A 57,014-nucleotide genomic window follows, 5' to 3' on the forward strand; every position below is an offset into this window, starting at 1 on the left:
TGCTCTCTGACTGTCAGTGTAGATAGAGGTGGCAGACTCCTCTCCAACACCCAAGTCAGCCACATAAGCCGTCTGAGCCACACACACTCAACCATAGCTGTTAAAGCTACCCTGTACTCAGCTTCACAACTAGAAGTGGCCACAGTAGGTTGCTTCTTGCTCAACCAAGTGCTCAACCAAGATATGCATGAGCTACTGAGCATGAAACAAAAACCACTTGTGGACACTCTTGTGTCATAGCAACCAGCCCAATCTGAGTCCGAAAAAGCATGTAAATCTGGCGGCAACGATTCCCCCTTGGGATAAAACAACCCAGGATGTATGGTGCCACTCAAGTAGCGAAAGATGCGTTTAACTGCCTCTACCAATGCTGAGACCCTGGGCTATGCATAAACCTGCTCACCTGTGAGACTGCAAACTGAATGTCCAGTCTCGTAATGCATATATAAATGAGGCAACCAACAGCTGTCTGATAGAGTGTGATATCAAAGTGATCTCCAGCATCATGAAGTCTCAACTTCAAACCTGGCTCCATTGGAGTAGCAATAGGCTTGCAGTCTTCAAGGCCAAATCTCCGCAACAATGTCTCAATATACTTTGTCTGACACAAAGCAATACCTCCATCACACTGCTTAAAATGAATCCCCAAATAATGATGCAAATGCCCCAAATCTGACATCTCAAGAGAGGCATTCAAATCAGCCTTAAAATCAGCAATATGACTCTCATTTGGTCCTATGAGCAGCATGTCATCGACATAGAGAGCAATGATTAGATGTACATCATCCACACATTTAACATACAAAGTGCTTTCTGTTCGACTATTCTGAAAACCATGTGCAGTCAAATATGCATGTATCTTTTCATACCAAGCTCGTGGAGCTTGCTTTAAACCATATAAAGCCTTTTTCAACCTGCACACTTTGTTTTCCTGCCTTCTTTGAACAAAACCACGAGGCTGCGATACATACACCTCCTCATGCAAATCTCCATTCAAGAACACAGTCTTTATGTCCAACTGATGTACATTCCAACCATTATGAGCTGCCAATGCACAAATGCTACGAATGGTAGTCATAAGACAAGTGGGAGCAAAGGTCTCATCAAAATCAATGCCCTTTCCTTGAGCATAACCCTTTGCAACAAGCCTAGCCTTATAGCGATCAACACTGCCATCTGGCTTTGTTTCAACTTAAAAACCCACTTACATCTAATGACCTTTTTACCAATAGGCAAATCACACAAAGACCATGTACCATTCTTCATTATAGCATCATATTCACTTTGCATTGCAGCCAACCAATTTTTTGATTTTTGTGCCTCATCAAAAGGAAAAGGTTCTTCCTCTTCACACATACTAGACACAGCCAAAGCAAAACAATCTGATGCATAAGAGGCATGCTGAAAACCTGAACGAGTACGACTAGACATAGGTGCATCAATTTTACTATCACGCAAGGTTTGTACCAACCATTTAGGCATACCTCTAGCCTGCTCATTTTCAGCCCTATCCTCATAAATTATATCCCGTAAATTTGCATCAGAAATAGGCTGATCTATGATGTCATTTGAAATTTGCATAGGCTGAATATTTGCCTCATTAGGACTTACATTTGAATTCCCACCTGTAAAGAGAGGCAACAACGTATCAAATACATCCCGTGAGCTCACACCTATCTCTTTGGTACATGATAACAAAGGCTGCACAACATCTTCCACAAAAACAATATCTCGAAAACTAATCAAGATACGCTTTAACTGCGGATGATATAATCTGTAACCCTTTCTCTCAGCACTGTAACCAACAAAAATGCATTTGACAGCCTTATCATCCAATTTTCTACGTTGTTGCACAGGCACTAAAGCATAGGCCAAGCAACCAAAGACATGCAAGTGATCAATAGAAGGCTTCCAACCATGCCAAGCTTCGTATGGAGTAATAGACTGTAAGGCCTTAGTGGGACATCTGTTGAATACATATGCAGCACATATGACAGCCTCAAGCCAAAACGCATGTGGCAAAGCTTGGCTCTTGACCATCGTGCCATCTCCATAAGTGACCTGTTTTTCCTCTCAGCAACACCATTTTTGCTGAGGGGTATACGGCACTGTACATTGGTATTTTATCCCACGACTAGCCAGAAATGCATCAAACTCTTTAGACATGTACTCCCCCCCTCGATCAGAACGGAGGGTGCCCACAGTACAATTGGATACATTTTCAACCATAAGCAAAAATTGTTTGAAGCACAAAAACACTTCGGACTTTGCCTTCAGTGGATATACCCATGCATGCCTTGAGTAATCATCAATGAAAGGCACGAAGTACAAGTGTTTACCAGATGATGGAGTTTGCATAGGCCCACATACATCACTCTGTACAAGTTGCAATTTGTGAGTGGCCCACACAGAACCATCCTTTGGAAACGCAGAACACTGCATTTTGCCCAAAATACAGCCTTTACAAACATGTTTCAATGGTGCCTCAAGAGGGGGAAATGAAGCAACCATATCAAATTTTTGCAAACGCAGCAAACTAGCAAAGTTTAGATGACCAAAACGAGCATGCCATAGTTTTGCATCTGAAACTGCCTTTTTATCAGAAACTGCATTTGCTGAATCTTCCACACACTTGTCATAAGAATTGAGCCTATACAGCCCACGAAACAAGGTGCCAGATACAATAATCGTATCACCAGAAGTCAAATCATGAACAGTACATCTGTCATCCATAAATTTTACTACAAGTCCAAGTCTAGCAAGTGCAGAGACAGATAATAGATTCTTCTTTATCCCTAGCACATACAAAGCATCTGAAAGTGTGAAAGCATTGCCATTTGCAGTAGTAAGCATGATTTTACCAATTCCCTTCATTGGGTAAGAAGCATTATTGGCACATGTGACAATATTCCCATTAGGGATAGTAAGTGAACATATCACGATGTGAGGTAATGTGCTTTGTAGCACCACCAGAGTCAACAGAAACTGCCAAACATGCATCATGTACATATGGGTCATACTGGCAATACATGCTAAACGCCCATTCTGTATCCTACACAACATTTGCAGAATCTGCATTTGTAGAAGCATCCGCTATTGTGGCTGCATTTGACTCTTTCTTCTTTGCGTCTTTAGCCTTTAGCTTAGGGTAATTCTTAATGACATGATCAGTTGCCTTACAATAGTTGCACTTGATTTTTTTCTAAAAGTCTGATATGACTCACGTAAAGCATCAAGAACAATCTGCACAAGAGAATGATCAGGAATAATCTCACCTGCAGAAATCAACTGTTCCTTGAGATCTTTAATCTCAGCCAAGAAAAACATTCATGTCATGATCTTCTTGCATAATCTTTGATTCTAGCTCTTTACGCACGTAAGAGATTTTTGCCTCGTTACGACTTGCATACAAGTCAGCTAGAATATCCCAAGCATGTTTTGCTGTTTTAGCTGAACGAATATGTGGGGTGATGTTATGTTTAACAGAAAGTGTAATCAAGGCATGAGCCTGTGCATCTTGACCCTCCCAACGAGCTTGTTCAGCAGTGGGTAAAACAACAGCAACAATAGAGCTGCTAGAACCTGCAACATCCTCAACAGATCCTACATCCACAGAACAACCTGGACGTACATCCATACCCTGCACAATGTTCCACACTCCTTTTGCAACCAAAACATGTTGCATCATGTATGCCCAAAGTGGGTAGTTGCTGTCTCCAGCACACAACATGCGAAATACATCATTGCTGTTATCAACCATGGCCACTGACTAAAACTGATGCAAAAGCTACCTATAATGAAGCAAAGACTGAACAGAAAACAACTCGTGCTATGTAGCACGGTCCACAATAGAACACATATGTCGGTTTTGCAAAAAACTGCGCTGTCGAAATTTCTGCACAAACTGACAAAAACACCTGTGCAGAACTTGAAATGCAAAAACAGAGCCCGAAATGACCTCAGATGCAATTTCTGAGAACGCAATATCCTACGAGATCATCTGCAGAGAATAGGGACCTGTGCAAGCGCTCAAGAAAGCTCACCTCAATCGGAGAACATGAGTCGGAGGGTGCTGGCGACGTAGCCCTGGGAGCCGATGCCTGCTCTAATACCAATTGTTGGAATTAGGGTTGCAGGAAAGCACACAAAGCTTGGAGAAGAAGAAGCGAGAATGCACACAACACACAGTGTATTATATTGTTTCAATGTACAAAAGATTAGTTAGCCCTAGAATGATGGGCGTATATACAAGCCGGGGGAAAAAACCTCCTAAAGAGGGAAAAAGTGCCCCGGCGGTCCTAAGTGTGTTCACACACATCACTGCCTATATATATGGCAACAAATATCAAAGACCCCTCTAAAATAACCCTTGGGCTAAAAACACGTCCTAATTTTTTCCTTGATTCTTTTGGACACCACTTCTATACTTCAAAAGAATTCTTAAGCTATAGTCATACATGAATCATTATAGATTTAAGTTGGGAGATAGGGCTTTTAGGCCTTAAATGTTCCAAGGATGAAACATATATCAAGTGGGAGGGATGTTAACCCCATTTTGGGATTAACAAAGGCGCTTCCTACTACACAAGAGAGTAACCCAATAAGTGTTATGTAAAAGGCACTTATAAAGTTGTATATATAAGGACCAGTTATATACAAGTGAATTTCGCATAATGAAAAAACACAATCCCCCTTTGTGCCAATTAAGGTGTTCATGTCTACTTGCTCTTATCTTTTTGAGAGAGAGAGAGAGAGAGAGAGAGAGAGAGAGAGAGAGAGAGTTGAAAGTAGAGTGTGTGATTCTTTGTGCATGTTCCTCTTGCTCATTGTGTGAGAGTGAGAAAGGTGAGTCCTTACAGGAAAGTGGAGTATTCTTGGTGGTGACACCAAGAGCTTGGAGCCAGCAGAGCCACTAGTGGAGCTCGGAGCTAGCAACCCCACTGGTGGATCTTGGAGGCTACGAATCACAAGCCGGAAGCAAGGTAAGTCCCCTAAAATAGTTGTTATTTATTCCCCTTTTTCTAGAATAGTAGAGTTCTAGAGGTGTAAATGAGCCATGACAACATTACATAAAAACACATAGAATTATAAGAAAAATGAATAAATTTCTAATAAACTCGACTTGAGACATTTAGAAAAACTAACGTAGAATTGATGTTGGAACATTAACTAAAGTGGCTAAAAACCATAAATAAACTGCATGAATTTATCAAGAAAATCGTAATTTACTTATAAAAAATCATTCGTAATGAAGTTAAACAACTAAAACATTAATACTTTAGTTCAACACAATAAGTTCATGCTTATAAAGAGAGATATGATCAAAAAGCATGTTGAACATCTAGTTTGAGCCTCGAACTCAATGTTTTTCATCAAGTTAGAGGCTCAAAATTGATGTTTTACATCGACTTTGATCGAGTTTAAGCCTTCAACTGAATGTTAAATATTGATTTGGTGTAATAATCCTTCAACTCGATGTTCAACATCTGGTTGAAGTTTGAAATTTATTGTTCAACAACAACAGCAAGCTGAATGATCACATGAGAGGTATGAGAGATTACTATATAGCAAACATGCTTGCAATCACGAAGATCACCTCCAATTGTAAACACAAGCCTTAAGTTCTATCGTTGGTTTTGGGGTGTTTGAACATCATAGCCAAATAAGTACCGCGGGGCATTTTTTATCACAGGGAATGAAGGTTACAATGTTTTTGTTCTAAAAGAACAGTGACAAGGTTGACATGCATCTAAACACTTGGTTGATAGGGCAATAGTACAAGGATCTAGTCACACCTAGGCAGATCTGTAGGGTGGCATACTTGAGCATCGGATGCAAGGGTGGTGGCTATAGGATAATTGGTGCAAATTGAATAGGCCAGAAATGCATGCATGTCACATGGTAAAGGTGCATTGCGATCCCCATGTGGACCAAACGATGGGAGCATTGTGCGCATGTGACATCATGGGCTGGGGTAGGTCGTGCTGCCCAAGGAGGCACAAGATGGAGGTGTGGCAATGTTGAAGTGCAACAAGGTGTTGTTAGGGCGGCTTAGGGTGCCTCCTGGGTGTAGAGAGGTGCCTTATTGGTAGCACACCAGTGAGTGGGAGCTTGTAGGGAGTGACGACGCACACAAAGGGGAAATAGGAGGCCCTAGGTGCATGCGGGAGATGGCAGCATGGTGGGAGCACAACATCTTGACAAGATGGAGTAGTATGGCATGTGGGGTGAGGAAAATGTGGACACATGTGCCTTGGAAAAAGCATACACTAAATATTTCTATCAAGAATGGAAATGGGCACATGCACGCACACGTGTTGGTACACTGGCATGGGGAGAGAACATATTTGGAAAACATACCCCTTTAACCTCCAAGTAGATGTTGAACATCGAGTATAGGTTTAAAAATCCATTTGTATCTTAACATATCTCATATATTTACAATAGTACATAGTTAAGGTCACCCCTTATGCACCTCATCTTATGTACATTGGTGTTAATTCCTATGTACACATGAAATTGGGTGGTGTAAACATAACCCTTTAACCTCCAACTACATATTCCAATAGATCAAACGGTAGTCTAAGACCGTAATAGACTAAAACAAGTCATACCGGATGCCCTCGCCCCCTCCCCCTTTGATGCGACACCCTTCGGGGCACCAATTCTACGATCAAGTCTTGTCAATTAAAGTAAGGTGTCATTGAGTTTCTACCTAGGTCTCTACACAAGCCATCTCCTAACCATCTACTCACATGACTGAACTCATTCTAGGGTCTAAATTGAGAACCTATAAGTGTCTCTAGTTCTCACACATCAAATTAAATCTTGGACTTGATGTGACTAACATTAATTTGAAGCTTCTATTCAATGTTGAACACCAACTTGAAGCTTGGATTTTTCTAAACATCGTCTAGGTTTCAAGTTGATATTGAACATCAAGTCCAAGCTTCAAGTTGATGTTAAACATCAACTTGAAACTTCAAATTGATATTGACCATCTCAATTTGATGTTGAACATCTTAATTTGATCTCAAGTTGATGTTAAACATCTCAATTTAATGTTGAACAAATCAAATTGATATTAAACATTTCAATTTGCTGTTGAACATCAAATTGAAGCTTGGACTTGATGTTTAACATCAAGTCTATGCTTATGCTTAAAGTTTAAGTTCAACATCAACTTTAAGCTTGGACTTGATGTTAAGCAGCAACTTCAAAGTTTTAATTTGATGTTGAAGATCAAGTTTGAACTTGGTCTTGATGTTAAATGTTAAGCATCAAGTTCAAAGTTTTAAGATGTGTTCAACATCAAGTTTGAATTTGTTCTTGATGTTAGACATTAAACTTTATGTCAAACATCAAGTCAAAACCACAAGTTGATGTTGAAAAAAATATTTGGGGCTTGAAATTAAAATTAACCCTTGTTATTTCGAGGTAATTATTAATGAAAATTTCTCTTTCTTTTGGTTTTTAATTTTACAAGCATAGAGAATTTATCTATGCAATTTTGTTCCACTTTTCACTACTCTAAAAAATGGAATCTTCAAGGGTTTCAAAAGAGTAAAAAACAAGTACCTGGCCATGACTTTGATTTTTGATCCCTCTATGGCTCTAATGTGCTCTTGAACTCTCTCTTCAACAACTTTAGGCTCTCATAATAACAATAGGCATGAATGAGGGGAGTTCTCTCTTTTATACTTCTTCTACATCTAAAAATAGCAACAAGTATTCAATAAATTTTTACGATTTTGCAATGATAATTTCATTTTAAAAATTATACTAATGTCACTTTTTGTGTCCTTAAAGGTTTGTATTCTTGCATCACTATGGAGAGAGATTTACCTCTTACAATTAGTCCACTACAACCCCCATCTATGCCATCAACATCATGACCACGAACTATCCTTTTCCTCCTATGAATATAAGAACTCACCAAATGTTACTTCAAGTATATCAAAAGGATATCATGACCAATCACTTGATTTGTCATTCTCATCCTATGAACATCATCAATCTAATCAAAGATCACCATCCATCACAAATGAAGTGTATCCATATCTAGGCTTGTCATTCATCGAGCATTCATCTCACTAGATATTCAAGAATCGGGCAAAGCAAGGGATGACGCACATGTTAACAAACCGATATCATGTAGGAGAATCAACTCTTGCAATGCAAATTAAGTACTTGGTTCTAGGCAATTTCACAAGAAAAAGAGAGGACGTGGAAGGGGTTGAAACAGATCAACAAACCCAACAGGCAATAGAATGTGGTTACAAGAAAAATTGTTTAATGAAGATTAGACCAAAAGTTTTTAAATCTTTGAGGATGTATTACTTTGATTTGAGTGCTCAGCAGAGCAAGATGAATATCTATGTGGTCAACTCATTCCATTGTTTGGTGACAAGATTGAATATATCCTTGGGAATAGTGTTGTTTGTTGGATTGCTTTCAAGGTTGATTTAAGTATAAATGGCTACACAAGTGACCTCAGATTAGGCTCAATTCTTCTCCACTTTATTCTGTCAAGGCAACAATTTTCCAAAATGGTAATGATATGTGGACTTAGACTTGTAATAGAGCGGGGTACTTTTCCCTCTTTAGGAGGTTTTTTCCCATGAGCTTATGTATGCATTCTTATGAGTGTCTGTAAGTGATCTTATCATGTCACTGCACTTGTACCACACTCATTCTCATCAAGCTATTGTGAGTGTTGTTATTTCATCTATCTCTCCTTGCTTGGTGCATCTGTGTGTATGTTGCTACATTGATTCTGCGCTCCAACAATTGGTATCAGAGAGGTTCTCTTGGCTCTCACTCCCTTGTCATCTTCTCTTAGAGTTTCTCTTTTGATTGTCTCAGATCCTCTTAGGTGGAGAAGGTATACCCTGTAGTGTGTTGTTTTTAAAAAAGTTTAGAAAATTCTTCACATCATTTGGTGTTCAGAGAGAATCGTTGTCATCTTTGGCATCGCATCTTCGAGCTCAGCTTCAACAACATCATCAACATTATCATCGATTTTTGCATTCCTACTAAATATCATTTCCACACTCTACACTCTAGAATTTTTAACACACTTTGTAGGTTTCTATTGTCATCAGGCAACAACTATTTTGGTTGCATTCAATAGACATTGACAGTACCTGCAGCAGGTAATTGGGATATTTGCATTCTGTGTCAGAGATTAGTTATTTATAGGCAAAATTGTAGGTAGTGATACATTTGTTATGCTTTCTACTAAAAGGATAATCTTGATGGGACCAACTACCTATTGTGGTCCTATATGATGTGTCATGTATTGGTAACCAAAGGGATTTGGAATGTTGTTAGTGGCAGTGAGGCAAGTCTTGTCTCACCCGCACAACAACAGCATATGAATGAGGGAGATTTAATGGATGATTTCCTCACAAGAGGATTAAAGATCTTAGGGAGCAAATCACATGTATTAAAGAGGCCTATCCAAACAATTCTTAGGTGTCTATTGTTCTCACATCCCTACTGGATTCATATTAGGGTTTTATAGCCACACTTTGGCTTATGATGAAGGGTAACCCCAATGCCCTTACTTTTGATGAGTTGGTTACAGTTTTCTTGTAAGAAGAGCAATCTCAGCAAAACCAATCTAATATGCGTGTGGGAGATCATGCATTTTCTACCAGTCAAAAAAGTAAAGGCAAAACCTTTTCTTATATTGGATATAAGACAAACGTAGAATCAGCCCAATCCACTAGAAAACATGCCGAGAGAAGGGGGTGATAAGCCTGAGAAGAAACGAAAATATAACTACTTTCGGAAGCGAGGACATTACACTGAATGAATGTAGAAAAACTATGGAGAAGGAGACGAACAAAGAGTCAAGCATGGATGTGGTGGCTGATGCATCAACACCATAGTAATGAAAAGAAGGTGTTAGTGAACTATGCAGAGGATGATTGGGAATTCATTGTGCACTGTAATTATGATCCTTATGTCCATGGTGTATGCATGTCAGTGAGACAGATCAACATGTCTAGTACTTTGATGGTGGTGCTAGCAAGCACATTTCTTCTCAATGTGATATATTTTTCTCACTTGAGTCTTCTCCTTAAGGAGGAACAATCACATGTGCAAACAACTCTTATATCCAATAAAAGTAGTTGGCATGGCTGTTCACTGTGCTACAAATGATGGGACAATTACTCTCTCAAAAGTCTTGTTTATGCTACGTATAAAATAGAACTTGATGTCATTCTCTACCATTGCTAGGGTAGGTCTAGTGGTAAGATTTATTGATGAGACAGGTGTACATTTCATAACCAGAGTGATGGGAGATTTCTCTATGGTATATACGATACTCTAAGCCATGGGATTTATAGGTTGAATAGTATGAGAGATTGGCACATAATTACTGCCACATGTGCTATGAGTGACATGGAGCTATGGCATGCCTACTTTGGTCACTTGAATTTTGGTAGTTTGTTGTGCCTTAAAAGTTAAGAGATGGTGTTAGAGTTGCCAAAGCTTGAGGCCCTTTTGAAACATGTATGTGAGGAGTGCATTTTAGGATAAATTTTAAGCAAGATGCAATGGGAACATCATTCTCAAAAGATGGATCAGCTAGGGCTATCCAAAAGTTACAGCTTATACATAGTGATATATGTGAGGAGTGCATTTTAGGGATACATTTTAGTCAAGATGCAATGGGCACATCGTTCTCGAAAGATGGATCAATTAGGGCTATCAATTAAAGCTTATACATAGTGGTATATGTGGTCTTAGGAGAACACCATTGACCAAGGGATATCTCTACTTTATGACTTTTATTGATGACTACTGTAGGCACACCTAGATGTATCCATTGAAGGCAAAGTCTGAGGTTTTTACATGCTTTAGACACTTTGTTTCTATGGCTAAAACTATGTCTACATGTAAAGTTGGCACCCTTCATACAAATCAAGGGGGGCATGTATGTCAAAGGAGTTTCATGTATGTATGGCTGAAAGAGGCATAAAACATCAATGTATAATACCTTATCAATGTACAACTCAGAAAACAATGGGTATATACTCTACCATATGGCCACAAAGAAGATTTTGGTGAGTAGAGATATTGTCTTTGTTGAGAACTCAGTTTAGCCCATGCTTTTATGCAAAAAAAAAAACAAAAAACAAAATGTACGCTCACAAGACATCTTTGATACACTCCTAACTTTGTACAATGTTGGGGGTAGCCATATGGAGGAGAGCAAATGAAATGCTCAAAAAGGTTTTGTAAAAGTCAACCCATACTAGTTGAAAATCAACCCACAAATTAACCTATTAATAGATGAGGCAATTGTGGATGATGCAGTGCATAAAGAGGCATCTAAGAGCATGCCTAAATGGCTGGTACAGACTTCGTGGGATAGCAAATTAGCTACTCATTTACTTAGCAAGATATGTGCAGGTTCTCATCATGTATCTTATTCTATTTTGGATCATGCTCTCATTGCAAGTACATGCAATGAAGAGGAACTGTTTCCTTCAAGGAGACACAGGAAAATGATCATTGGATGCCTACATGCCATGTAGGATGAGTACGACTCAATTCTCAAAAATGACACTTGGTATTTAGCAGATTTGTCTCATAGGGTTATGCTCAGGAGGAGAAGGGCATAGATTATGGTGAGACCTTTATACCCATGTCTTGTATGACTACAATCAAGTGTATTATTACATTGGCAATGCATCATGGCTAGAATGTATATCAATTTGATATCAAGAGTGCCTTCTTGATGGTGACTTGAATGAGGAGGCTTATGTATCTCATCCTCATTGTTTTGTTGAGAAGGGGAAGGAATCTATAAGTATGTAAGTTAAGATTTATATGGCCTTAAGCAAGCTCCCAGTGCATAGTATAAGAAGATAAACATATACTTGGTTGTAAATGGTTTTTGCAACAACAATCCAATTGAGAGTACCCTCTATGTGAAGAGGAGTAAAGATTGTTTTTTGTTCATCGTTTCATTGATGGCATGCTTCTCCAAGCCCTAATGAGGAGAAGATTTTAGCCTTCAAGGTGTGTCATCTGAGATGACATATTTGGGCTCATTGCATTATTATACATCAAGAAGTCAACAATAAATAGTCTTAAAGCAAAATTTATGGAAAGGATGATTTTGAAAGCGAATCAAGACATCCACACACTCCAAAGCAAGCTCATAGTTTGAAAAGTTTGGAAAGCCTTGGATTGCACATTGAAAAGGGAAATATAATTGTGGATAGTGATGAGGAAGGAAATTCTTCTACCTCACCTCCTGGTGGTACTTATGTCGCAAAAGTGATACAGATGGTTTTGAGTCAAAAGATGATTAGTGATTCTACATCCATCTTTGTATGTTTGATTTAGAGGAACAAGATTTCTATATCTAAATAGACTCCTTATTAGTAAGAATTTGGAATCATAGTAAATAATATTAATTTTGATATATTTTTTTCGTACTTACACACCTGAGGCCCACTCAAGTGGGCCTACATAATTTTGATATTATGTAGGTATATTTTTAAAAAACAAAAAAAAATATTGAAAATAATGGTGTTTTTAAGGAAGTACAACATTTTTTGTATGTCAAAAAGGCCACTTTATCATTTTTTGGAAATACTTTACACATGAATAAGATAGTTTTGAAATCTTGTTAATATTTGGTATTTTTTAGTGGAATCTTTTGGATGTTTCTTCTGAGCTGGTGATATTACCTAATCAACATGCAATAGACCGTAGAGTGTATGGTCAAGTGTGTGATTGGATGGCCCAGATGTTCTCTGAGGATGCTCACCGAAAAAGTATGCCATGGGACTCACCTTGAATGAGACAAAAAAGGGCAGCGTAGAACTATCCTTAGCCCTATTCTAGCAAGAGTGTGGAGGCAAAAACCTAGGGATACTGTAATTGCACTTTCAATAATAAGTAAAAAGCCTTCAAATTTTGAGACAGAAGGTTTAAAAATTGGTGGTTTTCAAAAAATAATAAAATACTCCAAAACCTAGGGATAGTGTAATTGCACTTTCGATAATAAGGTAAAAACCCTTCAAATTTTGAGACAGAAGGTTTAAAAATTGGTGGTTTTCAGAAAATAAAAAAATACTCCAAAATGTGTGGGATGGGCAAGTTTTTTTTTTCACCGATAAATTAGAAACTTTTTTTCACCTATACTTTTCTTTCGAGCATGGAGTGGGCTGTGGAGCAGTGTTCGAAAATAGTTTTTTTCGAACACTGAGTGGAGCAGTGTTCGAAAAAAACCCGGGTATAGTGTAATTTGCACTTGCAGATTTTTAAAATTACCTTCAAATTTAAAACTTGAGGGTATAAAAACCTGCAGATTTTGAGGGGTTGTAGAACCAAAAACCTTTAAAATTTGAAAATTTTCTTTATAAATAATTTCACAATTTTTAGATGAAGGTTTTTTATTTTTTGGGAAAATAGTTTTTTTCGAACACTAGGGCTGTGAAGAAGTTAGGGCACACGACAAAGACTATACGATAATGATGTACTGCCGACAGCGGCCGCAAATCACGAGCAGCGAGGACTCAGGAGGCAGTCGTCCTCCACGTCTCATCTCTCATCACAGCAGGAGAGAGCCTACGCTTGCGAACAAAATGCAGCCTACGCTACTCTCTCTCTCTCTCTCTCTCTCTCTGTGTGTATGGGTGTGTGTGTGTATGTGTGTGTCTGTCTCTCTCTCTCTCTGTGTATGGGTGTGTGTGTGTCTCTCTCTCTCTCTCTCTCTCTCTCTCTCATACAAGTTTCCAACCTCTTATCATCACACCAAAAAGTGAACTCTTTCCAGCTCTTCTGCAAGCCCTGCGTACTACTAACAAAACGACACACTGATCCTGCCATCCATCTCCCCGTGGGTTTCTTAGCTGCAGTTGTCATCAATCATTCCTCGCTTTTCGCCAGGGCTTTTAGTGAATGGGTGTACACCGTAAATCCTCAAGGCCTCTAGTAACTCTGCAAAAGTCTAGTCTCTCCTGTGCCCTGGACATTACACTCTCTCCGCTGTGTCCACCCACAACAACTGCTGCTTGCTTGCTATGCTTATGCAATCATTGTAAGGGCTTTTGCAACACGTAATTCATATGCATGCAGCACTTCAGCATACCATAGCAGCCCCTATGTGAAGATAATCTTAATATCATGTTGCTCACCACATTTGATGCGAACGCTCCTGCTCCCATTTCCTACACCCTCCCAGGGCAGCTAGCACCTACTGAGCCTTCGACTGGCAGTAATGTTGCTGTTGTCATTATCGCCCTTATCGCTGCCTTGGCCATGTCCTCCATGCTAACGGTAGCCATATACTATCTTCACATCATTCGCAAACCCAAAGGAAAGCCATTCAACCAAGAAAGTGGTATCAGCCAAGGTAAGAATCCTCTTCATTATTACAATGTGCAGCCTGCATAGAATGCTCTACTTGTGTGTAAGGATTGTGAAAATTAAGAAGAAAATATGTACCCCTTACATGCAGATTTCCAGAAGAGTGCAACCCAATATATGCTCCCTGCCATGCATTTCTCCTCTACTGAAGCCCAGGTTTTCACATACAAGCAATTGCAATTTGCAACCAACAACTTCAGCCCGGCCAACCTAATGACTCATGGAGCTTTGGGGTCGGTGTATAGGGGTGTTCTTCCAGATGGCAGGCTTTCTGCAATCAAGCAACTGGATGAAGGCGGCAAGCAAGTAGACCGTGAGTTCCGAGTTGAGGTTGGTATATTTTCCATTCTGTGCAACAGTTTGTAGCTCAAGAGAGCTGCACCTCCCTTGATTCAATTCTGTCAAATTAGCCTTCCTGATCATTGAGGAACCTCATATTTAAATTCATCAACAATGGTTACGTCAAACTGGCTGCTGATAGCTAAGTATACAGACAGATTTATATGCACTCTGCATATCTCCATGAGGCCTTTGATTTCCTTGACTTTGTTGACAGCCTGTGTGTGCTTTTTCCAGTTTACAGGTGATGAGTGTGCCCACTGGGGTTCAGCATTTACTTTTTTGCATGCTTCTTCGAGGCACTAGTGTGTAAGCTGACACCTTACTTTCACTGATATCCAGGTAGACTTGCTGAGCCGATTGCATTCACCTTATCTACTTGACTTGATAGGCTACTGTGCAGATCTAGACCACAGGTTACTTGTCTATGAGTACATGCCAAATGGTAGCCTACAAGAACATCTGTACTCTGATGGTGAGACTCTCTTCTGGATGCCATGCTTGATTTCCTGTTTTGCAGCCATGGAAGATCAGTCAAGCTCGCTCATTGTGAATGTAATTAGGTGCCCAAGCAATTGATTGATCTGGGGCAAATTTCCACGCGATGCAAAGTTGGCAACCGGTTGGGACCTCAACGCTCCAAAATCCCGTGTTCACACTTCGCGAACACAAGAATTTTGTCTTCTCACGTTGAACATCCTGAGAGTTGCAACCGATTGTTGGAGATTTGGCATTGCGTGGAAATTGGCCTAATTAATGAGAGCTCGGCCTGCATCCTTTAGATCGAATTGCAAAGCATAATTTCTAGTAGTGGATGATGAAATGACAGACAGACCCGACCCATGATGATCCATTGCAGGTGCTGCAACTGGAAACCACCAGATTTTGGACTGGGGCACCCGAATGCGTATCGCCTTGGATGCTGCACGAGGACTTGAATACCTTCATGAATTCGTTTCTCCTCCCATAATCCACCGTGACTTTAAGGCCAGCAATATCCTCCTCAGTGACAACTACAATGCAAAAATCGCAGACTTTGGTTTGGCAAAGCTCGGTTCTGACAAGATGAATGGTCAGGTCTTCACTCGAGTGTTGGGCACACAGGGATATGTTGCTCCAGAGTAGGTTGCTTGTCACTCCACATTCTCCTAAGTCAATGTGGGACACAACTGAACTCTAATCATGGTCTAAGCTCTACTACCATGGCATCATCATTTTGCAGGTATGCTTTGACCGGACTATTGACCACCAAGTCAGATGTCTACAGCTTTGGTATTGTCTTGTTGGAGCTTTTGACGGGACGGTCTCCCGTGGACGTGAAACGGCCAACTGGGCAAGCTGTATTAGTATCGTGGGTACGTTTCCACTCAAACCTTCAATATAGTCTAGGAATTTCTAAAATTAACCTCCTCTCAAATTTTTCAAACCTCAGAGCTTAGTTTTTGGAAGGATGGGTAATAGGTTTCACATTAAGGTTAAGGTACCTTTAAGCCCTTCAATTTCCTAATTTAGAAGTCTAAGCCAGGGTTGCAAGTTTCAGGCCTGGTGAGGAGATAGGACAGGGGAGACCTTTCGTCTATGAGAATGAGTGTTGGAGATCTCCCTCTTTTTCTTTTCTTTTTCCCCCCTTTTCAAGGAATGTGTGACAGTACTTTTTTAAACACAAATGATGATAAAATAATTGTCCACTCACTGTCTTTTCGAAGCTGAAGGAGATGAAATGGTTGCTAAACATTGTGTCTTTGCATCAGGCATTGCCACGTTTGAGTGACAGAAACAAAGTACACGAGATGGTAGACCCTGCATTGGAGGGACAATACTCAATGAAAGAATTGATTCAGGTAATTTTTCCCCGAGGGAAGACTTTATAAGAATCTTGTTACTGAATGCTACATTCTGGCAACTTTTTTCTAAGGACCTTGTTGGAGCGCAGCAAGTCGTGTTGGTGGGTGTGCACCTTGGGGCAGTGCTCGAAAAAACGACTGAGACTTTAAGTAACCCTCATTTTACGGAATGATTATTAATACATTCTAGTTATACAACCAGCATATAGTAGAAATTTTCGAAACAAAAAACGAATAGATTTAAGAGTTGTCCTTATTTTGATCGGTTGAAAAATATGTTTTTTTCAAGCAGTGCATGCCTCCCTCCGAGAAGAGAGTTGGCAAAAGATGTTGGCACGTGGCTAGAGTAGGCTAATCTTTTGCCACACATATGTGGCTAGAGGTTTGGTTAAAAATCGCACATAAGCAAACACTAGCGAGATTAGATTGGATAATCATCATCATATATATATAAATACAAAAAATTGATTACACTCATATCTTTCACTCTTACCTTATTACTTAGTTCACTAATACAAGGGCATTCATTAATTAATCAAGCTACCTCCTCCGTCTGCCCTCGCCGCCGCCGCCTCCTCCTCCACCTACGCCCTCCCCTCCTCCGGTTCCTCCTAATCTTCCACCTATTCCCTCCGACTGTCAACCGGTTCAGCGCCTTGGGTCTAGTAATGTGTCCTTCGGATCAGAGGAAGCTTTGATGATATAAAACTGCATTCCAATTCCACAGGTTGCTGCTGTAGCTGCAATGTGTGTGCAGCCAGAGCCGGATTACCGTCCGTTAATGACTGATGTTGTGCAGTCATTAGTACCCCTTGTGAAGCAGCGCAGTAGTCTGCAGCTGGGAACTAGCAGCACTCGAAATGTTGACCATCATCTCATCGCATTGGAATCATCCCCTCTAAAATTTGGGGGCAGCAGAAGTGGTAACAGCAAAATGCCCTTGCAATCTTTCTACCTGCTTTGCAAAGTATGGCTTGCTTTGGTGATTATTGTATGTAAGCAAGCTGCTCTTTATGATCACTGTGCAGGCAGTCGGAGGATCATTTGAAAGGTGCGAAAGAGCATTTTAACTGCGTTATTAAGATTTCCTCACGTTGGCCTGCATTTCCCTCAAAGGAGTGGAGTTGTTCTGCTTGCAGCATGGTATCTTGTGATGACTGTAACATGTATGGTTCATGGTGCTTACATCCATCCAAGCAACAAAATTTTATAAGGGAGGGTTTTGTATGCCGCAGGGCAAAGGACATTATGGTGAATGCACCCTCTGTTAGGTCCCACTCCTCCGCCCCCAGCTCAAATTTTCAGTTTATAAATTACATGATTTGTTTGGATGAGGGACGTCTTGGTCATTACCTTAAAATAGCTCATCATGTGAACATACGGGCCGGGGTTTCCCACTGGGCTGTATCATCGCTCGATAAAAGCATTTTTAAAACCTATAAACTAACCGGTTTTCTAGGCTAAATTTGCACATTTTACTGGTATTTTAACTAAAAACTACTAAATTTGAATCATTTTTTGTAAGGGCTTGATATATTTCTAGCCGATTTCTCCAAATTACATTCAAACGCCGTTTTTGTCAAGCCTTGGACTGCATGCATGAAACTCCTTTCAAGCTATCACCATGAGGTTGCCTCTCCTCATACAAGGATACTCACTCCTCTCTACTCCCACACTCATAAACACAAGCATAAGAGATCCATCCACCAAGAATGAAGCTCTCTCTTCTCTCTCTCACACACCATAGACACAAGAGAGCAAGGAGATAAGACTAAACTCAATTGCACCAAGAATAAAGCTCTCTCTTCTCTCTCTCACACACCATAGACACAAGAGAGCAAGGAGATAAGACTAAACTCAATTGGCACAAAAGGGGATTGTGTCTCACATTATGAGAATGTTGTTATTTATACAGTTGGCTCTTATTCACACCAAAACTTAAAGAAAGATGAACTAAATGATTACAAGATACATAGTAGATATTCTTTGTAGTAGTACCTCTTTCTGGTTTGGAGGATGCAAAGAGTTCGACAAAGAAAGTAGAGCGACCTCCAAAAGTTGATGTCGATCATATCCTCAAAAGTACTATAATACATGTATGAGGGCAGACAACTTAGCTGGTGGTAGAAATACATGATACCAATGTCAAAAGGCCCGTTGTTGAGATCAAAGTGCATCCGCTCACGGTTGTAGCTGTGGACATAGTCATCCTATGTATCATGAGAAGAATAATCAACTTGAAAAATCACACCATGGATGGCTACTATAGCTGGATCGGGGTGCCATCCCTAGGCATGCACTGTGGTGAGCATAAACTGTCATTGTTTGTTGAGAGGATTGAATTGGCTATGCTCAAAGTAAGGAAAGTTGAATATGAAATGTGGATTGCGAGCCTGCCTTTCCTGGAACTCTCTGGCAGTGAACCTTCATTTGATTGGCATGTACAAGGGATCAATGCAAAGGTGCTGTGGGGATGCTCTATATATGTGTTAACCCATGGCGGACGCACTATGTTTTACGTCATTAATTTAAATATTCTGAGTCATGGGCCGGGCTTGTCGGCATCATATGTTAAGGATAAAGGGATTGGGTGATCGCCGATGAGAGGCGCACCTTGGATATCAGTAGGATAAGGGTTAGGGTCGGCCGGCCATGTATGGGCGCCCAAGTGTGAACGGCCAAGTCACCTATATGAGTCAAATGTAACCCTAAAATCCTCATTCTCATGTGTTGTGAATACAAGAGTGCTCTTGCCTTATCTCTTTGGTTTCCTTCTCCTGCGTGTGAGAGAGAGAGAGTGAGAGAGCGATCGAGCACTGTGTAGCGGCACGGCGGCGGAGAGGCGGTAGAGCGCCGACGGCGGCTCCTCCTTCACGGCTGCAACGCGGGAATCCTTCAAGGCAGCGGTTGAGCGGTGAGTGACACACCCTTTGGCATTCTGTTTGAGCTTCCTTCCCTGGTTGTATGCTTACAGCCATTCGTGGCTCGCATACGGTGTCTGGCAAGTCCCCAGCTATGACCTGTGCGGCGCCAAAAATGTGCGCTTTTGCCGCACAGGTCGTAGCTGGGGACTTGCCAGACACCGTATGCGAGCCACGAATGGCTGCAAGCATACAACCAGGGAAGGAAGCTCAAACAGAATGCCAAAGGGTGTGTCACTCACCGCTCAACCGCTGCCTTGAAGGATTCCCGCGTTGCAGCCGTGAAGGAGGAGCCGCCGTCGCCGCTCTACCGCCTCTCCGCCGCCGTGCCGCTACACAGTGCTCGATCGCTCTCTCACTCTCTCTCTCTCACACGCAGGAGAAGGAAACCAAAGAGATAAGGCAAGAGCACTCTTGTATTCACAACACATGAGAATGAGGATTTTAGGGTTACATTTGACTCATATAGGTGACTTGGCCGTTCACACTTGGGCGCCCATACATGGCCGGCCGACCCTAACCCTTATCCTACTGATATCCAAGGTGCGCCTCTCATCGGCGATCACCCAATCCCTTTATCCTTAACATATGGTGCCGACAAGCCCGGCCCATGACTCAGAATATTTAAATTAATGACGTAAAACATAGTGCGTCCGCCATGGGTTAACATGCCCCCCTTCCTGATGTAGATTCCGTCCTCGGAAGCTATGGCATGGTAAGCTCGAGAGGGTTGTTGTGGTAGACCGTCTGCAAAATAGGGAAGTAGAGTGAAAGTATGCTAGAATTCAAAAAGATATAAAGTGTAGAAATTCAAGCATGCTAGACCACAATGGATGATGAGAACTTAGTTTAAGGGTCACATGAATGAGCTAGTGTAGTAAATTAACAGGAGTTTAAAATTATTGAAAGTAAATCAAGAGTTAGCAAGGTGTCAAAGGTTAATCAAGGTTTATAACTGGCCTAAGTCAAGGAAAAGAACCAAGCTTAATAAATAAACAGATGACCACACTGTGTCTACTCTAAGAACAAGTTTATACCACGAGCCTAGGGACACAAGAAACATCAGAGTTACAGGAGCCTTTTGCCTTTATTTTTTTTGCACATGACAATTTTTATACACAATGGCGACCTTCCTAAGGCAAAACTAACATCGATCCTGGTACCATGTTTCACACAAGGCATTATCCAGGAATCTATTAGCTCACTTTAGGCAAGGCTATCCCCTACCAACCAAGGCATCGGTCTGGAGTAGAATACTCCTCGCCTACCAAGTATCAATAAGGCGATAGGCCAACATTAAAGCACATCATAGACTTGTATTGCCATTTATTGTAGGCTTTTTTTTTTTAAAGTTTCTTTTGATCTTCGCTCCTGAACTAAAATGTGTTCTTACATCCTTTCGACAAGGGGTAAAAGCTATGTCCTAGAGGTCAACACACACACAGCCAGGTGTTCAAACATTAAGATGGTTTGACCCTAGACCTAAGACAATCGTATTCCAAGGTTAACTAAAGACGTCATGCTGCCTAGGAATATTTCCAATAAAGTTAATCTCATTAATGATTTACACTAGCATGCAAGCAACTTCAAAAACTAAGTAGTACATTGACAATTCCCATGTGGTCATGCCTTATAGTTTATGAAATTAATTGAACAGTAAAAACGGAAGAGAGTGGGTATGGAAGAATTACACCTGTAATTGGAGATGTCCTTGATTTGATGAGACAGCTTGCAGTTTGATGTAGATATATTTTGATGAACGTTGCGACAGTCTCAGGACTTGAAAGCGAACCCACCTCAAACTTTTTAACCTGTACAATCAACTAACAAGCACTATACCTCGAGAGGCACATCAGTGTGAAAATTTCAAGACTCGTTCAAAGAATCTTTAAACTAGAAAAAACTTGAAAACACCAGGAAGGGGGGAGCCACATGAAGCTTCTAGCTCCTCATGCCAGGCACACAATCATATAGAAGTTTCTACATGCTCTACACCTACTCTTGTCAACACCCAACAAAAAACCGATGAGTCTACGTCTCCCCTTGTAATAGTATCGTCGGAAACCATTTCCTCCATTCGTCAATGGGAGCGTACACTACCATCTCTACAATTGGATGTGGCCACAAGGGTCATAAAAAGCTATCTGCCCACATCACAACCTATGACCCACTGGACAAATTGGTTCCAAGAGGCTGCAACATCATTGCAAATAATATGATCTACCCAAGGAAAGGGGGAGCATGTACTCACGCTCGACATTCTAATGCTTCCTCCTTAACCTTCTCCCCTGACCATGTAATTGCCAAATTCAAGGGGATGTATATATATAGCTTCATACATAAAACAAAACAAAGAAAAGAAAATAAAAAAATAGTAAAAAGAGCAAGAGCACGTTAAGAGCAGAGATATCCGTATACAATCAAGAACTAGATTGACCTGTCTCACAAACCTACTGATGCTATATCTGTGTTTGCAGATATGGCAGATGCACGATCATCATACACTTCATCCACTCCCACCTTTGATGAGAGGTATCATCTGTACCTTTCTCAGATATTTCATATGTGCTATCCTGTAATTGAAACTGAATGGGATCATATAGATGTATTAGCCAGAGAGGAAAATGTTGAGGAATTAGAATGGCTAATTCGCCTATTAACCATGACTGACCCCTACTCCGTAGAGGACATATCCCCGATAGCCCAATGCTTTCCTTTTCCACAAGATGACTATCCTCGCATGGTTACATTCTTGATGAGTCTATGTGGATGGGAAAATGAAAAGGAAATATCTGACAATGATGAATGGACGGATGAAACTCATGGCACTACTGAGGTTGATTTTATTTATTTGGATGATGCGGATAGAGGCTTAGCAAGGGGAGATATGTGCTATATAGCTATAGTGAAGCCTCCACCTAAGGACCATCTTGTGCTATATAGCACACCTTGTGCTACATAGCATTCAAGATGTCTCACCAAGGGGAGACAACTGCTATATAGCTATAGTGAAGCCTCCACCTAAGGACCACCTTATGCTATATAACACACCTTGTGCTACATAGCATTCAAGATGTCTCATAAAGGAGAGAGAACTGCTATATAGATGTAGTGAAGCCTCCGCCTAAGGATCACCTTGTGCTATATAGTACAAATTGTGCTACATAGCATTCAAGATGTGTCATAAAGGAGAGAGAACTGCTATATAGCTGTAGTGAAGCCTCCACCTAAGGATCACCTTGTGCTATATAGCACAAATTGTGCTACATAGCATTCAAGAGGTCTCATCAAGGGGAGACGATTGCTATATAGTTGTATTATGAAGCATAAACTAAATACTGTCATATAGCTAGATTGTGTTAGGATTGTCATGATTAATAATGAGATTGAAGTCTTTTTTCTATTATTTGTATTGTAGATTGTATTGGCAAGCTTTGAGGAGGAACTGAGAAAGGAAACTGCACACACTAGCTTTTGTGCTGGCCTAAAGAGGATGGCTGAGACATCAAGGCTGCATGCATTTCATCCACTCCCCCCTACTGTAGTTACTAATCCTCTCAATGGAGACTATGTTGCTAGCTCATATAGTTGTGTAGGATGTGGATCCCCCTTTGATACAGCAGCCCTTGTGATGCCTTTTCCTTGCCTTGCTGTGCCATGTTTATCACATGATATGCTTTTTACACGTGAGCATATCCCAAGGTGTATGTGCATACCCTGGCTATAGCAGAGTTGTGTCTCAGAGGGCAAAGCACATGGTAGGTCAAGCTATTGCAACTGTTAAGACAGAGCCGTGTTCTGGTAAGTTGTTGACTTGGTATACAAAGCAAGTACTCCACATTGATGGTTTTGGAGTAATGAATACATTGAATTTGCATTTTCAGGTAGTGACAAGCCGACGTTTGGTTTTGCAGCAGAAGAGACCATCCAAACATGTCAATGCATGCGATTGGTAATTTTTTTTTATATATTCGTAATAAAAACCTATATCTTTCAAGTTTCTTTAGAGATCTTCTAATGTCTCTACATGTATACATGTAGAACAATGCTCTCATGTTGGTTTGGACAAGGTGGGGAGTTCTCAATTTGAAGAAAACCCAACCCCAGAGGTGCAACCCAAGAGTGAGGCAGAGTCAACATTGGATGATCAATATGTCGTCACTTAGGGAGATAAGCGAAGCGGCAAAGAATCTTGGAGGAACCCCCTCCCCAAAACCTGTGAAGCTATCCCCAAAGTGCCTACGATCCTCCCCAAAACAACTAGGTGATGAAGAATTTGATGTCCCCTTAATCCATGGTAGGAAAAAGAAAAAGCTTGCTACAAAGCAAAAGTTGTATGATTAATGATGGTATTGTGCATTGTCACATGCCATGCATTTCCCTTTTGTAGCCACCATCTTTAACAACTTTTTGTTAGTTGCAACTTTTTGTTATGGCTTTCCTATTCTTGCAAGTGTCTATATTCATTGTTGCAACTTTTTGTTATGGCTTTCCTATTCTTGTTGCAAGTATCTATATTCAATTTTTTTTACGAATGTTTTTTTATTTCTCCAACTGCCACATGCCATGGATTTTCCTTTTGTAGCCATCATCAATGGAAATGAACAACTTCTTATGATGGTGGTTGTTCCTATTCTTGCAATATTTGACATGCATGTGCATAAACGAATAATATGTTGCAGGTAATAAAAAACTGAGTAGCAACCAAAGGCTACAAGGAAAACAAAGATGGATCCGCATTGTTGATGATGGTACAAGGAGCCAACCACATAGTGATGCTACTTTTGTGGATGTTTCTAGTGATGAAGGTAGTAAAGAAACATCACAGGTTCCAGAGAATGTCACTGTGGTGCAAAGGCCAACATTAGGACATTTTGGAGGTCATTCATAGGGCCTTTTAGTAGAGAGAGCGTATCAAATCAGGAAGAAGGCAACGTTACATTGAAAAATAGGTTATTTCTTTTTTTTAAATCCAAAAACTCTTCTTTTTCACCTCAAAATGTACTCTACTTACACTTGATAGTCACTTTTCACACCCGAATGCATTAAACACACCTACACTTTTGTAGGGAGGGAAACTTCTATTCATATCCATGTATTAAATACACATCTTTACAAAGGAGAGAAAATTCCCTCCTCAAATTTCCTCTTGGGCTTAAACAATATCTCACACTCTTTTCATTTCCTCTACCTTCTTCTGCACTCCATTTTCTGAAGATTCAGCTAGCAAATCTCGTTTTATATCATCCCAATTTTTCCCCACTAATGCCATCTTAGATGATTCAATTCCTAGGGGGCAAGGAGACCAAGATCATCAGTGTTTGCTATACTTGTATCCAACTCTCTCAATGCGCAAAATCAATGGATTGAAGTGCTAATCACCAAAGGCACATGGGTCCTTATGCAGTCAAGGAAGAGAAGAAAGACAAGCAACAAGAATACATTTAGGGCATCATGAAAAGGAAGAGTGAAAGACTTCAAGATAGAGACTGGAAGGACAACCATCAAGGAAGTCCTAGTGCAACATATATATATGCATAATGAGCTTGTGCTTGAGAATCCAGATGACATAAAATTGCCCTCACATAGACCAAACTATAAGTTAATCTATCGCTTTTGTCAATCTTTCAATTTCTCATAATGGTCTAATGAACTATATAAACTGTCCACGTCTATGGTTACAAATGTGTACCCCTCATCATATGAGAAGTGGGAGCCAATTCAGTGCATCATTGGAATTATAAATGTGATTCACGCAAACATTGGTCGGCTATAGTATGAGAAGGAGCAACAAAAGCCTTGTAGATACAGGAATCTTTTTCTATGATCATTTCTATCGTCTGCTGCTAAACAAGAAACACAATCGTGGCCGCTTGGAAGAGCTACCTTTGCAAGCTGAGTAGAACTACATGGATTGGTCTATCCCATATCCCTCAGTAATGGAGTCAGCAAAGAGCAAACTCTTCAAGGATGTGCAACGCTCTCTACGAGGGAGCATTCCAACTCGTGTAGTAAAAATTATTGTTTACCTACCAATTACTATGTTCATGGAACTTTTAAGCTTATTTCAGGTGAAGATAGCGAGAACCATGCTCATCTGCAAAGATTTGGACACATTCTCTTAGCAAGACTTCTTGATGAGGGATGGCTGAGTAAAGTTTTTTGACGATATCCATTGTAGCATTGCACTACTACAGATAGTAGTTGCAAAGTACATGATTGCAACTCAAACTTTTATCTTGTCCTTTTGGTATAGCAGGTCCCATTACATCAATGGAGAGTTGGTACTAATGGATCAGGAAGCTGCAAGTGCAATGGATGACAAAGTCATAGACATTGAAGTGAGTGATGAAGCTTCAACACTGGTGACAATTGTTTCTATATACGAGAGAAATGCAATTTACAACAACTAAGGAAGGATATTGTCAAAGAATCCTTGCAAGACATGCCAGCACACTTTAATTTCAGTCACAATGGAAGAAAGGTCCTCCTTATAAGGGAGCGACTAATACAATGTAAAGAATTGGGTAACACAGTCAAGATCATTCCTACTTCACAATACCCACTCCAATGTACTCTTGTGACATAATTAATCAAGTCTATCTTGTTAATGATGACACTCCTACTTGACATTACAAATTTGAATGTACTCTTTAACATAATTAATCAAGAGCCTTTTGTTCGAGGCAGTACTTTCAAAAAACAAGACAATGTATACTATTTTCCAAGACACATTACCTAAGTGAGAATAGAACAGTTAACGACATTACATTACAAAAAAGGATTTCTCATTACATAATCTTGTACAGAGTCTTTTGATTTGTACAATCCATCTAAATATGGAATCAATTGTTCTTCCAAATAAAAATCATCTGCATTACCTTCGAAAGGAAGTGGTGATATCCATATTCCAATGGGATTATACATAGCGTTCTCAGGGGTATCATCTTTTAATAATGTATTTGTGGGATTATACGGGTGTTGGATATCCACATAGCGCTTCATAATTAAGGGCACCCCAGGTTTGTGGGATGAAAAATACCTGGGTCAATGTAACAGTGCCTTTGGTCATATACAAAATACAATTCTATTTCCTCAATCTTAGATTCTCTCAAAACTAGCGTGACAAGAGGCCTCAAATTATGTGTCATCATTAAGGACCAAATGGCCAATCTAAAGTGCTTAGTTACAAAGTTGATAAATTAATACAATTTGGGCCTTAGCATGATATGCATTTCCCTGACTTTGTAATTCCCTGTAACACTTGGTCCAAAGCTCTTGGGCTATCTTTTGAGCAGCAATCCATTAACATCCAAGATGATAAGCCTCCTCAACGTTTGGAATCATTATTGACATGATTCATACTTCTAATTTCAGTCTGAATATGATTGAAACTTATAATCATTGTTAAGGGACAAAAACAGCTACAATTCTTAAAATTGAGTTGGTTACATTACATCAGGTAAATTAGGCTTGGGATCTTCATCAAGCTTGGGATCCTCACTGGCCTTGGGATCCTCATCAAACTTAGGTTCTTCATTGTTTGCCTCCCTACTCCCGACTTGGCCTCTGCAATCTGCTTCGCATCTGTCTTCTCTTCAGGCTTTAGGTCTACCTCTTCATCTTGCTCCACCTTATCAGCCTTGGGATGTTCAATGTTAACCTCCACATTGGACCTTAGCTCTACCCCTATGTGCTCAGAGGGCTTTGGCTCGCCCCCTTCAGCCTAAAGGAGCACCTCGACATCTGCAAGATCGGGGGATTCTGGTTGGTTCTCCTCAGACATCTCTGTGCTATTCTTTAGTATTAATCGTATCATGGTCACTCTGTGTAGCGCTCCACATAGTTCCTATCATAATTCTATAATGTGGTCAGAAAAAACAAAATTCACAATATTAAACCGCAAATCTAGCTAAATCAATGTCCACCCGCCGATGATTCTTCCACTTACCTTGGACATGAAGGGATTCGTGGAGAAGAGACTCTGGAGAATATATTCTACATGTATCATCGATCTCCATCCACAGGAGTGTGAGTCTCCTTGCTTGAGCACTTAAACAGGCTTGACCTCTGATTTGTACAGTTCATTGTCTCCATATAGGGAACCAAGAACATGAAGAAGCCTTTTTATACACCTGCATAATAAATAAGCTTTCACAATAAGATACATTGCCAACTTCAAGGAGCCATAGATACTAGAGAAAGGTGCTTTGAATGTTTACTTACAGGCCTAACTCAGGATGCGATCTTAGTACTGAATTAAGAGTTCACACGATTCTCTTATCCAATTCTATAACAGCAAGGCTCTAATGGTTCCTACAAAAGTATAAATATCTAAAACTAAGGCATCCCCTATCTATTAGATGCATATAACTAACAAGATGAAGGAGTAACCTCCAGCATGTTCAAATAGGTGAACCACTTTTGAATCTCTTGTTGGGAAGTACTCCTTCTTCTTAGCAGTGGTGCCGCCTGAGAGTTGAGAATAAACACCTCAGAATGGCTCTCATGTGGAAGCTAGCACTTTATTAAACTATAGAAACAAGGGTAACTCATTAAGGAAAAAGGAAAGAAGACAAAAGACCATATCATCAAAAAATGCAATTCGCATACCTACTTTAAACAGACGTATAGGATAGTATCTGTGATCTGTGATGTCCTATCCATCAAAGTTCTAACATCCACAATGTCAAGAGAGAGCTGTCTCTCACCATCTTCCATATTCATGAAGACAAAAATGCCCCTCTGCAAGCTCCTTAGTATCCCCAGGTTGACTGACTCCAACTCTTCTGTTTCTTTGATGTACTATTCTTGGAGATTCTTTGGATTCGTTTTTACTTGTTGATCCTTGTCTTTTCTTGCCTTCTGCTCTTCCTCGTCGTGTCTGGCCTCTGTTATGCCCTGGCTCTTGTGTTAATATCATGTGTAATCTCTACAATTTTTATTTTATCCTAAGAAGCTCTTGCTGGTGGAATCATGAGGATGTTTTTCATCTTTGGGTCTATAAGCACTACAGGGTATAGAAGCTTCTCATACCTCCACCTAAGCCTCTTCAGTGTCTCACTATCTATAAGATTCCTCCCCATCCCCTCAAGATGTCCAGTTTCTCCCCCTGTAATCAATCCCCCTTTTCAAAATAATAATAGATCTTGTTTCTATCTGTTTTGGCCTAGAGAGAAAATGTCTAGAGGGAGGTAATTCAAAATTCAGATATTTTTGGATATAGAAATCCTCCTAGTGTCTAAAATAATTTTCCCTAAAATAGAAATTCAAAAAGAACTTTCCAATGTGCAATTGGAATTAATTAAAAATAGGTATAAAGGACCTTAGCCTAAGGGTCCAGATTTTCAGAAATTTTTGAATTATGCTCTAATTAAGGTTCCTATATGGGAGCAATAAGATTAATCCAAATGTAGGGAGGAGATAAATTGAAGAATAAAAGGAAAACCCCCCAAAAATGAGTAAGTTCTCACATAAGATAAAGAGTTGACTGAGTACAAGGTTTATTAGTTAAAAATTAAGAGATATTTAGAGGAAATGATGCATTTTTGACACCTCAATGTGGGGATCTCCTCTCATGAAGGAGGCACCTATTTCACATGTGTGGAGGAGCTTTAGACTCAAAAATAATAAGATATTTTCATCTCTCCTCTCTCCTATTTCAACTAGATCCAAAAAATTAAGCTAAATTGACCTAAAAATGGTCAAAATTGACCAAACTGATATGAAAATTTCTAGAATCAGTTTGCTTGGTTAGAGGCTCACTTTTTCCTATACATAGAAGCCTCCCATGGTGTTTATACACTGTTACTCTACTCCTACCCAGAGCCATTTACATAGAGGCTCACTTTTTCCTATACATACAAGCCTCCCCCTTTGAAAAAGCTTAATGGTGTTTATACGCTATTACTCTACTTTACCCAGAGCCATTTACATTAAATTCTCTTAATAATTTAATTATTTTTGGCTTAATTCTCTCCAAAGAAATTGGTGGCCACTCTTGCTTCAAAAACAAGAGTAGAACCCTGAATCCCTCAAGCAGCCAAAGAAAAGCTTACAACTCCATGTAAGCTAAATTTTTCTTACTTTTTAATTTTAAATCTATGGTTTTTTGGATTTTCTTGTTTTATAATTGATTGAAGTAAATTCTAATGCTATGCCTTGATTGAAAAGGCCACCCCCTTCTCTTCTTTACAATTTAGCCTTTCTTTGTCTTAGAATGAATAACAAAAAGATTAATTAAACTTTTCTTATTGTTTACTCTCTTGATTTCTGAAAATTGAGTAGATTAGAGTCCTATACATCTAGATTGGGTTAATTTAAGTTCAAATTAGAATGATAAAAATGAGAAATGGTCAGCCATACAAAGGGGTTATAGCAAAATTTTCTAGAATTTTGTGGAAAAGAAAGTTTATTTTTATGTTATTCCAAAAGAGTAATTCCCACCATTTGTGCATTCTGAAAGAAATATTCTAATTTACTTTATGTACATATTCACCTATAAATATACATGGATATCACTGATATTAATTATTAAAATTCATTTCTGCTCATAGAAAGATGCATAATGGAAATTATTTTATTTTAAAAGTGTTATTTTTATTGAATTTAATTTCTATGCATAGAAAGATGCATAATGGAATTTTTTTATAAAAGTGTTATTTTTCTTAAAATTGATTTTTTGCATAGAAAGATGCATAAAGGATTTATTTTTTTTTTCAAAAGTGTTATTTTCATTAAAATTTATTTTATGCATAGAAAGATGCATAAAGAATTTATTTTTATTTCAAAGTGTTATTTTCATAAAAATTGATTTTATGCATAGAAAGATGCATAAAGGATTTATTTTTATTTCAAAAGTGTTATTTTCATTAAAATTGGTTTTATGCATAGAAAGATGCATAAAGTAGAAAGATGCATAAAGGATTTATTTTTATTTCAAAAGTGTTATTTTTATTAAAATTAGTTTTATGCATAGAAAGATGCATAAAGGATTTATTTTTATTTCAAAAGTGTTATTTTCCTTAAATTTGAATTCATGCATAAATAGATGCATAAAAGGATTTTTATAAAAGTGTTATTCCCATTAAAGTTGACTTTTATGCATAAATAGATACGTAAAGAATATTTATATCAAAATTAGAATTCTCTTAAATTCTATGTTTAGATTCTATGAAATAGATGTGAATGAATGGATGGATGGATCTGATGAGATGTGATGTGATATGATGAGATGTGAGGTGAATAGATGTGATGTGAATCAGATAAATGTGAATGAATGGATGAGATGTGATGTCATGTGAATCAAGATGTAAATAAATGATATGGGATGTGAGTGGATGTGTATGCAAAAGAATGTGATGTGGATGTGTATGTGTATGCAAAAGAATGTGATGTGATGAAAAGAGATGTGATGTGACATGAATATATGTGGATGTGAAGTGATAGATATGAATGTATAAGATGTGGGTAGTCATACAGGTGAATGATTGGATGGATGTCTATGAATGAGATATGATGTGGATAGAAGTGATGTGATATAATGTGGATAGAACGTATGTGATGGGATGGTTATGAGAATGTATGTGATGGGATGGTTGTGAGAATGTATGGTGGATATTAATGAAGGAATGTGATGATATGAATCAATGTGATGTGATGGATGTAAATGGATGTGATGTAAATGAATGTGATGGATGTGACTAGATGTGATGTGATGTGAATCGGGTTGTGAATGAAGGAGATGTGATGTCATGTGAATCGGGATGTGAATGAATGAGATGTGATGTCATGTGAATTGGGATGTGAATGAATGAGATGTGATATAAATGAAAAGATGCAGGGAGGAAGAGAGCTTGAGCTCTTGCAAGCACACACACACACACTCACAAAACCCTAATAGAGAACACACAAGGTAAGAGGCTGAAAATCTTCTTCTTCTTCACTCAACACTCAACACACCATATACAAGAATAAGAGTACACACAATATGAAAGGTACTCAACCAAATACATACACGGGTTCTCTATAGTATGAACCCGACTAAATGAGCTGGCGCTATAACTATGCCAGTCTCTAGAATGGCTATCACACAGCCTCTCATCCCACTGGCCGCATATCTCCCATGATCTCACCAACCATGCCAGTGGTGTAAGTGTGGGGCCTATCCCCCAGGTGGGTCATCAGTGGTGGCCACCGCCTCACTAGACAAGCTCGATATCTCAACACTCCCCCTCGAGCTCAACTCCATCTCATGTACACCAAGCGAAGCCCTGAATCTGTGGAGCTTCTCTGTACCCAATGCTTTGGTGAAGATGTCAACTACCTGATCCTCTGTGCTGACATAAACAAGGTCAAGATCTCCTGCCAAGACCTTCTCTCTGACGAAGTGGTAGTGGACCTCTATGTGCTTCGTACGAGCATGAAAGACTAGGTTCCTGGCCAACTGTATACTGCTAATGTTGTCACAGAAAATGACAACTTGTCTATCCACTGATAGACCCAAGACTACAAGTAGCTTTCTCAACCAAGCTACCTCACATGCTGCCATAGCAGCTCCTCTGTACTCGGCCTCTGTACTGGATAGAGCAACCGTAGGCTGCTTCTTGCTGCTCCAAGTCACAGCAGCACTCTCCAAAGAAAACATGAATCCACTAGTAGATCTTCTATCTAGATACTACCGGCCCAAATCAATCAGCATCTGTGTACCCATGTACACATATCTCTGTCCCAGTCTCATAGAATAGTCCACAATGCAAAGTATACCTCACATACCTCAGTATGCGTCTCACTGCATCCAAATGCGGTTTCCGTGGAACCTGCATAAACTGACTCACCAACCCAACAGCATAGCTCAAATCTGGTCTGGTGATCGTCATGTAGATCAAGCTTCCTACTATGCGCCTGTACATAGTAGGATCCTCCAAGATCTCTCCTGAATCTGCACTCAACTTGCCATTCTGATCCAATGGCATAGAAATAGGCTTACAGCCTGTCATACCATACTTGGACAACATGTCCAAGCCATATTGTCTCTGCAGTAATCCAATACCATGTGGTGACCTAATCACCTCAATGCCCAAGAAATATCTGAGCTCCCCCAGATCCTTCATCTCAAACTTCTGTCTAAACAAGATCTTTACATCAAAGATCTCTGCATCATGGTCCCCATAATGATCAAGTCATCTACATAGATGACAACAAGCACAACTCCTCTATCACCATGTCTCACATACAGCGAGAAATCTGTATTGGCTACATGAAAGCCAATAGTGACAAGATATTCAGAAATCTTGTCAGACCATGCTCTTGGTGCTTGCTTTAAGCCATACAAGGCTTTCTTCAACCTGCAAACATGCTCGGGGTGACCCACATCCTCATAACCAGGTGGCTGCAATATATACACCTCTTCTTGCAAATCCCCATGCAAGAATGCATTCTTTACATCCATCTGATGTAAAGACCATTGCTTTGACACAGCCGCTGCTATCACAACTCTCACCGTTGCCATCTTGGCAACTGGGCTGAAAGTTTCCTCATAATCAATGCCATATGTCTGTGCATATCCTTTGGCTACTAATCTAGCCTTGTACCTGTTTATTCTTCCATCACTGTTATGTTTTACTTTGTACACCCACTTGCATCCAATGGCTTTCTTGCCTTTAGGCAATTGCACTAAATCCCAAGTCTTATTTCCATATAGTGTATCCATCTCCTCGTCCATAGCTTTCTCCCAACACACATTTCCAACAGCCTCATCAATGCATGTGGGCTCAACAACTTGCACAACCTTTGCCATATATGCATAGTGATGTGCCACATAACCATCATAAGTAAACCTTTGTACATGGTTCTTCACTCTCCCAGATCTTCATAGCTTTTCATTCATGGCTTCCATAGCCTTCTTTACCCCAGGTGTTCTCATAGCTGGGATCCCAAGCTCCTCATCAAGGCTCATATCTGAGCCACTAGACTCTCCATCAACATGAGAATGCCCTGCAGAAATGTCAGGCATACTAAGGGGCTCAACCACTTTCTCTTTTCCTTTACGTGATGTACTAATCACATTTGCAAGACTGACGCAGCCTGCCACTCCATGGTCTATCAATAGACCCACTAGATGAGGACTCTCCTGGTCCACTCAAAGACTGTGATTGCTGACCTACATTCTGTGAAACCACACTTCCACTCACATCAGCCCTCTTTTTCAGCAACATACCAGCTGCTCATCTCATCAAAAACAACATCCCTACTTACCCTCAACTCACGTGTAGCAGGGATGTAACACCTGTATCCCTTTTGCTCAAGGGAGTATCCAATAAACACACATTTTTCAGCTTTCGGATCCAGCTTAGTTCTCAGCTCATCTGGCACATGCACATATGCAATGCATCCAAAGACTATCAATCTGGTTTTCTGCCAGTAAACCTCTCCTCTGGAGTTACATCATGTATGGCTGTAGTCGGAGTCCTGTTCATGCTGTATACTACTGTAGAAACAGCCTCAGCCCAATAGCTATGCGGCATATTTTTCTCTTCCATCAATGCCCGCGCAATCTCAGCAAAAATGTGACTGTTTTTCCGCTCAGCAACTCCATTTTGCTGCGGAGTGTATCTGCATGTAAACTATCTCCGAATACAGAGAACTCATTGGAGAAGTATTCTCCCCCTCCATCTGACCTTAGGCACTTTACATATTTCCCTGTTTGCTTTTCAACCAAAACTCTGAAATTCTGAAAGTGAGTGAACACCTCACTCTTCTCCTTCATGAAATATACCCACACTTTCCTTGTGTGGTCATCAATGAAAGTCACATAATACCTGCAGCCTCCCATAGATATGGTCTTCATAGGATCCCATACATCTGAATGCACAACATCTAGTGCATTTCTGCTCACATATCTGTTACGTGGAAACACATGCTTTGTTTGCTTCCCAAATTGGCATGCTTCACATATTTTCTGCATACCTTTCACTTTAAATTTTGGCAGTCCTGTCACAATTCCTTTTGTCTACATAGACTTCAATCTCTGCACATTTACATGTCCAATCTTTTTATGCCAAATGTCTGTGTCTGCAACAATTCTTGAACCGTTTGCAAACATCGCAGCACTCATTTCAAGCATGTCTACATTCAACGTAAACATTCTGCCCACTCTATTGCCTTTTGCAACCAACCTGCACTTGTCTTTGAAATCTTCAACATAACACCCATCAAGGTTAAACCGAACCTACAAACCCTACTCAATCATCTAGCCAACTGAAACCAGATTCTTTGTTATATTCGGAACATGAAGTACATCTGCAAGGTACTTCACTTTGCCATCCTGCATAGACAATGGCACATCTCCAACATGGGCAATTGGATGAGCAGTGTCATCCCATGTTTCCATAAAACCTGGTCTTTTTGGGTTTTTCATCTCCTTGAACCACTCCCCATGACTCGTTATGTGGTTCGAAGCGCCTGAATCCACATACCATACATTATCTTTTTATGCTGCATCAACATTTTTAGACATGGCATTCACGACATGCTGCATAACAAACAACCTTTCATTATCCTCATTATTTCTGCTCGAGGATGCATAGTTGTTTTGCTGCACTTTCCCATTTTGCATGTCAGCCTGCTTCTTATAATATTCTGCCTGCACATGTCCAGGCTTACCACAATAATAGCATTCACGTGCATCATTATATTGCCTTTGCTAATTTCCACAACCTCTTTGACTCCCCCTGCCTCTGAATTTGCCTCTTCCACCTGCGTGTTGTTGTTGTTGTTGATTCTGGGACTGTTGTTGTTGCTGCTGCTGCTGGCCATAATTCTAATTACCTGTTCGGCCACCTCCTTGACCGCGTCCACGGCCTCCTCTACCTTGTCCTCTTCCTGAACTCGTGTAGAAGGCCTGTTGCTCTGAACTGTTTTTGCTTTGTGAAGACTGTTGGTCTTCACCCAAGCTCTTCTCTTCGATAATCAGCATAGACACCAAATCTGTAAAGTTGGGAATGTTTTCCTGAGTCTGAATGGACGTCTTGAATGCCTTGTATTGTGGCCCGAGACCACGTAGACAGACTTCCACCTTGTCATCATCATCTACTGACACACCAATAGATGCAAGGGATTCCACAATACCCTTTATCTTCAGCGCATAGTCATTCACAGACATGTTCTTTTTCTCCACAGTATGAAGTTCATTCTTCAACTGTATCTTACGTGCCTTGGTATTTGTTTCATAGAGCTTTACCAAGGTGTCCCATGCCTCCTTGGGGGACTTGGCATCCTGAATGTGCCCAATCATGGTGTCCTGTATACTAATGGAGAGCCAATACATAACCTTCTTGGCTCCTTGGTTCCAGTCTTTAAACTCTTTCACATCTGCAGCAGCTGGATTTATATCCGGTATCTCCGGTGCCTCTTCATGCTCACCTTCTATGTAGTCCCAATAGCCTTTTCCCATCAGGAAATTCGTCAACCTGAACCTCCAAGCATGGAAGTTATTCTTATCTAGCTTCTCAGCCACAATCTGGGTTATCCCATCATTTGACATCTTGCCAAATACACAATTTTACCAGAAACAGCACTCTGGTTTGTTCTGCACAAACTGCTGTATTTCTTGCACAGCGGTACTGTAGTACTCTGAAATATCATAACCAGTGACTTCAATGTACATACATACACCCAATGGCAACTATAGACCTCTTTGCAGCACCCACAGTGTCTGCACAGTCAATCTGTCTTCCTGCGGTTCTTAAAACAGAGTTCTGCAGAGAATCGATGACTTACCTGTAGTGCTCGAAATCGCCTGCTTTCTGAAAAACGGAGGTCCAGACGCGCCCGAACAGTATAGTTGCCCTATAGCTTTACTCCCACGAAGAAAGCTCCTCAATCAAAGATCGTTGCCGGTGCCTCCTGTAGAGCTCCCGACAAGGGTGTAGTCACCAACACAAATAGGAAAGAGTGGTTGAAGATCTTACCCTCGTACCGCTTCCTATGGTTCTCTTGCTTGCAGCTCAGCCCTTAGCACGAACCAGGCTCTGATACCATGAAAAGATGCAGGGAAAAGAGAGCTTGAGCTCTTGCAAGCACACACACACACTCACAAAACCCTAATAGAGAACACACACGGTGAGAGGCTGAAAATCTTCTTCTTCTTCACTCAACACTCAACACACCATATACAAGAATAAGAGTACACACAATATAAAAGGTACTCAACCAAATACATACACGGGTTCTCTATAGTGTGAACCCGACTAAATGAGCTGGCGCTATAACTATGCCAGTCTCTAGAATGGCTGTCACACAGCCTGTCATCCCACTGGCCGCATATCTCCCATGATCTCACCAACCATACCAGTGGTGTAAGTGTGGGGCCTATCCCCCAAGCAGGTCATCAGTGGCCACCGCCTCACTAGATGAGCTCGATCTCTCAACAATAAATTGGGATAGATGTGATGTAAATTGGGATAGATGTGATATGTGATGTGAATGATTATGATGTGATGAGAATGGGAATACAGATAAAATAAATGAGGATTGATGTGGAACAATGTGGAAAGACGAGAGTTTGCTATAGAAAATGTATTAATGATATGTTTTAAAATGACTGTTTTATGTCAAGAATGCTGGGGAAGCATTTTGACCATCTTATGAATCAATTAGATCGTGGAGACCTAATCTGATAAAGTTGCAACACAGCTGACGGAGAGTAAATGGAGGACGTCTCCCACATAGCAAGTCGACCGAGGTCTTAACCAGCCTTGGTTCAATTAAAATGGTGAGCTTTCGATACGGTGGATGAGGGACCAAGGAAGCGGCCTATGAGTGAAGCACTAGGTGACTTGCGAGAAGGATCCTAGAGGGTGCTGACCAAGGAAGCGACCTATGAGTGAAGCACTAGGTGACTTGCGAGAAGGATCCTAGAGGGTGCTGACCATACGATGCTCGGGCTCTGGGTTGCCGAAGATACCCACACGTGCGTCATGGAAGATATTAGAACAAGGAGTAAGAGTTGTTTTCTGAATTTGGGCATGGATCTGGTTGATTGACCTTGCTGGTCCTCAATGGATGAGTCCATGGTTCTTTTATATGGATCTGTTGGTTGATCTTGCTGATCTTCAACGGAGATTCCATTTTGTTATGAGAATATATTGCCGAGTACTATGAGCTAGAAACCATCGAAAAGGCCCCTGAGTAGTGGACATGTGGTGAGCGTCCTGTGGTTGCCAATGATGCCATAGATACACCGATGAAGGAATGATTGGAAATTAGGATTTAACCAGAGATTTTGGAGGATTATGATCAGTGACACTATGATTTCATTAAATGATTGTTTTAAAGACAGCTGATTTCATTAAATGATTGTTTTAAAGACAGCTGAATCTATGAAAAAAGCAATTTCATATTGGGTGTGTAAGTGGTGTGACTAGTTTTAAGTTTGCATGAATATCCGGCTAGGGGGCTTGGGAACCCTTTTTCCTGGTACCTAGGTCAAAACCTAACCAAATTCCTCATTGGATCCCATCACTACAATGGTTGGGCGGTTGACTAACCCACAGGACTAGATGGGGTTAGGCTGGGCTGATGGATCCCTATATTGAGACTCAATTCTATTATGGTACGATATATGAAGTAAATCCCAGGTAAAAATTATTCTATGGAAAAGAATCAACGGCTGTGGCTCTCAATGAGGAAAAAAGCGTTGGTCTCTATGATCCAAGTGCAATCTTTTCCTTGATCTGACTATGGGACTTACGGGTTCAGTCAGATCAGTTCAATTAGTTAAGGCTTTTGACTACGTTAGAGAAAAATTATCCTGGAGGAATAGCCCGTGCTTTCCAGGCAAGGGAAGTTTTTTTCGGGTTTGGTTTTGGAAAAACCGATGGATTAGTCTCTTATTCGGATATCCGTGGTGGGCGAGGCCCCGAGTGCGGGACCCTACCCTGTGCAACAAGTGCTACTTCCACTGCTAATATCCCTGAATTCGTTGTGTGGGGGGACAGGGATCTTTCAACTGCTGGTATCAGAGCAAATTGGCTAATGTGGATCAACCGAGAAGCCAAAAATGTCAAAAATTTAGGAAGTAGCAATAAAAGGTTATAATTGTGTGATAAAATTCATACAAATTGTTATTCAAACTGAAATTCATAAATTGGTAATTGGGTCTTCAGATGGAAGTACTACAATTATATGGAATCCCTAACTTGCTTGAGGCCTAGACATGATGGTATTTACCTTATAATTCCAAGAATCGTGACTACCCGTATATACTGAGGATATAATTGTAGCTTTTTACTGGCAATATATACGAGTAAATCTAAGATCTTGAAATTATAAGTAAAAATGCTATCCAGATGATGAATTCGAATGTGGTTGATATGATTTTAATGGTTGAGAACTAATGAGTTGATTTGGATTCTGATTGAAAATGATGATTCCTAGATTTTGGTTGAAAAGTGATAACCTGAGCAAAACCACAATGAGGATGAATGGGACGAGTCCCTGTGATGATGTTTGTAACTGAAATGACGATAATGACTTCAGTAAATCACTATGAGATTAGTGAATTGTGCTGACAAATTGCTACTGTTAACACTTGACCTAGTGGATCAAGTTAAGGGATGACAAATTAAAAATCTGTATAATTAAAATGTCCACGGAGGACTGTTCCAGATGGAAATTTTTGGCCTAATGGACCATTATTGTGTTAAAGATATAAATGATATGTTCTGAATGAATTGTTATCTGATAATAATGAGTTCTATATGAGTATCTTTATCCCATGATTCTATGAGGAGCTGTCCAATCTAAAGAACCCCAGAATCAGTTGAATCTAAAATCGGATTTGAATCATAAATAAAGGGACTTAACAAGAATTTTCATATTGATAGGAACATGGATCGAGGTTGTCGTGGTAGAAATGATAACCCCCAACTCGATAAGGAAGAGCTCGACTTGAATGTTCGTAAAACTCTTCATAGATCGCAGCCTAGACCTTTCAAGGGTAAAGGGAAAAACTTGGGCGAGGCTGTGGAGAAGTGGATCGAAGCAATGGAAGAGTACTTCGATGTCACTGGGTACAATGAGAAGAGCAAAATGGCTCTTGTAAGGCTGAAGATAGTAGAAACAGTCAGAGTGGCATGGAGAAACCACTGCGAGACAAATCATCTGGTTTGGAATATCCAGACAAGGAATGATCTTAAAATTTACCTAAGGACGAGGTTCTGTCCTCCCAGCTTTTTGGAAACAAAGATGAACAAATTCTTAGAGTTAACCTAGGGGAGCAAAACTATTGAAATATATCACCAAGCATTTGCTCTCCTCCTCAAATATTCGCCATTGCTAGATGAAGAACAGCTTGGCTAGGTTCATTCAGGGACTGAACGAACCTTTGAATATCATGGTAAAGAATGCCAAGCCAGTTTCCATGGCTGAAGCAGTGTGGATGGTGAAGGATTTCGCCAAGGCCTTTGATGTCAAAGTCCCGTCGAAGCCAGCACCATCACCTTTCAAAAGGTTTTTAATTCTAGAAGGTGATTCAAGCTTCCACTGCCTAAAAGATATCAAGGTCAAGCCCAAGATATGGGAAGTTTCAGAATGGAAAAAATATCCTTTTCTCAAAACCCAATCCCCTGGAATTCAAGGAATTCAACTTCAGAAGTTCCACCCTTGAACAAGGGAGTGAAATGCTATAACTATCAAGGATTTGGACATCACAGTATGGATTGCCCAACTCCTTTTGGATCAAGGTTTTCAGGATAGGGAAATCAAGGATCAAGATTCCAGACTCTAGCTCCTTCCTTCCAGAGTAATCAGGTTTCTTTTCGCCAAAATCAAGAAAATCCCAGAGGTAGACACCCTAACCAACCCGCAGTTTCAATCCAAAGTAATGCAAGACCTCCGCCTCTCGGAATAGGGGAAGTCAAAAAGAGATGTTCCCAAATCGGCCATCCACTTCCGAGGCAGTAATGCTGGAAGTGATTGAAGAAGAAGAAGAAGATGAAAGAGATCATACTCCACCTGCGACTCCACCTGCGAGATGAGGACATCTCGCGTTTTTTAAGTGGGGTAGGATGTAAGATTCCTCCCCAGTCCCTAAGGATGTCCAGTTTCTCTCCCTGTAATCAATCCCCTTTTAAGAATAATAACAGATCTTGTTTCTATCTATTTTGGCCTAAAGAGAGAAAATGTCTAGAGGGAGATAATTCAAAATTGAGATATTTTTTGATATAAAAATCCTCCTAGTGTCTAAAATGATTTCCCCTGAAACATAAATTCAAAAAGAACTTTCCAATGTGCAATTGGAATTAATTAAAAATAGGTATAAAGGACCTTAGCCTAAGGGTCCAGATTTTCAAAAATTTTTGAATTATGCTCCAATTAAGGTTCCTATGGACTAATAAGATTAATCCTATGGACCAACGAGATTAATCCAAATGTAGGGAAGAGATAAATTGAAGAATAAAAGGAAAATCCCCCAAATAAAATGAGTAAATGCTCACATAAGATGAAGAGTTGAATGAGTACAAGGTTTATTAGTTAAAAATTAAGAGATATTTAGAGGAAATGATGCATTTTTGACACCTCAGTGTGGGGATCTCCCCTCATGAAGGAGGTGCCTATTTCACATGTGGAGGAGTTTTAAACTCAAAAATAATGAGATATTTTCATCTCTCCTCTCTCCTGTTTCAACTAGATCCAAAAAGTAAGCTAAACTGACCTAAAAATGGTCAGAATTTGACCAAACTGATCTGGAAAATTCTAGAATCAGTTTGCTTGGTTAGAGGCTCACTTTTTCCTATAAATAGAAGCCTCCCCCTTTGAAAAAGCTTAATGGTGTTTATACACTGTTACTCTACTCCTACCTAGAGCCATTTACATTGAATTTTCTTGATAATTCAATTGTTTTTTGCTTAATCCCTCTCCAAAGCAATTGGTGGCCACTCTTGCTTCAAACAAGAGTAGAACCCTCAATCCCTCAAGCTAAAGAAAAGCTTACAACTCCATGTAAGCTAAATTTTTCTTACTTTTTAATTTTAAATCTATGGTTTTCTAGATTTTCTTGTTTTATAATTTATTGAAGTAAATTCTAATGCTATGCCTTGATGAAAAGGCCACCCCCTTCTCTTCTTTACAATTCAGCCTTTCTTTATCCTAGAATGAATAACAAAAAGATTAATTAAACTTTTCTTATTGTTTACTCTCTTGATTTTTAAAAATTGAGTAGATTAGAGTCCTATACATCTAGATTGGGTTAATTTAAGTTGAAATTAGAATGATAAAAATGAGAAATGGTCAGCCATACAAAGGACGTTATGGTAAAATTTTCCAGAATTTTGTGGAAAAGAAAGTTTATTTTTATGTTATTCCAAAAGAGTAATTCCCACCGTTTGTGCATTCTAAAAGACATATTCTAATTTACTCCATATACATATTCACCTATGAATATGCATAGATATCACTGATATTAATTATTAAAATTAATTTCTATGCATAGAAGGATGCATAATGGAAATTGTTTTATTTTAAAAGTGTTATTTTCATTGAATATAATTTCTATGCATAGAAAGATGCATAATGGAATTTTTTTTATAAAAGTGTTATTTTCCTTAAAATTGATTTTTTGCATAGAAAGATGCATAAAGGATTTTATTTGATTTCAAGAATGTTATTTTTATTAAAATTGATTTTTTTGCATAGAAAGATGCATAAAGGATTTATTTTTATTTCAAAGTATTATTTTCATTAAAATTGATTTTATGCATAGAAAGCTGCATAAAGGATTTATTTTTATTTCAAAGTGTTATTTTCATTAAAATTGATTTTATGCATAGAAAGATGCATAAAGGATTTATTTTTATTTCAAAGTGTTATTTTCATTAAAATTGATTTCATGCATAGAAAGATGCATAAAGGATTTATTTTTATTTCAAAAGTGTTATTTTCATTAAAATTGGTTTTATGCATAGAAAGATGCATAAAGGATTTATTTTTATTTCAACAGTGTTATTTTCTTCAAAATTGGTTTTATGCATAGAAAGATGCATAAAGGATTTATTTTTATTTCAAAAGTGTTATTTTTCTTAAATTTGAATTTATGCATAAATAGATGCATAAAAGGATTTTTATAAAAGTGTTATTCCCACTGAAGTTGATTTTTATGCATAAATAGATGCGTAAAGAATCTTTATATCAAAATTAGAATTCTCTTAAATTCTATGTTTAAAGATGTGAAGAATGGATGGATGGATGGATGTGATGTGAATAGAGGTGATGAGATGTGAGGTGAATAGATGTGATGAGATGTGATGTGAATCAGATAAATGTGAATGAATGGATGAGATGTGATGTCATGTGAATCAGGATGTAAATGAATGATATGGGATGTGAGTGGATGTATGTGATGTGATGTGAATAGAGGTGATGAGATGTGAGGTGAATAGATGTGATGAGATGTGATGTGAATCAGATAAATGTGAATGAATGGATGAGATGTGATGTCATGTGAATCAGGATGTAAATGAATGATATGGGATGTGAGTGGATGTATGTGAAAGAATGGATGTGAATGTATGTGAAAGAATGTGATGTGGATGTGTATGTGAAAGAATGTGATGTGATGAAAAGAGATGTGATGATCTAGCCAATGTGTGACCAATCATGATGGTACGATAATTCCCAAGAAGCATTGGATCCCCTAACTTGAAGATAGGCACAATCGTGGACATATTCCAAGTCTCAGGAAAACCCTCACACATGGCTCGATTAAACATCATAGCAATAAGCTCTGCAAGCATATCTCTGGCATGAATAAAGTACTTTGCTACCAAACCATCATGATCATATGCTCTCCCAGTCCTCATCCTATCAATAGCTTTCCTTACCATCTCAACAGAGTAAAGAAAGCACATGTCTCTGGGCATGGCTCCGCCGATGGGTCTGGCAAGGGCGGTTGTCCTGGTGTTGTGTACATGGATGCTGCATACTCACCCCAAATCTCTGTGGAGGTAATGGCTGGTGATGGGGTGAATGCTCATGGAATAGTCTCCATGCCTCGCTTGAGTCTTGACTCATAAATAACTGATACAAATCCATCTCTAACTAAGCAAGATAAGCCCTCTTCTTCCGTCGCACTAGGTGTCGGAAGGTAATCTGTGACTGTCTGTGAGTGGTAACACCCATGAGCACCTCTCTCTGTAATCTGATCCTCATCTCTTTACACTCCTCATCATACCAGCTGTTTTGGGGTATGTTCCCAGATCGTCTCTGTGTTGGCTGACTATGGGGATATGCCTCTGATGCTGCAGCATGAAGCGTCTCTATCAATATCTGAGTGAGCTCATCTAATGGCCGTCCCGGCTCCTTGGCACATAAGCGTCTGTATATCTCATCCATGTACACGGTGTCAGTCTCCCTCGTAAAGGTATAATGAGTGTGTGTGGAGACCTGTCCCAATGGAGAGGTGCTGAACTGAAATGTGAGAGTGAAGGACAAGATAGCATGATCCACTGCTATTCCAACCGGCCTAGTGCCTACCATAAAATCTTGAAAAAAGGGAATGAGATTGGGCTGAGCCATAACATAGTCCACTATACTCGCACCATGCAGATGTGGAAAGCTAGTGAAACCACGCGCTCTCGGGAATCTCTATAGGCCATTCAGGATGGCCAATCTATGTGCAGTCCCCATGTCTATCAAATACTGCCCATACACTATATGCTTCTCATCCTGTGTGAGCATTAGGGAAAAAGGGAGCTCATTTTGGGGCCCTGTATGAAATTCACTATTTTTTGATTTATTTCTCTCCTAAAAGATCTCAAAAATAATAAAATATGGAAACGTGGCTCAGAACTGTCAGTAAGGACCACTGAACTGTCAGTTCAGAAAAGAATAAGATAATCTTTTGTCTAACTAACACAATTTTGCATTAAATAGCTCCTTAATTTTTTTTGTTTCTCGAAGATTTCGCATCTCTTTTGACTACGTGTGCAGGCCTCTCATAAAGAATCCATCACTGAACTTAATGATTGTATGGATACCACCACACTTCCACAATTCATGTTACAAAAAGACTATGAGATTGACAAGCCAACTTTGCAACCTCAGAAGCACAAAAAATGGCCGATACTAGTGAGTTACAATCTCAGAAGAAGCGATTATACCATCTTCACATCGACTTAGAAGAACAATATGCTCCAGCACAAAAAAGATGAAAGGATACGGTGTTGAATGCTCAACAACGAAAAAATATGAGAAGAGAAGGGCTCCAACATATTGACTTATGGTGTGATGGAAGTATATATCCAAAATGTCTAGTAAAAAACTCTACACCTCCATTTGTCAATCCAACCATACTACTGAGGTTTGCGGGCGATGGACAAAATGGACTTCTTGGTTATATTTCAGCACAGTCTGCATTTTCAGAAACATATAAAACAATGTACTTACAAGAAAAGGGAGCCAGGATTCAAGAGATAGCTATTCGTGCAAAATTGGAGCAGCAGAAGCAGAATGAAATTGAGGAGCATTCAAAGAGTAAAAAAGAGTTGACAAGATCAAGAAGGAAGAGAACCGTGCTTAGAGACAGACAACGAAGCAGGAAGATTAAAAACATTGCAAATTTGAAGGCTGGGACTGGTGGATGCAAGCGAAGAATTCAGGAAGCAAGGTTAGTTTGTAATTTTTTATTTTTTATACTCAAAAATGCTCTCAAATGACTATATCTATTTTGTCCATTAACGCAAAACAGGATTGGAAGTGTTGAATAATATAGGCATATTGTGTTGTTACTATAGGAAACTATTGGAGCCTACAAAAGAAAATATGGATCCCAACCTTCTTCCAGTTAAACAAATGAAAGGATTGCTTTCTTGTGGTGTAGCAAAAGGTTTGATTGAAGAAAAAAAATACAAAACAATCAAACGCAATGTTGTAGAGGACTTTATATCCCAATAATCAAGTTGATGGTACTACAATCCAAGAGGCTCTTGATGTTAGTGGAGTTAGCAGGAAGGGATATAGTTCGATTTTCCATGCGATATCCTCAACTTTGAGAAATCAAAGGATTAAACGAGTTTTACTGCCAAATCCAGCGACAGTGTGGAAGATAAGAGGTCATTTGAATGAAAGTATAGATGAGTTTATTGGACCATATATCCATATTGAAGAAATATTTCATGGTGCTAAAGGAACCACTATGTATGACCCTTGGAACAATATATTTGTAGATCTACAACAACTTCAAAGAAGAATGGTCGAGCTTTATGGAATAACATTTGAAGAGTGCAAAGGCATTTTAAAATTTGTTATCAAACTGGATGAGTGTGAGGTTATAAAGGAAAAGAAAATGGAAAGGATTACTATCACATTGATGAATGGAGCACTTGATACATCATTGAATGAAGCGAGTTTGAAGTATTTTAGTGTGCAGTCGGAAAAACACATATGGTGGTTGGGCTCATTCCGGTATGATCATTTTTTATTTCGTACTTGATTTTAGTCAATGTTTTCAAATCTTTTATAGTAAGACTTTTGTTTTGTATAATCACAGGTAAAGACAGAAGACCATGAAACACTAGATTGGGTGTTTCACCACACGGAAATACCAAGAATAATTAAAAGACAAGTGCAAGGAGAGAATCTCCATGTTGCAAGAAAAGGTGATTTTCAAGTAGAGTGGCACATGGCGGGGGATCTTAAAACACTTAAGTACATGTATAACGTTAGTAAAGGAGGTAACTCAAAGTCTCCTTGTCTTTACTGCAAAGAATCAGCTCAAGTAATGGATTCCAAATGGTGGAAGAGAGCACCTAATAGAGATAAAGTTGACCCTGACTTCAAGGCCATTCTTGACATTTCACTATGTAATGTTCACATATGCACATTGCATGCTCTATGTCGAATTATTGAGAAATTGGTATTTTTGTATATTGGATTTGCTTGGAAACTCCGTCTCGAAAGAAATAGAAAGGATGCTCTTCATGCATTGGAAAAAGTGTTATCCGATATAGGTCTGCATGGAGGTGATGTTCATATCACAAAGGATTTTAAAAAGTCTACCAATGGCAAGGAAGTACCAATCAAGCCCTCTATTAGTGGTGTTAAGGCAAGAAGATTCTTGTCTCGACCCAAACACAGTAGTAAGCAAGTAAGGCAAGGTAGAACAGTTTCAAGGATTAGTTATGGATTGTGGAAGCAAGTCCATAATGCCGTGAAAGATCATGAGGCAGATGGGGAAGCACGAAATGTGAAGGCAGAGGTGTGGAGGTCTCTTAATCAACTCTTCATGTTCTGTGACAATGTAACATGGACAAAGAGTGATTACAAGAACTTTGAAGAGGCAATTAAACATTTTGGGAAGTCAATGAAAGACGCGTGGATAGCCTGCAATATAACTCACTACATGGTAAAGTGATGTCTTCTTCTTTTACTTAAGTGTGATCCTCTTTTCTTTTATAACTTACTATGCATTCTTATGTCTCTGTGAAAACAGCATATCATCTACAACCACCTTCCCTATTTTGTCAAAAAGTATGGATGCCCAGCAATTTGGTCTACCCAAGGCATGGAGAAGTCTCACTACATGGCACGTAATGCATTTTTCAGACACACACAACACTATGGAGGGAGTCAAAAGGCAAATAGTCTGAAGGAAGTCTTCCAATGGTTTTACCGAGGCATTCTACAAAGGCTGCATGTTAAAAGAAAAGTTGCTAGTTCCAAAGTCAAGCTTGCTTTTATTCTAGCCCAAAAGCAAAGACGAAGACAAACTTTGGACAATTCAATGGCAGCAGAGAGACATAGACAATGGAGGGATTCGAAGATATTTAGAAACCATAAATGGACAAGTAAACATGAATAGCAGTTTGTAACTTATTGGTGTTATGTCCACATGTTTTCAAACTCAATCAATAGATTTTTATTCTGTGGAACAAGTTACTCTTGGTGTTATGCCTATATGTTTTGAGACTCCATCAAAAGTATTTCTTTTGTGAAACATGTGATCTATATTAACAAGCATCAATACATCCATGAGCTACACACAAAAAATTCAATCAATACTACTTAATTATGCTAGACACACTATTGATCCTTACCAATAAAGTACTGAGTGTCAAACGCTTTTTTAGAAGCTACTGAGTGTGGGAAGAGTACTGAAGTGTCATACGGTGATGGGACAAATGCAAAAGGGTACTGATCGTCCGTACGGACAAGGAATTGATGAGGATCAAAGACTTTGTACAAATCAGTTCAACTTCAACATAATGTTTGTGCTATATTTGATGACTAAATCCTATTACTCCCAAGGCCTGTTAGTCGGAACTCTCTTTTTGAACTTGATTGGACTCTTTTTCTTCCTTATTGGCTTGATGTCGACTTTCTGTTTATCAATGCTTGCCTCTGTTGCTTGTCTGAGAGGGATATCCTTGTCTAAGAGGGGTATCCTTGTCTTCAACTATCTCCACGTGTTCTTCTTCTTGGATTGTGTGGCCTGATGCAATCATGGGTGGCTCTCGAAACCTTATGAGCTTGTGTTTTCCATAGCCCTCTAGACGGGCTCCTTAACACCACATGCTAATGCATAAGAAGTGTAAGACAAAAAGTAAGAGGCCCTAGAGGCCTGCTTATTCACATAATCTCCAAATATATCTATGGCGGACAACCTCTCTATTAAAATGATCTTTTCCTTTTGCCATGGAAGATCATGTCCACCTAAAACCCTAGACAAACATTTAAAGAAGTAAACAATGGCTTCTCCATTGTTGCTCAACTACCTATGGTAAATCAAGATCTTAGCACTGCCTAGATCATGAATATAATGAGCTAGGCTTGACATTTTGCCAAACCCAGCCGGCCTACTTCCACTTGTTCTCTGGAGGAGTGTGTCATCCTCAATTTGTAGCTGCCATGTATCAAAAGATTGGAGTGAGACAATAATACATAACTACAAAACATTTAAACACAAGATAAAGTATTTGATTTGAAGTAATAATATCATACCTTCTCATTTTCATCAGCAACAAGAAGTTCATCTTTCCAAAGATTTATTCCTCTCCCCTCCAGTCCAACCTCTTCTTTAAGATTTTCCTTATGAAGTGCTGAGAGATTCATAGCTTCCTGGGTGAGCTGGAAGGCAGCTTCATCTGGCTCTTGGAAATTTTCAGCCTCTTTGAAACAAATAGTAAGGGCCTCTGCAGGATCAAAAGTTGTTTCCAAAGCTAGCAGTGAATGGTCATCCTCTATGCCAACCTCCTTGTCAAGCCTTGAAGCCTGGGCAATAAGGGAAATGGCATAGTCCTCCCTCAAATTGAATATACACTCTATATCATGGAGGAAAACATAATCTTTACCACCAATCAAGACACTTGGGAGCATGGGCACTGCATAGTTGCTACTCTGAACATCAAAATCTTCAACTGGCTGTGCTGCCCTAAGAGTTTCAGTCCTCAATTGAACAAGGTCAAGAGAAGCCACTTGCAGCCCCTCATCCTCGAGGTTGATATCTTCTTCCTACTCTGCCATATCTGTTGCCACAGGAATATCCTCTTTTACCTCCGCTACAGATATTTCTTCTTCTTCAGCCTCCTGCCCTTGCTCTTCTAGAGATTGCTGTTGGAAGACAATGTACATAAGGAATGCCATGTTTTCCTCAAGTACTCTACACTTTCTGGTGTGCAAGTTACAGCTGAATTTATATTCCTCAGGCAAGATGTCAAACCTTCTATTCACATGGTACCTCAATCTGTCAATGGAGACAATATGATTTAAATGCACAAAAACCTTTTCACCTTCCACAATCCTTCTTGCCTCTATCAGTTGTTTGAAGGTATCCCAATGGTCTGAAAGAAAATCTCTGTGATGCTCCAAAACAGAGCTCATAGTTAACTCCCTGTAGAAAATACTGTGGTATATGTGGAAGTTCCTCTGAGCCTTGCACTTGTGAAGAAAGTCAAATAGGAGAAAATCTGGAGATTTGTCCTCTTCAGGTTCCCTTTGTTTTGAAAGGGAAGACTCACCTTTCTGCTCTAGTCTCTTGCTTTTGCCTGAACAAAAATTTATATAACATGAATTCTATATGCTGACATATGCAATCAGATAATGTATAGGATATCACCAATCAAACAACTCTCTTCATGAGCACACATGAATCACCTGGTGATTGCTGTGGTCTGAGTATAGCAGCAGAAAAGTCCAGCTTCCTCTTGAAAGGAGGGGCCTGAGAATCAACTGTTCCAAAGCAAAAACTTTTCTCATCATCAAGAAAGAAATCCCCAGGGACATAGAAAGCAAAACAATGAGGAAACAGTGAAAACCAAAAGGGACACAAGAATTTGCAACAAAACGCAATGCAGAACCATTTGAAAAATGTCAAGTGCTCTCCCTCGCATTTTGTTACAAATTCTACATTTCTATTGACATCCATCTCCAATCAAATGCTAGGGACATCTCACAATGTTCAGGACAATAAATGGCACTAGGAGGAATTCCCCAGGGCAAAAGAGAGCAAAACAAAGAGGAAGAAATAAAAACTGAAACTAATATCAGAATTTGTAGGAAAACGCGATTTGGAGCATTTGGAAAATGTAAAGCACTCTCCTCGCATTTGTTGCAAAATTCTAAGTCCTATTCATATCCATCTCTAATCAAATCCTAGGGTGATCTACCAGATTCCTAGGCACTGAGATTCAAGAATTCTATAGATGGAAGAAATATATATCAGAAAACATTGGAAAGGGTATAGATCTCTGACCTTTCTTTTCCTCTTCCATACTGTTGGAGTTGCCCTGGTGATTCTCTTGCTCTCTTCCAAACTTGAGCTGCAGCACTGGTAACCTGGAGATCTGGCAGTGGTAGTAGTCTTCAGACAGGTTGCAGAGTGGATGGAGTGTGTTGGGTAGGAAGTGATCAGAGTGGGAAGGAAAAGGATGATGGGAGGGTGCTGGCAGGGATGGAAGACGGGGAGGGAAGAGTGTTAATGAATCTAATTATGAAATCATGATTGGCACAATTTCCAAGGCAAAAAGTGACTTTCACACGTGTCAAATTTCAAATTCCAAAAGATCTGGGTGGGACCCACACGTGTTAAAAAACGACTACATTTCACACGTGTGGTATTTAATAGCTCCTTTATTTGTATTTTGCAATAATCTACTCTCCTAACTCAGTTCTCTTGCATCTCTACCTCCCTACTCTACATCATCAGCATCCAGACCAGCAGCAGCAGAGGTTCATCCCCAGCACAAGATACTCATCATCAGCACAGCACACCTACAGATAGCTTCCAGGTCAGTAAGACAATCTATTTCCTTCTCTTCTTGTTTAATAGTATATTAGGGTAAGGTACTGATTGATGTGATGTAGGTTAGATATTATGATAAATATTATATGCATTTCTTAGATTTTTTCCACTGCATGTAGAAGCAGAAAGACTTTTTATTTGGGCTTGTTGAGTGAGAGCTTGATCACTTCTTGCTTTCTATAGGCTCAATCCATGTTGCACCAAGCTGTATACACACTGAAATGACTAAAGGCATGTTCAAGTATGCTGTCTCAAGAATTTGCAGTAAAACGCGAGGAGAGGGCTTTAGAAATCTCAAACAGCCCAAATCGCATTTTGTTGCAAATTTGAAAATGCTTCTTCATCCACCCCTTTCATTGTGATTTTGTAACTTTCTAGGCTATTCAAGGCTGCATACTTCTTGCATAAACTCAATACATATTGTTTATAGTTGAAAAGACAGAGAATTCACTGTAGGAATGCAATAGCATGTTGTTTCAAGTATTTGCAAAAAAACGCGATGATGAGCTGTTAGAAATTTCAAATTATCATAATCGCGTTTTGTTACAAATTGTTCAATTTTGCTTTATCCAATTTGTCATTACCTTCTTTTATCATTCCATGTTCTCCATGGTTGTAATCTTTTTCCATTGCTTTGTATGCAGCTTTTTAGAGTGATGGCAAGAACCAAGGCAAGTGCAAGGAGGTCTGGCAAGGGGCCAGGGCTTGCAGGCAGCAACAACAGCTGGGGCTGATATCAAGGAATCTAGTCTGCCTCCAAAGGGATGAGTTACACATGGCAGGAAGGGGAAGCCAATGAGCATGCTGCAACAAAAGTCCAAGAGGTTAAAACATTCTGCAGGTGTGCTAAAGGAGATCAGGAAACAACAAAAAGCTATAGGCTTTGCGATCCCCAAGGCACCTTTTCAGAGGCTAGTGAGAGAAATTTGTGATAGCTGGCACCTTGGTTTCAGGTGGAACGGGACTGCCATTCTTTCCTTACAAGAAATGGTAGAGGATTACTTGGAGAAGTACTTTGAAGATGCAATGCTTGTAGCAGCCCATGCTCATAGGGTAACTCTGATGGCCAAGGACTTCAACACATTGTCTAGAGTGAGATGGAGAAATGACAAGCTGGTCCATCCTGTGGAATGGCAGGACATAAAAATGAGAGACATATTATTAATTCCACCTACAAGGAAATTGAAGGCAGACAAGGTGAAGGTTGTTGAAGTGACCCACTCAAAGAGCACCAAAGGGAAAGCTGCTTATGAGGAGTCACTGAAGCAACAAATAGAAGAATCCAAATCTACTATAGATGTGGAGACTGTACAAATGGAGCTGCACATACAGAGAAAGTTGCAGGAGCTGGGCCCTAACCTAGTTGTCCATATTGAAGATGATTTTTCAGAGAATAATTTTGACTTGACAAAAGCATGCTTGGCAGCATTGGCTCATAAGAATGAGTATTGCTCAGATACTATCATTCTTGCAATGCTCTAGTAAGTGTCTTTTATTTTACATTTGTTTGCAAAACAATCCTTATTGTACCTCCTCCCTTACACCTTACCCTAATTATTGTTTTGTCCAATGTAGCATGATGAGAAGCTGGCTGAACCATGCTGTATAGCATACAGTTCATATTGTTGATCCTGCAATTTCCTTCAAGTTAAGAGATCCAAAAGAAACTCCCATGGATATTTCCAATTGGTTCAGACACTGTGATTTTGATCATGTTGATATTTTGCTACTTCCATACCATAACAAGTATGTGGGTGGCTGCTTCTTTTGGGATTTTTCTTCAAGATTGAGTACTCTTGTAGCCTTTGATTTCTTAATGCTTTTTTCCTTATGTAGTGACCACTGGAGCTTTGCTTCTATTGACATCCAGCAGAAGCAATGCTTTTTATTCAACTCTCTTAGAAACACACACAGAGAGGTGAAATTGTAAGTGGTTTGTGTGCTATTTTTAACTTTAAACTTCATTATTTAGATTTAATGCACACTAACTGAATTATATGTATTGTAGTTGTATTAGAAGACTTCTAGATGCATTGGATCACTGTTCTCCTAATGTCAATCTTTTGGATTCAATAGAGCCAATAGATTTAGAGGTAGAAAGTTGTTCCCTCTACTGATGTCTATTTCATGCTATGCCTTTGAACTTATTGAATAATTTTATTTTGTTCAGATATTAACAGTTTCTAACATATCTTTCCAACTATCCAGACACCACAACAAGATGATTCAAGTAGCTGTGGGCTGGAGAGTGCTGATTAGTGCCAAATATATACTTTCAAGCTATTTTGAGATAGGACAGCCAGAGCTTAGAAGAAAAAATAATTTTCATTTAGCTTCAAAAAAATTTGATATTGGTACAAAGTGTTCTAAATCATCATATCTCATTGCAAATGAGAGAAGATAGCTTTAGCTCAAACTATGTGTATAGTTTCAGAGCTGATATAATTTGGAAGTTTTTGAAGTATGCCTCCCCCAAACCTATTGTACCAGCTACTGTCGAGTTGGGTGAGAGCTCTAAAGTCCGAGAAGGTGTCATACACCTTGATGACACAGATGATGCAGATGTGGTGCCACAAGAACAAGGACCTAGTGCTGATGAGGAGAAGCCATAAGAACAAGGACCTACTGCTGCTGATGTTATTGAGGAGATGATGGAGCAGCAGCAAACAGATGCTCCAGGGGCAGTAGAGGAGACAATGGAGCAGCACCAAGAGACTGTACACGACAGGATGGAGCAGCAGAAAATAGATTCTCCAAATAAAGATGATACGGTGAGCTTGGACCATGTAGAGCAGCCTCTAGATCAGCCTTGTAGATAAATAGAAAATTGTTGTCAAGAATATGTTCTACATATATAATTAAACACTTCTGTACAGAATTTTACATTATTGAATATAATACCTTTGTTTATGGAGTCTGTGTTATCTCAATTTTCAAATTTTCAATGTCTTTGCATTTTATTGAACTCTCTCTTCTTTTGAGCACCTGCAAAAAAGCAATATGAAACAATAGGGTAAAGTAAACTAATAGCAGTGCTTAATGAGAGTAGGATAAGTCACATGGTATACCTTCTTATTGTTGTAGATAAATAAAAAGTCCTTTGAAATGGAACTTTCTGTCTCAAATAGAATGTCATTGCGCAATTGAGCTAGGGAGCAACATTGTCTTAATGAGATATTGACTAGCACATCACCATTCTCAACAACATCAATATCAAGAAGTTTATTTTCTGCACCAAAAGAATCTTCATCTTGATCCATTGGGACTAGTTTTGTACCTAGCATTCGACTGCGCTTATAATAAAAAGAAAAAATGAAATTTTGTGATGCAACCATGTACTTCAGTTGCATAGAAGGTTGGACAACCTCACAAAACACTGAACTACATGTCTTCTTATCCCAACCTTTATCCAAAACACTGAACTACATGTCTTCTTATCCCAACCTTTATCCAAAAATTGTGGCATGCATGCCAGACTTGTTGCTTTAACTGTGAACATTGTTTTTGAAACCTTCACCACTAGTGGAAAGGTATTAAACAAGTCTACAAAAACTGTGAGAGGCATGCATAAAGAAATTTTTATTATCCCTGTGGCAATATTGGGCCTCAGTGCTTTTTGTACTTCTTTGAAAAGCTTGGCCCTATATGCCTCTGTAACACTAAAATGTGGGAGAGGCCAATCCACTGAATTCCATGCCGGAAGGTCTTGTTTTCTTAACACACCATGTGTGTTTGCATTGTCCAGCAACAACTCATAAAAATGATCAGTAAAAAATATATCAAATTGAGCTAGCTCTGTTGCACATCGACCTTGGTATTGTTGTTCTCCTATCGATCCATGCAAAACATCTATAAATCCCAAAATACAATCGATGTTTTGCCATGTCTCATACGATGAAGGGTATAAATCTGAAATAAAATAACACAAGAATGTCAATAAGCAAAGAAAGAAAGCTTTGTCTTAAAAATCCATACACCTCATAAAGAACAAAACCACAATAGAAAAATATACAATTAGGCCTGTGCTGCGGAAGATCATTTGGATAGTCTCGCAAGACAAGTTCTTTATGCATGTACACATGCTGAATCAAAACTTCTTTCACCGATATCTTCCCTCTGGTGATTTTAAAATCTCGTACTCTTCCCTTCCATGATGCCAAGAAAATGTTTTTTGTCTGGGGTCTCTTTCTTTTACTAGGTTGCATGAGCACCCATGCTCCTTTCGAAACAGTAAACCTTTCCCAAGTTCCTTCCGTTTTGACTGTACTTGAATTCTCTACCGAAGAAATAGAAGAAGCAGGTCGACGGGGTAAGAATGTGTGGTATAATTCTGCCTTCATAGCATTATCATCCACAGAGCGTCTTCCACAAGAACGGCCATAGTTTTTATTCACCATGGAGACCTTGTGAATTTGTAACCACAGCAAAGTAATGTAAACAGGATAACAAAGTGAAATTTCAAGAAAGAGAAAGTGGGCAGACAGATAGTTGATAAGAAACATCTTACTCTAAGCCAAACAGGATCAAGGGAGCAGTTTTGGAAAAGAAGAGGCTGCTACACAATGAGGCAGTGGTGTAGAATGGTAGACCTTTCGAAGGAAAGGCAGCACAACAAGCGGGAAGGCCCTTGTCAGAGAAAATGTCAGACTAGATTCTATCTTCATGTCCAAAGATCTTGTGAGAATAAAAAACCAATCTCCACATTAATGTAGCATGCTTGTACCTACATAAAATAATGTAGCATGCTTGTACCTATCTTCATGTCCAAAGATCTTGTGAGAATAAAAAACCAATCTCCACATTAATGTAGCATGCTTGTACCTACATAAAATATTATTTCTTTTATCTATTTTCTCTTATTTTTGTGAATTTCCAACGTTACGTTGGCCCTCTGTTCATTGGTTGAGAGTTTATTTTTCCAAACCGTAAAAGGCCTCAAAATGAGCTCCCTTTTTCCCTAATGAGTGTCCTAGCATTGAAGTCCCCCAAGAGAATGATGTCACCATCCCTGGAGAACTCCCAAATGTCATCATCCAAAATAGAAAAGGGAGACTGCCCGCTAGGTGATGCATACACTGATGTACTAGGAGACTGCCCGCTAGGTGATTCATACACTGATGTACTAGGAGCAAAATAGCATATAGCAATGTAGAGATATCTGCCCTTTTCTACCCTCAGCCTAACCCACATGTACCTAGCCTGCTCATCTCTGCGGACTATATGTATCAGTGGCTGTAGCTAATCCCTAAACAATACTGCCACTCCTCTTGATGATGAGACCCGTCCTCTATGCTCAAAACGAGTCTCCTATCTACAAGTTGTCTCCCATCGGTATCCACACTAACATGTGGCATGGACTGTCCAGGAGCCTGATGCGTCTCACAGTAGAAGATGATGTCCCTCCCAGTGAAACTATCCTCAAAAGCCCCTACATCAAGGCGTAGAGATCCATTACAATTCCAAGTAGCAACTTTGAGTGTAGTCCCATAGGTCTTGCGCTGTCATGAAGAGCGCCTCTCCATAATCACCACTCTACCATCTCTATAGAAGGCCACTTTCCCTTTCTCTCGGGCTGCCCTTATCTCAGGCATAATTTCTTTCATGTGGGCAAGTTGTGAGAGTGTGAGGTCATCTCCAAGAAATATTCTCGTCTTCTTGAGTGTAGGACGTCTCTTCAAGAAGTCCTTCTTCGCTTCCATGGAGGGGAAACGAATCATAAGTGCTCTCTCCTTAGAAGATTTGCCACTACCTTCTCTCTTCTTTCCCACTCTCCATGCCTTTGTGTGCGTGGCTTCAATGCCCATCATAGAGAAGAGCTCCTTTTTTCCCCTTCTGCATCATCACGGTCTTTTAGACCGGACACTCGCACATGTAAGGCCCGGGTCTTCCTCCTTTGCTCCTCTTCAAGGGTCATGTTGATGATGGTGGGAGTGGGGATGGGTGGCGATTCTTTACCTTTCCCTTGGCGACCTCGATCCATTTCTCCGACTCATCCATCTTCTTTTGTGTCTTTGTGACCACCCATAAAGATGTCTTCTTTTGTGTCTTTGTGATCACCTCCACCCATGAAGATGTCTTCTCTTTATGTTGCTCCTCCTCCTCTCTCTCGAATGATCTTCATTTGTTCCTTGATGGTATTCAGCTCTTCAATAAAGGAGGGCTGAAATTTTCCATCCTCAAGCTTGCCTTTTGAAGTGGCTTCCAACTCCTTTTGAA

General features: G+C 39.6%; 1 protein-coding gene across 1 annotated transcript; it reads left to right on the plus strand.

The window, feature by feature from the left end:
* Window positions 1–14,024: 14,024 nt before the first annotated feature.
* Window positions 14,025–17,917, plus strand: LOC147623476 (putative serine/threonine-protein kinase PBL7). Its single transcript, XM_086821637.1, has 8 exons — window positions 14,025–14,386; window positions 14,492–14,730; window positions 15,082–15,214; window positions 15,599–15,860; window positions 15,962–16,094; window positions 16,491–16,580; window positions 17,311–17,506; window positions 17,612–17,917. Exons 1-8 carry the CDS (start codon window positions 14,158–14,160, stop codon window positions 17,629–17,631), a joined length of 1,302 nt encoding a protein of 433 aa, XP_086677763.1. The 5' UTR covers window positions 14,025–14,157; the 3' UTR covers window positions 17,632–17,917.
* The last annotated feature ends 39,097 nt before the right edge of the window (window positions 17,918–57,014 follow it).

This window comes from Cibotium barometz, chromosome 27 (genome assembly GCF_041138505.1).
Source record: "Cibotium barometz isolate CiBa-2024 chromosome 27, ASM4113850v1, whole genome shotgun sequence".
Lineage (NCBI taxonomy): Eukaryota > Viridiplantae > Streptophyta > Polypodiopsida > Cyatheales > Cibotiaceae > Cibotium > Cibotium barometz.

Bases quoted from the DNA above. Each gene is read 5' to 3' on its own strand.
- LOC147623476 (XM_086821637.1), top strand. From the start codon at position 14,158: ATGTTGCTCACCACATTTGATGCGAACGCTCCTGCTCCCATTTCCTAC. The intron at 15,215-15,598 runs GTGAGACTCTCT...GATCCATTGCAG, and splicing joins AGAACATCTGTACTCTGATG to GTGCTGCAACTGGAAACCAC. The intron at 16,581-17,310 runs GTAATTTTTCCC...CCAATTCCACAG, and splicing joins CAATGAAAGAATTGATTCAG to GTTGCTGCTGTAGCTGCAAT.